The 72,089-nt window shown below is 43.9% G+C and overlaps 1 protein-coding gene and 1 long non-coding RNA gene across 4 annotated transcripts; both read left to right on the forward strand.

Moving 5' to 3' along the window:
- Positions 1-313: 313 nt before the first annotated feature.
- Positions 314-44,399, forward strand: LOC147672508 (uncharacterized). Its single transcript, XR_015303511.1, has 3 exons — positions 314-354; positions 6,491-6,609; positions 43,849-44,399. It is a non-coding gene; the product is annotated as an uncharacterized LOC147672508 (long non-coding RNA).
- An 831-nt stretch (positions 44,400-45,230) lies between these two features.
- LOC147672509 (uncharacterized) lies at positions 45,231-47,165 on the forward strand. Of its 3 annotated transcripts, XM_086947980.1 has the most exons (3): positions 45,246-46,214; positions 46,293-46,514; positions 46,599-47,165. In XM_086947980.1, exons 1-3 carry the CDS (start codon positions 45,246-45,248, stop codon positions 47,163-47,165), a joined length of 1,758 nt encoding a protein of 585 aa, XP_086804106.1. The 3 variants fall into 3 exon arrangements, with proteins under 3 accessions (XP_086804108.1, XP_086804106.1, XP_086804107.1); XM_086947982.1 differs by having other exon boundaries at positions 45,231-46,596; positions 46,765-47,165; XM_086947981.1 differs by having other exon boundaries at positions 45,246-46,449; positions 46,870-47,165.
- The last annotated feature ends 24,924 nt before the right edge of the window (positions 47,166-72,089 follow it).

Here is a 72,089-nt window from a genome sequence, read left to right on the forward strand (position 1 = left end):
AAGTGGCGGCAGAGCTAACTGTGGCTCGGGGTATGGTTATGAGACCCGATACTTTTGTGCTGCTTGGTAAGCCGAGACCGTGCTTGTTGAATATTCATCCAATGCGAGTGGTGAGATCCGCATTGCTGGTCTGCCTGAAGTTGTGATGCTGCCGACAGTAGCGTGTCTGCCAAAAGCGGTGGCGTGGCTGGTGGAACTATAAAGCCAAATAAGAGAAAGTTATCTTCCGACACCGCAGTCTTCGTGACTGAGACCAGTAACACTGAAGACTCTGAGACTCACAGCAGTCATTTCTCCTTTCAGAGCGTTATTGCTGCAGATGGAGTGAAGCCCAGAAGTAAGCACATTACTAAGGTACGAACAAAGATTAATGTTTTTCAATTGTATTAACTGTTCCTCTTTTGCAGCATTTGTAAATGCATTTTCAAGTTGTGATGCTTTTTGTTTAGTTTTTAGGTCTCGCGACCTATCAATGCGCGCAAACGCATTGAGCGGAGCGAGAATTCATGTCTCGAAAATCCTCGTCAAACCAAGGGCTTCGTTCCTGCGGTTTTCTTTAAGTTCACTTGAATCACGTGAACAAACAAGCATGCGCATCAGGCACTCCTCCCACACCTCACGGACATCTGTTCATTTCTCCTCCCCCTCCCCAGCCAGCTTCCCCCAGGCCCCTGCTGCTTCACACCCTCATCGCCGCTCGGCCCCCTCCCCTGCCCGACGTGTCGCATGCAAGCCCAGCCTCTGCACCCTCTGCACTTCCACGCCTGTGCAAAATATTCTGATGACTCAGCTTAGCTGCAGGAAACCAGAAGCGACCGAACGGGGCAAAATGAAGAAAACCTAATAATCATTAAAGAAAAAGCACTTATTTATATGTGGTGACATATAACACAACATTTGGTTCATTTCTCTTCCTCCCACACCTCACGGACATCTGTTCATTTCTCCTCCCCCTCCCCAGCCAGCTTCCCCCAGGCCCCTGCTGCTTCACACCCTCATTGCCGCTCGGCCCCCTCCCATGCCCGCCGTGTCGCATTTCTCCTCCCCCCTCTCCTTCTCTGCCTTCCCTCCTTCTTGTTATGAATGAAACTAGCAGCCGAAGGCTTTGAGATTAGGTAGTATTCCACTGCAATATTGTACATTAATTTACTTTAATTATTGAAATGTACTTCTGTTGAAGGTATTTACACCTTTATTTGTTTTTGTCTGTCTTTGTATTCTGACAATATCTGGCAAGTGAGAGTTAATCGTATGGAAACAATTGTGTGCTCAACGGATATGCTCTTGCAGTGCCTCTCACTAACCTATGCTGTTTAATTATAACTTTAAATAACTATGCCTGCAGTACATAATATTTTATTATGACATGACATTGTTAGCATTAAAAAACACATTCTTCGTCATTCTACATACTCTTTAGCTGAGTGTCTTGATACATTAAGATGCATAGTTCGATTGTATTTTATAGTTTTCCGAGGTGGCTTCGCAGAACGTGAACTTATGCTGCATAAAAGGTAATTATTTGCAGAATCTCTCTAGTTTAGTAAAGATCAAGAAATTGGTTTGTAAGTCTGGTTTACGGTCTCTCTGCTTCTGCAGCTGCTATTGACGTTTTAATTATCTTTCCATTTACCTCTGACTTGGCATATTGTTAGCTGATCGACATAAATCTAATTTTGGTCTGCGAGCTCCTCTGACAGAGTCTCTCGGCCTGTTCTCACTCGGCCTCTACAGGGCAACTCTTCTCATACGCATGCTGTTGTTCGTTGATCAACCACCTGACGTTCCCTTAAAAGCCATGGAGTTCTCTGGGTACCCTGAGCCTCAATGCAAGCAACGAACATTCCTTCTCGAATTTCAGTTGGTTATAAATAGAATGCAGTTTACCCCTCATGGCCCACCTCCCTGTGCCCCTGTATCTTGCTGCACTTTAAGTAGCCGTGCTTCGTGTGCAATAGGCTCCCCAACTCATCTTTAGCTGGGTCTCCTAAACTAGTTAGCCCTAGTGGTCCACGGATATTAGCTGCTGAAATGTAATACATTTTTGAACTCAGGACCTGGTTCTCAACGCTATTTGCGTGTGCAAGATCTGCATACACGAGCAAATAGATTGTTTTTCATACTTTCCCTGACACAGCGCACGTCTAAAAAAAAACACAGAGAAAGCCAATAGATCTGGTGTAGGCCAAACGTGTTGGCTTTGCCAGTGCTTGTTATACTGGAGTAACGAAGGATACATTTGCTCACACAACATGTTTCCCTCAGTATTGAGTAACATTTTGTGGTACTGAATGTTTTCCCAGGGAGGATGAATGGTCATTCCAGAGTGGGAAATGCCTTGAAAGTCTGGAAACATCATTCTAACATGTTTTAAAGAGGTGTTTTGTTTTAGGGTTTTTTCTTGTTGGACCCACTCGAATACTAGAAATAGTAATTTACTCCTCTTATGGGCAGAAGTATTTTTTTATGGGTGTAGAGGAAGGCATTTTTGTAAAGGTAAACATATTTTCCCCGTGGAGTCTTCAAGAAATAGAAAACTCGCAGTTGGGCTAATACAAAGGCATTCGTCCATGTACAGCTGTTCTCTAGAGATGCTTACGGTAGCAGTATATTAACATGAAGTGAGTACGGCAATAATAAACAATCCAAACAAATGGAAAGAACGCACATCTTCTAATTACATAGAACTCCTAAATAATACTTTTCACCAATTTACATGTTACAGTAAATTTCAACTGATTCGCAAAATAGCATTAGTGTCGTTGTGCAATGAGTATGAACAATGAGTATGAACAGTACTGAGAACGGGTCCTCTCCTGGCCACAGCCTTTCCATGACTCATTTCCCTACCGCCTCACAAAGCAGCTCCTGAATCAATGCTTGACATCTTCCCATTGTTCTCATCCCCCACCATTTACATCTGGTTGGTGCAGAGTTGTCTTTCAAGCTGGGCCTCATAAGCTTCCAATTGCAGGGACTTCCAGGGGTTTTGGCATACGGACTACATTGGGTCTAGAATGGCGAGAGAGCTGCTCACCTGCTCATAAGGGTTAGCAGAAGGAACTGCATTTTTATGCCTTACACAAGTACTTTTAGCCAAAAGGAATACAGTTTAAGGCCCTTTGTTGTCAACAGAGGATGGAAATCATCCACCGGGGCGGAACATAGTCATCGATAATCAGGATGTTCGAATCTCACATTTCCTAACTAAAACTGAATTGGCCTTCAGGGTGGAGGGGTGGGATGTCCAGGAGTCGGGGTATAATTGTTTCCACGAGGAACAGGGTCAGTACTGATTTTCATTAGGTGGGCCTCTGTCTTGAGTGGCACAGTGGGCTAAAAACGTTGGTTTGGAATGCTACCCTGAATGCTTGCCACTGGTTAGACTATTTGTAAACATTCATCCCATCACCTTTTAGGTGTTTGATTGCCAGTTCTGTGCCTGGAAACCTGAGACAAGTACAGCTTTCTAAGCCTACCTCTGCCAATGTTTGAGAATTGCAAAAAGTTGTAAATGTGGATCCATTCCAAGAGTACTTCTAGGGGTGCAGATTTACGACTTTGTTGGTAAACCAATCACTATATATATTTAAGATTCTGATCTAAAAAATGAACAAATAAAAAAATTAGTGAAATCAGGACAAGAGAAACTGGCACAGACATTTCAGACCCAATTTGGTGCCCCTAGAACCAACTGAAACAAGCACTGGCGTTGCCAATAGGTCTCGCAGTAGGAACGTTGGAGCTATTGGTTTTGTAAATGACAAAGCCCTTTATGTTTTTAAAATGAAAACAAAAATAAAAGGCATTGTTATCTGCAATTGTAATAGCTCCAACTTTCCTACTGCGAGACCTATTAGCAACGCCAGTGCTTGTTTCTTGTAGGCTGATACCTTTGGTTTAAAGGGAATGATGTTGTAGTGTGTGACCTTAATGCTGCAGTTTGCATTTCAATACCATAATTTTCTTACCCTGGAGAATCTCCAGGGTGGAGGAGGTTTGCTGTTTAAGAGTTCTTTCTTCAGCTTCTGGGCAGTTGTCACTCTGTGGCGATCTGTGGTCCTGTTTCTCTTTTCTTCTTGTAGTAGCTCCTATCAATCAATCAATCAAAGACATTTATAGAGCGCACTACTTACCCGTAGGGGTAGGGGGGTGCCGTTACTGCTCGAACAGCCAGGTCTTCAGCTTCTTCCTGAAGGCGAGGTGGTCTTGGGTCAGGCGCAGGTCGGTCGGGAGGGAGTTCCAGGTCTTGGCGGCCAGGTAGGAGAAGGACCTTCCTCCTGTTGTCGCTCTTCGGATGCGGGGGACGGCGGCGAGGGCGTGGTTGGCTGATCGGAGGTGGCGTTTGGGAGCGTAGAAGTTGATTCGGTTGTTGAGGTAGCTCGGGCCTTGGTCATGTAGGGCTTTGTGTGCGTGGGTGAGGAGGCGGAAGGTGATTCTCTTGTTGACCGGGAGCCAATGCAGGTCTCTCAGATGTCCGGAGATGTGGCTGGTTCGTGGGATGTCGAGGATGAGTCTGGCTGAGGCGTTCTGGATCCGCTGGAGTCTCTTCTGGAGCTTGGCGGTGGTACCGGCGTAGAGGGCGTTGCCGTAGTCCAGTCGGCTGGTGACGAGGGCCTGGGTGACGGTCTTCCTGGTCTCGGTGGGGATCCACCAGAAGAACTTCCGTAGCATGCGTAGGATGTTGAAGCACGCCGAGGAGACGGCGTTGACTTGCCTGGTCATGGAGAGAGAGGAGTCCAGGATGAAGCCCAGGTTGCGTGCGTGGTCTGTCGGTTTGGGTGCGCTGCCCAGGGCGGGGGGCCACCAGGAGTCGTCCCAGGCGAAGGGCGAAGAGCCCAGGATGAGGACCTCCGTCTTGTCTGAGTTCAGTTTCAGGCGGCTGGTCGTCATCCATTCGGCTACATCTTTCATCCCTTCGTGCAGATTGGCTCTGGCGGCGGCGGGGTCGTTGGCCAGAGCCAATCAGAGCCTATCAGAGCTTCATCCTCCCGCCAACGATAATATGATGGCAGGCATCCCCCAACACACAACACAGCCTATGAAGGGCTACGTCTATCTGTTCGGCGCAGTTAGAGCGCAGATAAAGTTCTCCGGACCCATCAGTCTGTGAATGTAACCTAAGAGCTTAAGATGAAATGTAGAGCTTACCTCCTTCCTTAGTGGCTCCAGACTGCTGTGTGCAGACCTGATAGCTGGCAGCACCCTGGAGTATGTATGTATAAATCAGATTATGTTGGAAGTAACCTGCAATATAGTGGCAGGCAGCACCCTTCCATAGAGTAGGATTTCTCAAAGTGTTTTATTTCCTGGCACATTAATGCAGTTAGTCTTTTAACTGGGAGAAGAACAACACTGACCATACATTTCCTGGCACCATCTTTAAAATGACGTACACATTAGGAAAGGCATTTCATTCTGCTGAAATAATAGCACAAGTTATCTTGTACTCTGCTATGATGTTGCACAGATCTTTGGCTGCAATGCCTTCCATTTTTCATTCAAACATGCTTTCTACAGAGTGCATACATGATTTGCTGCTGTAGAGAAATAATGCTCCTGTGTCCTAAGGCAGACTCAGAAAGATTGAAAATCTTCTTGATTTCTCTTTCAGCACTTCATAGTAAAATCTTTCACTTTTTAAGTCATACATTTGGCAGAAACATAATTTAGGACCATTAAAATAGTTGTGATGGGGAACATTCATGTGGGGTTAGGACTGGCTCGACCAGAGTGCTTGCTGACTCGGAGGAGTATAGAGTTGACCACCTTGCCTGGTCGGGTGTGGAAACAAGCCATCGATGCTTTTTTCTGCAGCCTCATTTGCCCTGATAGCTGGTCAACAGTTTGATGAGGAGGAGGTGAAGAGCTGGCTAAGTGTGCCCTGAGGCTGGCATTTCAGTACATCCCTGAGAGGTGAGCTTTGAGTCGATGTAGTGTTCCTCTTGTACCACGTGCAATTCATCCTCTCCAAAGCGTCAAGAATTCCTGGGTGTGAAGGGCGGCTGATTCTGATTGGGTGCTTGATAGTTTTCCAGAAACTCATGTTCTTGATTGTTCATGTTTGTCATTAGTTAATAAAACACGCCCAGGGGTTTTATCGATTTAGTGACACAAACTGCAATAAACGTTTCTTTGTCGTTGCAAAAAAATATGAATGGCCGACGAGCCTCTGTAGGTCAAAGAATGGAAGGGCTGGAAAACTGTCATTCATCTCACTGCTAAGCAGAGCAGTGTCATGCTTCGTCCTCCGTCAGGCCTCTGATTTTGACCACTGGGACTTTAGAGCCCTTCCTTTTAATGAGAAAAACAAACCTACAAGTCCCATAAGCAATAGTGGTGGAAGGTTTCACACATGACCTCGGACAACATCCGATTCAGCACATCCAGTTCCATTTTTTAAGTATTTGACACAATATTGAATTTATAACCTTTGTTTTTTATGGTCATGAGTCACCAGAATACTAAAAACGTGTCTTTTATTTTCAAGGTCAAATAAGTAATGGTCACCAGCTTGGAAGCTCTGTTAATTCTTCAGTATTTGCCATTGATCTCCACGTGTGGCTGGTTTGGGTCTGCCCCCTGCATCTTTCCCGATAACTCGCACAGGTAAGGAGATGTAGCAGCAACATGATACCCCCATACTCGTCTGTAAGAAGTGCGCTCCGAGGCAGGTATCCGATCATTTTTGTTGAAACGAGCAAGCGCCAATATCTGCTATGTACATTTGTTAAAATAAAACACAGTCAAATCACAGTATACTGTTCCGGAGGTTCAGTCCCAGGGACATTATCTGTAACTGAACGCAGACACCCTAGGAAGCATGTGCTTTTAAGGCAAGTTGCGTTCACTCACCTGAAGATGACATGCTTCATCATTCGGCTATACTCCTCACCAGGCCGGCGCTACAATGCCTGGCGGCACCACAAGAGCACACTTTGTCGGACATTTTTTATTAAGTATGCCGGATGAGCATAGTAGGACAGAGGATGTTGTGTCATACGATGTGAGATTGGTGAAAGTCTGAATATAAGATCAACTATCGGCCAGTTGCCACAATATAGTTCATGTGATCTTCCTGGTCCATGTTGAGATTAAAAACAGTGGCAGAGAAATTGAGGAACTAATGGCCCCTATCACTGTGTGAAAGTGTTGATCACCTATGGACCTGCTGGTAAGCTGGGGTCTGTACTTCAGGTCAACTTTGTTCATGCCCTGTGTAGTCATGGAGCAATCTGTTGGCATTTCATCAGGACCAAATATGGGAAAATGGGTAAATGTGACCTAATCTTCTCCACAGCGTGAGGAGCTCTGTAACTCAAAGCCCTGCACCGTGCATAAGTGATAAGGTGCCTATTACCATCTTACTACCACAGGTGAGCGCTGTCTAACAGAGTGCACTACATACGGTAACATTGAAGAAATTAAACTTCATTCTCAGGGGTCTCACTAATACAAAGAAGAATCTGACATAAAAGCTCGAATATAAAAAGAACATCTTTATTAAACTCAAATAAGTGAGACTACGTCACACAGAAGCCTTAGCAACTAAATGAGGCAGTCTAAAGAGTACAGAACACTGGGGTCTTATATATATGTGAGAATTACAAACTCAGCAGAAAAGTAAGGGGCAGTCCTAGCTTTTGCAAGCATGCAAAATGCCTAATATGGACATGCAAGATCTGCCAAATATTAGCCAATAGGAAAACATTCAAAACAAGGCATCATGTAACCAGAACGTCCCCCTTGAGTCGTGTTTTTGCCCGTCCCATAAGTCAAACAATGACAGCACCTAGAGCTCAATCAGTTATGGCAGAACATGTTTGCGTGCTTCAAAGGGAAGGTTGTGTAATAGGAAAACACAGGGAGAGAATAGCGAAGGCCAAAAGATAAGACACGGCACGAGAAGAATACTAAAGGCTAACAGATAGTTGATACAGGAATTAGGTGGTCCAGACAAGGATTAGTTTAGGTCGGCTGGTGTCTGAGATGGGTTTCAAGACAAGGACGGAGGGGGTTTTCAGCACGTTGCAGTCCAAAGGGCAGAGACACTTCGGGAATCATGCAGCCTGTGTAAAGGCAACACAAAATGAAGTTGAATGTAAAATGGAGTCGAAATTAAAGAACCTCAACCCTCCTAAAATTCAGGACATATTGACTTGTCCAATAGCGAGCACGCCGCATCAGAGGGCAACTGGTTTGAAAAGCACATGCTTCCTAGAGTGCCTGCGTTCAGTTAGAGATAATGTCTGTGGGACTGAACCTCCAGAACAGTATACTGTGAGTTGATTTATATGAAGAATGTGTTTACTGGACTGTCATTTTCCTCGTCATCTCTTGTGCTATGTAAAATAAAACACAACTCACTGGGAGGCCAACAAATCTATCATACATTTAATGCAAAAATAGCAAAAGGCCAAGCAAACTAACAAGTGACAATTGTCTTTGCAATGGACGAGAGCATCCACCCTAAAGCAAGTTTGAGTATATAATGCTAATGCTCCCCATGTATTTTTATACACTTTTCTCCTAATACAAATCAATGAAACATGAACACGTGATAGAAACAGTTACTGAAACGACACTAATGAGTAGGAGGCAGGATCTTCTCTCAAGAGAAATGTGAGGAGTCCGTGAGGTGCAGATCAAAGATACACAGACAAGCTGCAGAATTCACTGTTTCTGGAAATAACACTTCTGTTTGTCAATATTCAATTTACTACAAGATACAGGAAAGTGTGCAGATGGACATCACTAAATAAAATGGTTCTGGGCCCTAATAAAGTCATGTAACTTTGCAGGCATATTAAGGCGAACAGACTATTGTAATTTGGTAATGTAATATATCAATGCACGTTGTGACAGTGATGTGTATGATGTGTAAACAATTATCGGTATTAAAGAAACCAGTATGTCCAGTTATGCTTTCTCAATTCCTTCTTCCTAGAGGCCACCACTGCTGCTATCCAGCCGTATTCAGCAGTGCCTCCTGTGACCTGGAATCCTGCATTTAATCAATACCAAAGGTCGTCAATGCTTCTAGCCAACTCCGGTCACTGGTGCTACTCGCACCCCCACCACCCTTGGGCCTGTTATTCTTTGAGCCGGCTCCAGTCAGTAGTGGCCCCTTGGACCTGTATGTAAGCCTACTAGTTAGCTCCTGTTAGTACTGGCCCCTGGGACCTGTTATCATTCTAGCCAGCTTGAGTCATTAGTAGCACCTTGGGACTAGTGATCATACTAACCAGCTTCAGTCAGTATTGGCTCCCTGAGACCTATTATCCTGCTAAGTAACTCCAGTCAGTAGTGACCCCTGTACCTTAAATCCTGCAAATATTCAAAACCAGAAGTCAACTCTACTGCCAACTAGTTCCTGCGTAGATTGCGTTTGCCAAGGCTTGTTGGGTCCAATCCAGATACCGACACCGCAGTCCACTAGATCCTTCGTGGGACAGCTCGAATCCAGCTCCTGGTCATTGTCGACGCCTCCTGGTCCTCGTGGCTGCAGAGACGAGCCTCACTTCTTCACCTGAAATCACCCGAAATCGCCTGGTTCCTTCCTGGTCACTGGCTAGTGACCCAGACTCTGTCCCTTCTGCTTTCAGGTTCTTCAGATCTTCAATCCACTCTTGGATCCACCTGGACACTTTTCCTCTGGTCGCCTTCTGCACTTCTTCGCAGCTCTCCATTGGAATCGACGACGAAACCCGACGCGAAAAGACACCTATGCACCCGGCTTCCCTGGGTGAGGTAACTCGAGTACTCTGGTGCTGCTGCGGGTATTGACTCTCCTAGTGTCCTAGTCTAAAAGGGCTCCATCGTAGTTCACTCCCGTGTGCCCATAATCTGTAACTTTGTAACTTCTTCGTTTCCCATAGAAAGTCAATGGTAACCTGCGGCTGTGTTTAGCCATGCACGCGTCTCCCGTGGTCCTCCTGCATCCTAACCGTTGGTTGTTTAGAGTAGCCCCAGCGATTCCACAGGCTATAGGCCTGCTTTCTATTCCAAAACTGGTTCTTATACACACGTTTCTTTTGATGACGTGATGGGCACTGTTGTCTGCAAAAGTACAGACTTTATTCTGCTTAAAGTATCAATTCGTATAGAAGAGACATTCAAATTAGGCCCCACACACACACACGGTCTGGTTCCTCGTGCGCATAGCCATGGCTGCAGCGTACAGAGACCCTACACTGCCGCACACAGAGGAAAAAAATTAGAGGGAACATTGAATAGGACGCTGGATTGCATGTGTAGATAGCTCTATGCTACCTTCATACATGGCCATGGCATTACTCCGCTTGACTCGTTACTGCGGTCTCTGTCGCAGTCTGGGCAGTTCTTTACAAATTTATAATGGTGCAGGCTCATCCCCGGCCACCAGTATACTGATTGTAATTCGGTCAGAGATTCCTTCATCTGTTTGTGCCTTGGACCTTCACCCATGTGTGCGTCTGCTATTAATAACTTTCTCAGATTCGTGTTTGGAATTACCCTATCCCCCACTCCAGGGATTCGAGCAAAATTGCATAATTGAGTGGATAGTTCACAGGTAATGCTGCACAGTTGCCTTTTGAAGACGTTTTAACTGCCAGCATGGTTTCCCCGTCTATGTATTTTTCTGAACGCTTTTTTGTGGCTACGGAAGCCGGTTTACTTGCTTCCGCTATGGCTGTATTAGCCAATGAATTCCCTGCAACATGAACGCCATCACGTCAATGATTCAGAGTGTGTATCACGTGAGTCTTTTGTAGTTCTTTCTGCAAAAGAACTACTTGTTTCCAAAGCATCTTATGCTTGATTGTGGCACCTGTGTCATCCTTGTAATCATTTTGAACCCAGCTCTGCAAATCATTATTGTAGGAGTTGACGCAAAAAGGCGAATCGCACACGATTAGTGTCGAGGATTCACGTTCGGCATTTTCAAGAGCCATCTTTAAAGATCTGATTTCAGCTCGCTGAGCCGAACATTTTCTCAGTGATTCAGTTTTTGTTATTTTCGGTCTGAATTTACCGCAGAGCCAGCGACCTTTAATAATCGCGCAGGCTGCATCGTAGGATTTATCTTCTACATTGTAATGCTGTACAAATCTGTCTGTATAGATTATACAGGAGTACTGTTCTAGAGGGAGAATTTCGATTGGCAGAGGATATTCTTTTTCATATTTTAAATCATTCAGTTTTTTCATGTGCGGGGCGAAATAGTATTTCACGTCTTCTGCAGCAAGAGAATTTTCCCACTGTATCCATTTCGGATCCAGTGACACTGTAGGCAGGTTTACTGGGCTGAATAGTGCCTCGAAGTTGGATTCTGCTGTGAGAACAGTGATCCTTTTGCCTTGTGCTAGTGCTCGTTCTTTCGCTATAGCAGTTTGCACTGCCTTTACAGTATTTTCTGTGAGACTGAATGTTTTTTCTGCTTGTGTGTACAAATGTGATTTGTAAGCTATTGGTACCGTTTCTCCCTCATTAGAGGTCAGGTACGTGAATCCGCATCTTCCTGGGATGACTCGGATTACAAGGTTGCGTGTATTGTCACGTGTTTCTAATTTTGTTTTCGCTAGCATGTCTGTTTGCAGTGATCTCAAAATTTCCGTGTGTTTTTGAGTCCAGTTGATTGGTTTAAAATCAGGTTTAATTAATTCGTAGAGAGGTTTAATCCTCTCTGCGTAGTTTAGAATGTAAGTTCTTCCGAAATTCAGGAAGCCTAGAATCGATTGTAAGTTCTTCAGCGTTTTTGGTGCTTGGAGTACAGCGCACTTCTCTAAGAAGTTGTCCGCTAGGCTTTTTCCTTCACTTGATAATTCGTATCCTAAGAATAAGACTGTTAGATGGGCAATTCTCGACTTTTTAAAGTTGAATTTGTAACCCTCTGATGCGAACCCAAGTATTATGGTGTTCACCCTTTTCAAGTGAGTATCCAAGTCGTCGTCTGTGAGATAGATATCATCGACATAAGATAATGCCTCATCATCATAGATTTGTAGTAACTCTGTTACTCTGGCTGAGAATAGTCCTGGGCTGTTCTTAAATCCCTGTGGGAGCCTACAGAAATTTTTCTGTGACCCCATTATTGAGAAAGCGGTCAAGTATCTGCTTTCTGGTGCAATGTTTTGGCAAAAGAACCCATTAGATATGTCTAATGTCGTTTTGTATTTTTTGCGAACTATGTTATTCATTAGTGCCGCACTGTGGGAATTTTGCACTGCAAATGTTTTGCAACATGAGTTAAGGTGTCTGTAGTCCAAGACTAGACAATATGAATCGTCTGGTTTGGAGACAGGAAACAAAGGATTGTTCATTTGAGAGGTGCATGTTTCAATTACCCCTTGGTATTCAAGTTGATCTAAAATCTCCCTGATCTGTTTTTTAGCTTCTTGCTTAATTGGGTACTGCCTTTGTGCAGTCGGTTGACTTTTTAACTGGATTTTGTGAGGAGGAGAGTCCTCATCCCATCCTACATGATTTTTGCATAATGCTGGTGCCTGGGCTACTGCCCATTTCCTTGCATATATATATTTAGTGTGAATTGGAATGTGATTTGAGAAGGCAGGCATAATCATTTCTTCGCCATGAGGGCACTCCCTGACAAACTCTGGGGCCAATCTTTCTCGGCTAACAGGATATCATAGCCTTTTGAGAGGTTATCCCAAAATAGACCCCTTATTCTTCTAGTCTTATCTCCCTCTATACGCAGTGTTATTTCGTATATCTTATGAAGTTCGCTAACTCTGGTGTCTGCAGTTTCTACCTGAATGTATTCATTCGTGTCCACTGTCTCCAGATGACTCATCAGGATCTTGCGAGCTATGGTGATTTCTGCTGCACTGTCTAGCATTGTCTGTGCCCACTCTCCGTTTTTCAGCTGTGTCCTCAGTATTCTCGGCATGTTCGATTACTCTAATACTGGCTACCTTCTTCCTTGGGAATTGTAATTTTATACTTTGAGCAGGTTCCTTGTCTTTGGACTTGGTGTGCTCTTCCCTTGGGTCTGACCGTCCTCTTCATTCCGATTTCTGCGAAAAAGATCGAGAGGGACGTGTATCAATACTTTGATATCTATCAGGCTTTTTCAAGTTATCCCTATTTCTAAGGTTATATCTTTTCTCAGAGTGCTCCCTCTGGGGAGACTGGTGTTCTCGAGTCGGAGTTCTTTCCCTCCGTCGAGGAGACCTTCCTCTGGACTGGAAAACTTTTTCTTTGAGAGTGGATTGTTTATTTCCATCCCAGCTCTTTTTAGGAGTGTTTAGATTATTTTGAATAAATAATTTTTCAGGATTTTCGAGTAGTTGGGGTTTTACTGGTTTCCCACCCAAACTATCTCTACCTAATTCTTCATAGCATTTTTCTATGATTCTGGCAAGCTCAATTGGTTGATCTGTTATATCTGTTTCTTTCAATTTCTGGCGGATCGCCACAGATGCTGCTTCTCCTTTTAATATTGGCTAGTAATATAGCCGAGACCTGCTTGAAGTCTTTCAGTAATTTCATACCAAGAGTTAAAGCAGGTTCTGGACCGTATTCATTCTGAATTTGTTTTAGCACATCCGGTATTACCGCCATGGACGGAACACCATGTGTTTTTGTGTAAATGGAAGCAAAGACTGTACCCCAAGTGTCACAGTCCTCCACATGTGGTGCGACCCCCATCAGAAGGCAGATAGTCAGAATTCTGTGTTTCTCAATAGGGGTAGTATTCGGAAATACTGCCTCTATTTGAGTAATTTTCTGTGCTAACCAGAAAGGAATTTGTTCCCGTTTTGCGGGAGTTTTTCCAAGACATGATTGTATGTTTTGTGGTGTAATTTTATTTGTGTTCCCCTGATGAGGGGTCAGCTGTGGAACATTAACAGCTGTTTGGACTGTTGCAGTCCGCATTACATATTGGACTAACTGTCTATGTATTTTAATCAGTAATTTTAGCTGTGCTAAAAGTTCTTCTCTTGACATTTTTTCAATGTCTGGATGTGGTGTGTAGCAGGCTAGAACCGGCCACGTTGCTCCTGGTCTACCTAGTGGACCGAGCCTGGTGATGTGATCATTATGTTTTAGGGCGCCTTTAAACCAGAGCAGATGCTCTTGGTATTTTAATGGGATTTCAATCTCCCCGAAAGGAGCGTACTCTTCCGGTGGTTCCTCTATTTTGTAATAGTGAAACTCGTGTGTTGTAGCGGTTGCCGCTGGAAAGTTTATCCAAGAATAGAATACCTCTGTCTGCCGATATTCGTGTGCCTCTATCACGAAAATGACTGTACCACCTTGTGATGTCTGTCCGTTTTCTATAAGTTTTGAAGTTATAGATTTTCTTATGTTTGCCGGGATGATAATCGCACCCGGTTCATTAATCCCTGTAACATCGGGACCCTGTTGATTCGCGCCTACTGCGACTTCATTGGTTCCGTTGTTATTGCCATTTTCTTGCATTGTATTAATGAAGGTTTGCAGAGCAGGTTTCCAAGGAAACAAAGATTAGGTGCACAATATCTTGGAACACTGTATCCTTCAACGTTTACTAAACCAGAAACTTTACATAGGAATCTCTTCCTACTAAGTTCCGGTGGATTTTAACCTTTCACCCACTCCAGACGTCTATTTGAGTATTTACAGGAGAAAGGGTCTGTGTGAAAAAGCACGACTGAGTTACTCTAACGTCTTGCGTTAGTTTTATCGCCTTACCAAGCGTTGGGCGCCATGTAGTGTAGTTCCTATTTTCCCTATAGGCCCTGCGCATTGGAATAACATAAACAGCAGTGTAGACGTAGGACTGCGGTCTTCTAGGTCTCTACTGACTATGTTAGACTTAATTTAGGTTTGCGCCAGCTAGCTCAGAGGTCACTGGAAACTTTCTTGACTGAATAGGAAGTGATCAGCTTCCCTGGCTCAGACAAGAAGGGATTCAGCTTCCGACAACCGCATAAACATGACAACTTTGCTCCTCAGAATAAGAGTCAATCTCTAGAGTCGTGTGAAACAATAGACAGCTATTTCACTCAGTCAGTTGTGCAGATTTTACTTTCACCAGGATGCAGAGAATAGAGAGACGGGCGTTTTTCAATAAAATATATTATTTATTCAGCAGTCTTCCTTCTCATGCAAGAGAAATGAATTGCCACAATTGCAAAACTTGTTATTATGAAAAGTGCGTTCAGTAAAAGGAGTATTACGAAATAATACTGTAAAAGCATTGATATGGTTTCTCAGCCATAAGATGGTTAAAATGAATAAAATATATATACATTCATATATACATTAGCTAACGACCTCAACTGGTGCTTCTAACTATGCCTACCCCTCTGTACCTGACCTAAGCCTAATACATGGGAGGGAGTAAGTAAGTAGCAGTTTAAGTTAAGTTGGTTTTGCCAAGAGTTTGTTTCAAGAATTCTCTCTAAGGGTTTAGTCAGCACCGTACCTCTGGAATAGAATGCAGGAGGTCTGGTATCTCCTCTCAGGACCCGATATCCCAGTTACCCGCAAGGGAAGGCTGGAAACGCCGGAGCTGGATTTTCTCGGCAGGAGAAAAGACAGCGTCTTTCTCAGCGCGTCAAGGAGGAGGAGGGGCAGCGTCCGTGGGCTTCTCGCATCTGCTGGGCTCTGCAAGGGACAGCTGTTCTGCTCCAGTATTCACCACCACCGTGTGCTTGCTTAAGGCAACTTTGGTATATTTATACCTGAAAGGTGCAGAGTTTAACGTAAGTTTTTGAACATAAGACGTCAATAAAGATGTCATTAAGAACTGGTCGTTCTTACAGTGCTCGCAGGAGTTCTATTACTAATCAAAACAAAGCAAGCGGGGCTTTCCCAGGTTGCTGGGGGTTTGGTATGTCGAAAGAACTCGGTGTGCTATCTAGGAATCTAAGGAAGTGGCTTCTGCTGTGTCATGGACTGTCATGGACTGCAGAGGCGAGTTACTGAAATATGGCTCTGATTGTTTATGCCATTATAGGGATATGTATTGATTATAGCCGTATAGGGGCATGAGGTCACAATATTGATCGGGGTCCTAGATAGAACACAACAAGGCTAACTTCTCACAAACTTCATTCCCAAGTTCTTCTTCCCTACTTTCAAAACTGAGGTTTTCCAGTGAACAACGCAAAAGGCCCAAACTCTGCATCCAGGTTCCCACACCCAGCATCCAAAGGCAATGCCCTATGGATGATTTGGTCAGGGATATTTGCTTACCCTTTTCCGCCTCTCCTGCTAATTCCATTACTGGTTCGGACACTCAGACAAACGTCCCTCACATTGATCTTAATAGCCCCCACATATTCTTGTCAACCTTGGTACTCTCATCCTTAGAACTCTCAGTGGTTCCACATCAAAAGCTACATCTCACACCTTGTCTCCTCACTCAGAGCCATGGAGAAATCAGGCATCCAATTCCCAGAGAACTCAACCTAGCGATTTGGCTCCTGAAGTGATAGAGTTTGGTTATTTACAACTACAACCAGACTGGATGAATATTCTCAAGGAAGCTTGGAAGCCAGTACTAGAGCATGTTATGCAGCAAATGGAAACGTTTTGTTGCCTATTGTAACAACAACAATATCAATCATCTTGATGCGTTTGTGCAGAATCATTTGTTAACTGTTGCATTTACAGCAACGTGGATTAACTTACACATCCATTTGTTTACACCTGGGAGTCGTAACTGCATACTTGCAAAATAGACAACACCTATCTCTCTTCAGAGTACCAGTGATTAAAGCCTTCATGGAAGGATTAAAAAGGGTTATACCGCCATGTATTCCCCCTGCTCCAGAGTGGAACTTAAACATAGTTCTTCCAAGGCTAATGGGCCCGACTTTTTAACCAATGCACAAATGTCCGTTACAATTCCTATCATGGAAAGTTGCTTTCCCCATAACGATAACCTCACTAAGGAGAGTTGATGAACTTCAGGCATTACCTATACAAGAGCCTTTCTTTCAACTTCACAAAGACAGAGTGGTTCTACGTACCAATCCTAAATTTCTCCTTAAAGTAGTTTCTGCTTAGGGGTAACTTGGGTACGATATCAAATCAAAATAACATATCATTAGCAGTTTCACTATTAATTGAACCATCGGAATTCTTGTATAGAATTTATGTGCTGCAATGATAATAGAGCAAAAGACACACAATTGATGGACGGAATGCAGAACAAATCAAAACATTCACCCCAAGTCAAGAGATCTGGGTTGAATCCATCATTATGCTAGTTGCTAGTTTTGCCGCCATCTTAGGGAAGGTGCTGGGTGACGGTGCATTTGGCCAGACGATTCCACCCCCAGTCAGTACTTAAGGCGCCTCCTCAGCAGCGCATTTCATTGACAGAGCGCTTGTCTCCTGAGGCGGAAGCCGGGAGCAGCTCACATGGCTCATTTTGCATATCCCACTTACCCATACCCATTTAATTTAGTGGCCTTGCCCTCTGCAGCCGATCAGGCGCTGGGAGGGGAAACTGATTGATAGTTTTGCCGCCATCTTAGGGAAGGTGCTGGGTGACGGTGAATTTGGCTGGACGATCCCACCTCCAGACAGCATAAAATGACATCACACTCTCGACCGCGCAGCGGACGATCGCAGCGGCTGCTATGTGCGTAGCGGCCCTAAAGTCTTCTTTATGGACTGTCCGGGTGAAAAGATAGTGCAGGCATGCCAGACTACCATGTGCTGCAGACAGGTGCGTCCAGTTCTGATACCCTCTTGCGCTCTAGGGGCATTTAGGAGTATCATGAATATAGTATAGGGTCAGTTCTGTCACTCCAGTTACCCCCAATGCGTGTATGCTCTGTCGTAAGTGTCTTACCCTTTCACAGGATGAGTCAGTCTTGTCTGGGTCTCTTTCCTGTTTCCCGACATTTGAATGGCACCTCCGAAGACTCGCGAGAGCAGTGACCCACCAGCAGGTTTTGTGGAGCGCTTTTGTCCTGGATATAGTGCTGCATTTAGTAGGGCACCCACTCTCTTTTCTTTGCAGTTGCCTGAAGATCAGCAGTCCCAAGGTAGCAGTCACACCTGGCCTGTCTGTAAGTGCAGCCCCGTCTGGAGGCCTGACCATCAGCAATTGAGCCCACATTCTGGCCGGCTGGACCACAGGCATAAGCTCAGACAGGGTGTTCGACACTGGAGTAGTTGTAGTCCCTCATGGACCTCTGACACAGAGTGGTCAGAAATTCAGCAGCTAAAAGCCCAACACTGGCTCTCCAAGAAGTCAGTATATTCAGACTTTGTTGTGTTAGGAATTTGGCAAATGCAACCTTGAATGGGCCTGTTGGCAGCACACAATCGTCCTACTGGGCCTCAACAATCATGTTGTCGTAGAGTTTTATTTTCTGCCTTGAACTGTTGGGAGAGTCTTGGCATCCCTCAGACTAGCTGGTCTTGCTGGATGGCTTTCCGGCCCGCCCTACAAATAACGAGGATGTGTCGGACCTTGCTTTTTCCAGGACAGCCTTGTCCTCCTGATGGATAGTCAAACTCCCTTCCCTTTCTTACCAGACAGGCAGGCTTCTAGGCAGACTTCTAGGCTCTTCAGGACAGGTACACAGCTTTTCCATTAAGTAATTCAGCCTACAGGTGATGTCCATTCAATTTAGATAGACTGTCAGGCTGACACCATCCCTGGTGCCACAGCAGGCACCTGCGTACTTTGTAGAGCACATTATTCCTTGGTAACAGAGGACTTTGAACTCTGGTATAAATGAGGGATAGATGGTCCCTCTTGTATACACAACTGGCAGGCAGGAGATGCATTCTAATCTGTCCCACTCTCACATTGCATTTATGCTACGCACACCAACACCCTAAACATGCACTTGATGTTATTGCAAAGTCTGGGCACAGGTATAGAAATGGAGCATTACATGGGTGTGTCAGTAGAAAGCCACTCCACTGACCATGATGCAAAGATCTAATCAGGCTATTGGTCCTTACAACAGGGTGCATTGCCATCCCCACTCTAGCTGTTAAACCCATGACAGTCCTCTGCCTTAAATGAGGGCACACTTGATGTGACCCTCCAGGTCACAGGACCGGTCCAAGATCTCTTATAGTCCCTTGTTAGAAGTTGCACAGTACTGGGGTGGCAGAAAAATCTCATGTAATTGTTTTGTGGTAGATTTATTCTAGTAACGTGCAGTTACAAGTTTGACGCCATGTACTGGGGAGTTGCCACGAGGAAAAGATTCTTCTGCCTGTCAAACCACATGCCATTCACTATTTCATAGTGTTTTTCTGCTTTTATTTACCACTTGTTTTAAGCAGGTGGTAGATATATGAATGTGGTTGGTTTGGGGGGGGACGGGTGAAGCAGGGGAGGGAAGAGGTAAGCATTTTCTAACGGAGGGAAGAATTGTGTGTTTCCCCCAGTTAGTATTTCAGTTTCAATTTCAAGAATACTTTATTCGGTATAAAAACAATACCATACAAAGTGCATTATTATAAAAAAGAAAGGCATTACAACTGGTAAAAGTTACATGATAAAATGGGGGTATATGTAATCAATAAAGCTATTTCATGTCTTAAAAGTCCGGTTAAGAATGATTTGTACAATAATAACAGAATCCTGGGCCATTTAGTGAAGCCAACCCTTCTATCACAAGAGATGATGAAGGACAGTTATTCATCACCTCTAGTGTTCCTCAGTCTCACAGCCGATCTCAAGAAGTTTACCATACTAAACAATGTTAGAGGATCTACTGACAGTTTCAAAAACAGTAGTGCCACCTTTACCTGGTTGAATCTGGCAATGTCCTGGGGTACGCTTAAAAGGGGCATATTAAAACAAAATGAAGAGTGTCCTGCGGAGACCACTGGTCGCAGCCGCACGGTCCCTTTATGTAGATGTCTGGTGTGTACCCTACTGGAACTGATAAAATATGGTGCAGGAGATTCAACCTGAATCTGGTCATTAAGAATCTGTTGTGTTTATTCTACGTGTTGGACAGGTAAAATTCCATTCTTGGGGTTGATTTGGTTAGCAAGTGGGCTCTCACCGAGGAATTCATCAGTTCTCTGTCCTCCCTTTCCGAAGCTGTTTGCCTTATGAATTCCATCTTTATGATACCCTTATCTTTAGGTCTGAGTTTAACAGGTTCATCAAAATACTTAGCATAGCCCACCCCTTTCAGGGTATCCATTACATATTTAAGCCAAGGTATCGTTAGTCCCCTATCCAGGGCAATACAGTCCGTTAGTATTTGCCTGCTTAGTGTGGCCTCAGGGTTCGTCCACATTTTAATCCAACAAGGTATGGGTTTGAGTCTTAACCTGTCGCTAATATTAGAGAGGCCTAACCCTCGTGAACAATATGGGAAGGCGTGATTTGTGGTACCTGCAGAACCCTTCTCAGGAATTTGTTTTCCTTGGTTTGGAGCAACGAGATGTCTCTAAAACCCCATACCTCGCTTCCATACAAGGTCCTAGCACAGCATACTGAGGTGTACAAGTGCATGATTTCCTTTGGTGACCAGCGGCCTAATCTTTTTGCAAAATTCATGATTGAGCCCACCGAGCTAATTTGGGATCTACATTTGTCATTAATCAGTGTTTTAAAACTTCTCCAAGTCAAGTCAAGTTTTATTATGTTTTGGCTCTCAATGAGGGCCACATAAAAAAGAAATAGACATTACATAGTACAATAATGACAAATAAAATGAATATATGAGCTTGCATAATCAATAATACAGGACAAAGCACAAGGATTTATCAGTTTTAAAGTGAGCCACGGCATCATTACAGCAACCTAATAAATATTTAAGAACCCTTTAAAATATTTAAAAATCCTACAACAAAACAATTCATTAGGAGGGCAGTAAAGGGCATGTATAAACAATTTAGCATTTAAGATTCCCAATTGTAGACAAATAGGCTTAATCCATTTAAGTCGCAGAGAACGTAGGGCAGGGCAAACAAACAAGACGTGGTTACGATCTTGAACAGTGACATTACAAAAATTACATATCGGGGAGCTTCCGTGCCATTTTGCTAGGAGTGAGTTAAGTGGGAGTAGATCATGTCGTAGGAGATACCATAACCTACGCACTCCATGGGGAACATTCCAAGTCAAATATTGTTGGGTCAGCTTGGGGGAGTATGTCTCCAACAAAGGTTCCCTATTATATAATTTGGGTTGGGCAAGGGTATCCAACCTATAACATAGCTCCCACGAGGCCTTTTTTAGCGAAATTTTAAGCTCAGAAGGAGAAAGTGAGAATAGGGTATCCTCATCCACCTCCAACAGTGCCACGGCTTTCCTAAAATTTTTTAATAAAGAGGAAAAATCATTAAGATTACCCAGTAATTCCTTTTTTACAAGCTCTCTTAATGTACCTGGTTTTCCTCTAGCCAAGCATGCTACCCATCTTACTAATGCCACCAATGCCTGTGTCCAACAGCTGCGAAGTCCAAGTTCTAGTCTGCATGAAGATGTAGAACATGCATTGCTTAGGGACATAATTTTCCGAAGCACCCGTCCTTCCATTTTTTGGAGGAATCCCCAATATTTCATTTCCAGTAATTCAATTCCATACAGGAGAGTAGCTGGCACTTTTGCTTTAAAGACTTCCAGAAAAAGAGAGAAATGTCTCTTCCCCGTAGCTTTATATAACGAACATAACCCCATTCCATGGGTCAAAGCTTTACGAGAGTTATGTTCGATATGAGGTGTCTCGCTAAGATTAGATGATATTATTTTACCCAAGAACGGATATGTTTTAACCACGTCTAGCCTTTGCCCCCCTATAGACCACCTATAATTGCTTGATCTACATTTTCTTTTACCAAAAATGCACATGATTTTACTTTTTGTCGAATTAATTTTCATATGGTGCAGTACAGCAAATTCATGCAATGCAAGCAGGCGATTAGATAGACCCTTCGGGGTCAAATCCAAAATAAGAATATCGTCCGCGTACATTAGGATGGATATAGCTGATCCTCCAATTTTCGGAGCAGCACCCTCACAAGATGAGATATAAATTGGGAGGTCAGCTATATACAAGGAAAACAATATAGGTGCTAACATGCACCCTTGTTTAAGACCGTTCTGGGAGGGAATGGATGTTGTAATACCCTCTTTACCACCTTGCAGTACCTTACACCATGTATTCATATGCAAAGAACGGACCAACGCAAGTAAGTATCCGGGCATACCCAATGTCGCCAGTTTTCTCCACAGCGCTGGGCGGTCCACTCTGTCAAACGCCGCGGAGAAATCAATAAATGCGGCATATAAGCCACCATCACGGATACGTGCATACTTGTCGCTGATCACCTGTAGCATCGTCAAATTATCAAGCGTTCCGTGGTCTTCACGGAAACCAGTTTGTTCCATTGGTAAAATCTTATTAGTTTCTGCCCATTCCATAATTAACAATAATACGCATTTAGCGAAAATTTTCCCTATGGCATCTAGTAACGCTATTAGGCGGTAATTAGATGGCAGCTCCCGATCCCCCTTTTTAAATATAGGAATTAGTATACTGCCCCTCCAGGAGTCAGGGACAGTTTTAGTTAAGAAGCAGGCCTGAAATAAGGGGAGAAGAATCCGACTCCAACTAGAAATATCCTGCTTAATGATTGTCATAGGGAGTTCGTCTGGGCCCATGGCTCCGGTAGAGCGCATACTCTTTATTGCCGACACTATTATTTTTTCTGTAGGTAAATTGCATTTTTGTAAATCATTTGATTCCATCATACCAGTATCCTCCAATACTTCATTTGGGGCATATAATGCGGTTACAAATACTGTCCATACTTTTTCGCTTATGGATATAGGACGGGGAGTTATTATGGTACCACAACCTTTTCTTATTATAGACCAGAATTCTCTGGTTCGATTAAAGGTTATTGCCTCCCTCAGGCTAATCCAAAGAAGATCCTCTTTTTCTTTTTTCAGTTTCAATCTCAATCTAACTCTTCTGCGTTTTAATAATGCTAGTAGGGACTCATTTTCTACCGTTCTATTAAGATACTGGTTCCTGATTAGTGCATTTATCTCCCTATTCAGAAAAAATAGTGGACTAGGTGAGAAGTGAGGTTTTTTTGAATCTCCCTTTTTCTTGGCAAATCCAATGACTTTTTTAATAAAAGTTTCAAATTGCAGGAATTCCATTCCCTCCCACTGGTCAAGTTCTAATAGGGTTTGAGCCAAAAGGCTTTGTACTTCCTTCATGGGAGAGGAACCCCAAAAACATCTACCTGATCTTCGATCAATAGTGAGATCTCTATGCTTTAAGGACCAAGCATCAGTTTCAGAAGGGGTTAATAAAAGAGTCAGATTTATTATTTTGTGATCACTCAGTATAGAATGAGTGACCTCCATGTCCTCAATCAAGTGGAATGACTCAAAATCCGTAATGGCATAGTCCAAAATAGACTCTCCCCTATACGAGCCATGTGTGAAATGGGCAGGGCTATCAGAGGGCATTCTGCCATTAATAATAAGCCCTTCTAAAAGGCTTAGTTCCTCCAATAGGATCTTACCTCTTTTACTAGTTTTTATATTAGGAGGCCAGGATATTTGAGGTATGTTATATACTTCTTCCTTCTGTTTATTTCTAAACTTAACTAGAGTAGAGTGGGATATTTTACTGTTTAAATCTCCAACCATTAGTAAAAAGGGGGGATATTCAGCATTCATTAGATTCGCTACATAGGAAAACATTCGCTTCATGACACAATTAAAACATTCCTCAGGGGGGATATATGCATTTAAGATAACAAACGAAGACCGCGTTCCAACTTTGCCCAGGTTAGTGATAGTTACAGATTGAAAAAGATTACTAGAATCAGAATAATGCGTGTAATGCCATTGAAAGGAGGTAGATAACAAACAAGCGATTCCTCCTTTCGCATGACCTTTTTTTGAGGATTTTGCAGGGGCCTCTAGAACATAAAACTCATTCCCTATATAGGGTAGCTTTTTACACCACGTCTCCTGCAAACATATTACATCAACATTTAATTTAGATAGAAAGTCAAATTTCTCAGAGGAATTAAACATGCCAGCAGCATTCCAAGAGACAATTTTTAAGTTATTGTTAAAGATGTTGGAAAAGTCTTGGGTTGTTCACACAATTAGTAGAGAGAATCCCCGGCAGCCAGTTCCATCTCTGATTGTCTTCTATTAAAGGAACATCTGCATATTCAGGCAATGGCAAGGCCTGAGATACCATTCTTTTGCCTTTTGAGATCCAGATTTTCAGATCTTTATTACCTAAATAACCATCATTATATATAGATGCTGGATTACTAATACTATCTCTAAGGGCAATAGATGTGGATCTATTATAGAATGGCAATACATCAATTCCTCTACATTGGAAAAATTCAGCTTGTTGTAAAACAAGATTAGAAATTATTTTTGAATAGAATATTACTCTTGTTCGCTGTCCAATACTTGATTTTACTGGGAAAACCAGGTCAATATCATTCGACAAAATCAATTTTAAATTTTCTGTTTCTTTAAAGCAGTTTAGGAGCCGAGATCTATTCATTTTTACGTCTTGGTCAAATAACGGGAGAAAATCCAGTATTAATGTATCTACTGTTTTCATTTCACATTTTACTGGTTGAGGAGTTGGGCCACTAATAGTATTAAATTGGGGTCGGAAAGTAAATGCAGTTGGATTTAATACTTTTACTGTTTGTGGCGGAATGTCTATAACATCAGTCAACACAGATAGAGGTTCCGGAACTAGTACCACATGAGCAGAAGACTGCTCATTTGTACAGCTCTTATTCGTACTATCATCTAATACATCATTGAGTTCGTCGACCACTACTTTATTTTTAGTTACATTCAATAGTGGATTTTCCCCATGTCCTGGCTCCTCTAGTGCATTAGCACATATGCTTTGGAAAATAATTTGCCTTGGTCTTTTTTTCTTATATTTACGTAGTAACTTCCTATTTTTTCCTTTTATTCTTTCTTTTCTAGTTTTAGTTTTAGTCTGAGCCTGCACTCCATCTTGGCCCTTTTTTCCATTGACAAAGATTGGGAAGAGATCATTTCCCGTCGTTTGCACCATCTCTATTAGACTATCATCTTTGTCAGTGCATTTTATAGATTTACTGTCTCCAGATAAGACAGAGCTCTTCGGGGATGGATGGGTGTCTACTTTGACAATTAGTTTCGAAGGAATATTGCCCTGCAAAAGATTAGTACAAGTTGACAGGCTCTGAATTGCGGATTCTGTAGAAGGTAATTTAATCTTTTCTACTACAGGTTCAGAGGTCGGTGCTTGGACATTAGCACCCTTTTTCGCCAACATTTCCTTCAAAATCTCAGACACAGATGATAGAATACAATCGGAACTCACAGCAAATTTACCAAGGAGCAACAGTATAGATGACAATATTTGTTCAAGCGCAATCAACGATTCTGATATTGGTTTCTCATTTTTTAGATAGCTAGATTGAACAAAAGAACAAATCCCTGATATATTAAGGTGAGGAGATTTCAAATCACTGTTTGTTAAATAGTCATCTCGAGATTTGTTTGTTGGTGTGCTACTATATAGAAGCATTCCAGATGGTGTTGCTCTAATTGGAATATTACTGTCCGTAACCTGGGCGGAAGATTTCTTATCCATGTGTCGACCACAAAGTTCACGATCAATACTAGTGGAAATGGATGTAGCAGCAAAATCTTCACCATCCTTTTCTCTCTCAGTAAAGATATCATGATCATGTGCCAAGAGAATACTATCCATCTTTTGAGTGGAAATAGATTGTTTTAATTCAATCGGTACATCAATGTTTGAGTCTATTTGTAACTTAATTTGTGATTGGGAGTGAGGCAATAAACCAGACTTAGAGATGAATGGGTCTTTTGCAAGTTTGTTTCCTGAATTTCCCCAAATATGTTCCAGTTGCATCTGACCTTTCATTAACACACTATTTTCTGATTTTTTCTTCAGGCGTATAGGTTCAGATATCACCTCTTCTTTATCCTTTAGTACTTTCCCAGAACGTAGTTTCGTGGTAGACATGATTAATCTTTAAGATATAGTCCTTCCGTTAAATTATAAAAATATAAATAGTCGGTTACGGAGGATAGCCGAAGCCGAAGAGATCACAATAAGCAGTTAGCAAGAATATAGTCAAGAGGTCGTCCGTATATTGATATATGTAAGTTTGCTGCAATATCAAAGCAGCGAATCAGAAATTAAAACAGAAATAACTGGGCCCAGCCCGGCCTACCTCGGTCACTGAGGGCACAGAGGGTCCGCCCTTTGCCCGGGCTTAGCCCGGCGTCCCGCTCGCGTCCCGCGAGACGGGGGTGACTCTGTATTTGAGCGCCTCCTGGCGCGCGTTTGGCGCGATTAGCGCCGCTAGTGCTGCTGGGTACTGTAGTTTTTACAGACCTCCACCGCGCTTCACGCGGCTGCCAGACCCAGGAGTTGAGCAGGGGTCGGCAGCGGGAGGCGGGAGGTCGAAGGCACCAAATTCTGCGGCAGCAGTTCAATACACAGCCAGCTAGGAGTCCACACAGCGCCAATTTCTTTCTGCAGAGAGTCGCCCCCTCGACCGGGGTGACTCTGTATTTGAGCGCCTCCTGGCGCGCGTTTGGCGCGATTAGCGCCGCTAGTGCTGCTGGGTACTGTAGTTTTTACAGACCTCCACCGCGCTTCACGCGGCTGCCAGACCCAGGAGTTGAGCAGGGGTCGGCAGCGGGAGGCGGGAGGTCGAAGGCACCAAATTCTGCGGCAGCAGTTCAATACACAGCCAGCTAGGAGTCCACACAGCGCCAATTTCTTTCTGCAGAGAGTTTTAAAACTAAGGTGATTGTTAAATAAAATCCCAAGGTAATTAAATGCCTGCACTTTTTCTAATTTGTGAGACTCAATTGTAAAGATAACATTCTTGGACGGTCTTTTCCCTGTTTCCATAATATAAGTTTTAATAAGATTGGGTGTTAGGTCTGTATCCTCCATGAAGCTGACAAAGCTGTCAATAAGGGACTGTAGTCCCCGAGCTGTGCGGGCCAGGAGTACCGCATCATCTGCGTATAGTAGGACCGGTATGCCTCTCCTACCTATATGCGGACAGTCCACCTCTAAGTCTCCTAGCGCCTTGTCCAGTCCATTTATGTATAATGTGAATAGATTCAAAAATACTTTATTCGGTTTTCGTAATTTAGAATAACCATAAAAGTACATTAAAAAAAACAGTTGATTGTACAATAAAAACACATTTTTTAAAAGAAGAGCAGTATCAATATACATATAAAATACAGTACATGCGGTTTGATGTCTAAATCATTAAAAAGTTAATTATAGCATTTAAGAAATTACACATAAAGTCAACTGTAACAATTTCAAGTTCATAGTAGAGACATGTTACTCTCTGCGCTAGTCCTAGATCTTAATACAGATTTCAAAAATCTAGCTAGCTGGTTTGACTTAACCTCATCCTCCAAATATTGCAATCGGAGGAAAGCTGGGCGACATCTGCGTAATTTCATTAATTTTAGTATCAGAATTAACCATCGTTTTCTTTGGGCCTAATAAAATTTACAAAATAGGACAACATGATGGTTGTTTGAGTTGATGTTTCATCCCATGGGCATAAGAGTAATCTTCTTGACCAATCATTTGTTCTAGGATAGGTGACAAAATGATGGAAAATATTAAACCGTAACCTAGTTCATAATAGCCTTTCATAGGATGTTAGATTGAAAGTTAGATAAGGCTGGATAAGCAAGGACATTTGAACCATTATAGAGTGCTGTACACTCTTTTTTCTGACCTCACTGCTGAGGCGCAGCTGGCCTAGGTGGGTCAGACAGGTTAGCTTAAATGATTTCCTTGACAATCCTGCGATCTGTGTGGGGTTATTAAATTAGTCCACCATTCCTAGATCATCAAGAACATTTCTGACATAAGCAATCCAACCTATCCTGTGCACTTTTTCAAGTGAAAGACAATCCAAGATGAGATTTTGTGAAAAAGATGTTTCTGTGGATGTTCATATGCGATGCCACAACATGGGGGGCTGGATTGGTATCAAATCTGTCAGAAATGGGAGTCCTAACTCCATGTGGCAAGACTAAGTTGAAGAGCCCTGAGGCAGTGCAAGGAGATATCTCAAAAAGGTGTTTTCCACCCTTTGTATTGGTTCCACCTTCACGTAGCCCCATATCCCAGCCCCATAGATTACGGTGGATATGCATTTTGCCTTGTAGATGTTTAGTAACTCAGTTGGAGGCCGCTTACCCAGTCTGCGTGAAAAACTAATTAAGGCCGCAGTTGCTCTTGTAAACGACAACTTCCTTGCGTCAATGGCCTGTTTCCATGTCTGTTTATTATCTATGACAATACCCAAATATGGATACGTAATCGCTGATTCCAGCTTAATACTGTCTCGGAAAATTGCTTTGGACCGTTGTTGAGTGTTTCCTAAGGTCATTACAAACGTTTTTTTTTATATTAATTTTTAGGTCCAGAGCGGCCATACATATTTGATGTAAACACAAAATATATACCAGTGTCTATATGATAAGAGAACAGAAGAAGAAAGATTCTTAACAAGACTCAAAAATGTAATGTAGCAAGATGACATAGAAATTTATGTGTGTGGATTCCCACCATTCACCAAGCCTGGTGATAAGCTTCATCATTTGGGTATCCTTTTGTATGGATTAACATTCCAGCTCTATATGTATCAGAGCTCGATGTCAAAAGGTTTAGTTACCAAGATGAGCAGGATATAATATGTGGGATCGAGTTATTAAGTGCAGTGCAAAATGTGAAGTGCAAAAATATAAAATTGATGCGTGAACAGACTATGAGTTTTATTAGTGTCTGTCACGATCAAAGGTTGAAAACACAACTCAAGGACCAGTTTTGACAAATAGCTGTCCTCAACAGAAGTGGTGACTTGACTATGGCCCAAAAGTGGTATTGTCATTTATGGCACAGCTCGTCTTTTAATTCCCTTTTCCTTAGTTTTAATACACAGTTATATTCCTTTCTGAGGTGTGAGATTTCATTTTTATCCCTTACCGGTCGTTGAAGAGCCCATTTCAGTTTGGAATGGGCTTTGGTGCACTGTGTGTTAACCACCCGTTTGATTTTACAGTCTTTGATCTTACATTGGCCGTCAGGGCTTCTTTAGCTGCTTGGTTGATTAACTGAAAATTATCCAGAACCAGCCGGTGGTTACTTGTGTCATCTAGACATTTTTTAATGGCTCCAAGGGAGTTCGTCACTATCTTAGTTGTAATTTGTTGTGGGCCTATGTTTCCCCATTTAAGGGTATAGCCATTTAGTCGGTTTATCGACAGATTTGTCTGGCCCAAAAACTCCAATGAATTCCCTCTATCTACAGATGGTGGCAAAGATAGAGTTATACTGTTTGGATAATGGTCGCTTAGTGCGATATCGTGTGGAAATTTTAATAGTCTGGGGGACGAAGATGTAGTGACCAATATGTAGTCTTTAGTGCTAGAGGATCCTCTCCCATTATAGGTGTTTGTTAGGGAAATTGGAGGCTGCACGAGTTCATTTTATAAGCCCATTTCAAGATTGAAGATTTTTTCATTTAGGAAATTTCCCATCAGTGTATGATTGAAGTGGGTAAGTGGATTATCGTTTTCGTCCTCAATGCCACACAATCCGTCAGCACTCTATCCACAGATATATTGATTAAAATCCCCACCCCATATTGTATCTAGGTCCTTCCTTACTTTTCTTTTTAGTTCTACCAGACTAGTATAGATCTCTGTTAGTACATTTATGACCTCATCTGCAGCGAGGTTATTGTAGAAATTAACAAGGGCTATGGGGGTAGTTTTATCTATGTTTAAGGTTATAATTTGATAGTTAGGTGCTACCTTAGATACATCGATTTTCAATGACCTTATAGTATTGGAGACGAAAATTACCAGTCCGCCCTTTGCTCTTCCAGAAATTGAAGGCAAAACCATAGAGTAAAAACTTTTATAGCCCTCAGTATGGATCTGGGTAGTCAGCCATGTCTCCTGAAGACATATGATGTTAAATTTGCTAATAAAATGTATCCAAAATTCACTATTTGCTTTGGATTTCAAGCCTGCGATATTCCAAAAAAGCAACCGTAGCTCGGCCCTATCAATGTGTTCAGTTTTAGAGGGCCCTTATGGGGTCACAGTGGAACTACCTACGGGATCCTGTCTGGGTTTAGGTTCCACCATGCTTTGCTTTCATGAAGTTGGTCGCCGAACACCTTCACTTCCAGATCCACACCGACCAGAGGCACCCTCATCTACAGACCACCAGGACCCCGCACACAATTCAGCGAAGACATCACTGACTTCATCAGCCCACACGCCCTCCCCTCCAAGGACTACATTCTACTGGGAGACCTCAACTTCCACCTGGAAAAGAAAAGCGACGCCAACACCACCACCCTTCTGGACAACCTGGCCAATCTCGGACTCAAACAACTTGTTGATACCCCCACCCACTATGCCGGACACACGCTCGACCCAATCTTCACCTCTAGCAAGCACATCTCCTTCAACCACACCACAGCTCTCCACTGGACGGACCACAGCTGCGTTCACTTCAACTACAAAAAGACCATGACCCACAACCTCCCACAACCAATCCCCCGAAGAAACTGGAACAAAATTACCACCGACAAGCTCTTCACTTCGCTTCACCAAAACCCTCCTGCCAAATCATCGGACCCAAACCAAGCAGCCACCAACCTCACACAATGGATCACCCACAGCGCCGACGAACTAGCGCCCTTGAAAAACCATCAAATCAAGCAAAGTAGCAAAAAAGCCCCCTGGTTCAACTATGATATTAAGACATCCGAGAAGCTATGTCGTACCCTCGAGAAAGCCTGGAGAAAAACCCCAACCACTGACAACCTGACCACCTTCAAGAACGCCACCCGCAAACACCACCAACTGATCCGATCCACCAAGAAATCAGTATTCAAGGATCGACTTGACAACAACGCCCACAACAGCAAGGAACTATTCAACATCGTGCAACATCAACATTGCAGGGGTAAAGACTCTGCTCCATGGTTCAACGACGACCTGAAATGGATAAAACTTGAATGTAAACAAGCAGAGAGAATGTGGAGACGCGATTATAATAAAACTTCCAAAAAAACGTGGAAAACTAAGGTCCAGGCGTATAAAACTCTCATTAAAAAATCCAAAGCCGATCACTACTCCTCTTTGATCTGTAACACCACCAACAGTTCTAGGAGTATTTTCAACATCCTAAATAGCGTCACTAACCCGGAGTCATGCAAAAATGCAATCGTCCCGTCCCAAGACCTCTGCGACAGTTTGGCCACATTCAAGGAGAAAATAGAACTTATCCTTACAGACTTGGACTCTCCTCCTGATACTGAAGATCCCCTAGTCTTGAATCCTGTCATTCCAGATGATCGACCACCTGACTCAGCTAGGACTTTAGAAGTACCACTCCTCAGATTTCCATCGCTTACATATGAAAGCTTTACTAAGGTAGCAAGTGGGATTGTTTCCGGGTCTCCTCTGGACCCGGTGCCTCCCAAAATGTGGAAGGAATTTGAAGATGAACTCTTCCCTCCTCTCCACCTAATCTGTAAGCAATCTCTGATGACTGGAACTGTCCCTGCTCATTGGAAACGAGCGTTAGTCTCCCCCTTGCTAAAAAAAACCTCCCTAGATCCTGATTGTGCCAAAAACTACAGGCCTATATCACTGCTGCAGTTCCCTGCCAAGATAGTGGAGCGGGTGGTCAGTAACACTCTCTCTAACCACCTGGAACAACATCTACTACTTGACGGGGACCAATTTGGTTTCCGGCCTGCTCGCGGAACCGAAACAGCCCTCATCACCGCGATGGAGGAACTTCAAAGGCGTGCAGACAGAAGACAGGCATCATTTTTGATACTGCTCAATATGTCTGCCGCCTTTGACACGGTGAATCATAAGATCTTATTGAGGCGGCTGTGGGAGGCTGGAGTGAGGGATACGGCACTGCAATGGTTTCACTCTTTTTTGCAGGACAGGCAGCAGGCAGTATCTCTGCCACCTTTTCAATCAGTCTTTCCTCTGTAACGCATGGAGTCCCTCAGGGCTCTGCTATCAGCCCTATACTTTTTAATGTTCACCTCAGGCCGCTTATTCTTCTTATTAAAAGTTTCGGCATCAAAACCATCAATTACGCCGACGATACGCAGATGATCCTCTCCTTGGAAGGAGAGGATTCTATTTCTGTAGAGGTCCTACATAACTGCTTGCGGGACACATCTAGGTGGCTGAAGGATAACTCACTTCAGTTCAATGCAGGGAAAACTGAGGTGCTCTTTAGTGCTGGGTCGAGGATCCCCCGATCGTTTCCTAACAACTTCTGGCCCCCTGAAACAGTGTCCATTGTACAGCCTGCAAACTCCGTCCGCAACCTAGGGGTCATGCTTGACCACAGGCTTAGCATGGAGACCCATGTTCAAAAAATATCAGCCTGCTGCTTTGCCATTCTACGCTCTTGAAGGAAAGTCCTACCCCTCCTTCCCACCCAGGCCCATGCCCAAGTGGTTAGATGTACAATCCTGAGCAGGTTGGACTACTGCAATGCCCTCCTGCTCGGGTCACCTGAGTTCCTGCTGGATAGGCTCCAAAGGGTCCAATCTGCGGCTGCGAAATTGGCCTTAGGGCTGCCGAGAAGAGCTCATGGACCTTCTGCCTTGGCAAAATTGCATTGGCTCCCGCTTAGACAGAGGATCCAGTTTAAGGCCCTCTGTATTGTTTTCAGGGCCCTCCATGGTTCCGGTCCAGCCCCTCTACAATCTAAGTTTGTGTGGTATGCTCCCACCAGACATCTTCGCTCCTCGGATTCCAAATTGGTAGTCATCCCCAGATTTAGGAAAGTTAGAGCCGGAGGTAGATCCTTCGAGGTGGCGGCCGCTAAACTGTGGAACACCCTCCCCACCGAGATTAGGCACATTAATGAACTTCTACCGTTTAGAAAAAAAGTTAAAACTTGGCTTTTCCTTGGTTAGCCTTTCTCCCCTCTGGTCCATCCCTCGCCCTTCCTCAGACGCTGTCAGTGCCAGGATGCCTGCAATGGTGACAGCCGCGCTTTATAAATTCTTAAAATAAAAATAATAATCGTCAAAGAATTTACCAACCCCACCGCCGGCACCAACGACATCACTCCATCCCAAGACCTCTGCGACTCCCTAGCCTCTTTCTTCCACAACAAAATCGCCGACATACATAACAGCTTTGAAAACCAATCCGGAGACCAGTCCACTCTACCCACCTCTGAACCAAAACCCCCCTCTAACAACCTTTGCGCCTGGAACCCAATCACCACTGAAGACACCATCCGCCTGATGAATTCCATCCACTCAGGATCGCCAACCGACCCATGTCCCCATTACATTTTCAACAAAGCAGACTCCATCATCGCACCCCATCTCCGAGACGCCATCAACTGCTCCCTCAACTCCGCTACCTTCCCGGAAAGCTGGAAACATGCCGAACTCAGCGCCCTCCTGAAGAAACCCACAGCAGACCCCACTGAACTTAAGAACAACCGCCCCATCTCGCTCCTCCCATTCCCTGCCAAAGTTATTGAGAAAGCCGTCAACAGTCAGCTTGCCGCCTTCCTCGAATCCAACAAATCCCTCGACCCCTCACAGTCCGGCTTCCGAGCCAAACACAGCACCGAAACCGCCCTCATCGCAGCAACAGACGACATTCGAACACTACTGGACAACGGAGAAACAGTTGCCCTCATCCTACTTGACCTCTCCGCAGCCTTCGACACAGTCTTATCATAGCACCCTCATACAACGCCTCAGCAACGTCGGAGTACAAGGAAAAGCACTGGTCTGGATCATCTCGTTCCTCACCGGAAGAACCCAGAGAGTCCGCCTCCCCCCTTTCAGATCGGAGCCCACTGAAGTCAGCTGCGGCGTACCACAAGGATCTTCACTCAGTCCCACCCTCTTCAACGTATACATGAGGCCCCTCGCATCCATCGTGCACCAACACAACCTCAACATCATCTCCTACGCAGACGATACCCAGCTGATCCTCTCCCTCACCAAAGACCCAAACACCGCCAAAACCAACTTACACGAAGGAATGAAAGATGTAGCCGAGTGGATGAAGAACAGCCGGTTAAAACTGAACTCGGACAAAACGGAAGTCCTAATCTTAGGCACCTCCCCCTCCGCTTGGGACGACTCATGGTGGCCACCGGCCCTGGGAACAGCACCCATACCAACGGACCACGCACGTAACCTGGGCTTCATCCTGGACTCCTCCCTCTCGATGAACAGACAAGTCAACGCCGTCTCATCATCATGCTTCAACATCCTACGCATGCTCAAAAAAATATTCAGTTGGATCCCCACCGAAACAAGAAAAACGGTCACCCACGCACTGGTCACAAGCCGACTGGATTACGGAAACATCCTTTACGCCGGAACCACAGCCAAACTACAGAAAAAACTACAACGCATCCAAAACGCCTCAGCCAGACTCATACTAGACATCCCCCGCCAAGCTCACATTTCTGGTCACCCGAAAGACCTCCACTGGCTCCCCGTCAACAATAGGATAACATTCGACTCCTCACCCACGCACACAAAGCCCTCTACGACCTAGGACCCGAATGCCTCAACACGCGCCTGTCCTTTTACACCCCCACCCGCCAACTACGATCGTCCAATCAAGCCCTCGCCGCAATTCCACGCAGCTATAGAGCCACCATGGGGGGAAGATCCTTCTCCTACTTCGCGGCCAAAACCTGGAATTCTCTCCCCACCCACCTCCGCCTTACACAGAACCCCCTCTCCTTCAGAAAGCAACTTAAAACTTGGATATTCGATAAGTAAAGTACCCCCCCTCCCACAAGCGCCTTGAGACCATCTGGGTGAGTAGTGCGCTATACAAATTGTTTTTGAACTTGAATTTGAACTTTCTCCTCCTGATAATGTTCTATCTTTTGGGTCCCCAATAGGGGGTCAGTCTTGCTCTTCCAATCCCGATAGTGGGGTAAATCGATTTACTGTGGGAAACATCTGTTGGAGATCATGTCTCTTACAATTCTCAAGTTGATGGGAAAATGGCATACAGGTTAAAGGGGGATAGAAAAAAAGCCCAGGGGAAGTATGTTAATTTCACCTCTGACAAAGTAACTTCTGCCCAGCTCCTAATGAATTCAGTTTACTAACCTAGGTGATCCAAAGTTAAGCACTATACAATCGCCAGGACATGATCTTGGGCCAGAACCCACCCACTGCACCCTTCTTGCCATTTTAAAATCTCTAAATAGTGCCTCATCTAGACCTATTTTTGAACCTATCCAATGTAGGGCTTTATTTCTAAGCGTTTCCCATCCCTCTTCATCTGAGGTAGATTTATGTGGGACGTTTGCCAGCACCACAACATAAGGTGTTGCTGCCGGTGGAAGATTAAAAATTTCATCCGGCCTTAGTTTTTTCGTAATCTGTTTATCGGGCTTTGATGATCTGTTGTAAGCGAGGGGGAAGAGCGGGGGTACCTGATAGAATAGTATCTGTGGTTGCCTCAGCGGAATTATTGACCTTTCCACAAGCTTTAATTTGGGAAGGTTTAGATGACTGAGTCTTTGGTCTTAAACTAGAACTTGTTTGGTTTGACGTATGTTCTCATTTCCTTCATGGCTTATAGTTTGATTACTTTGTGGGGAGTAAATATTTTTATTAAGCAGCCCTGAGTAAGAGGATGGTGTATGCTCAATTTGACTCAGTCTGTTTTCCATTTGGTCCAGCCTTAACCTAAGATACATATCCAGCCTTTCTAGTACTATAGTAAGGGACTTAATATCGTTATTTACACCAGCACGGCCCTTGTTGTGTGCCCTCTGAGCTTGTGTCGATGTTTTAGATATCCCTCCTTTCCGCTTTCCTTGCTTGGTGTGTTTCTTTCTAGGGGTTACTGTTTCTGTCTCGCTGTCTGGAGGAGGGGGATGTGTGCTTGTGTCGCTTAGGGGGTTCTCCTGGTCTGATGACCCGGATATTTCTGTTTTTTTGTGGGGGTTGTTCGATAGAATCTGAATCGCTTAAAGTGATTCTAACATCGTTTTGCTGGACAAACCATTTACAAAGGGTTTTGTTGGTACTATCTGTCTTTAGTTCGATGACTGGGCCGATGGATTAAGTTCCAAAGAATTTGCATTTATCTGTTCCTCAGCTGTACTAATCTGATTTTCTAGGGCGCCCATTGCTCCCGTTAGGTAGCTTAGCAGTGTTTTTTGTGTATCCGCAACGGCCCTCCCCCCGTCCTTAGCATTGGGGCTGACATGCTTCCTTTTTCCCATTCCCATGCTCTCTAAGTATGGTCCTACTGTCACAATTTACAATTAGGGTAAGGTACAGGAAATAGGTATTAGCCAAGGGGGATGGCCCAGCCCAGCCCCGGTCGACCACTGACGGGCACAGACGGGCCCGAACTTGGCCCAGGCTTAGCCCGCCGCAGCCCGCCCGCGGTCCCGCGACACGGGGGCTGTGCTCGATTTTAAACGCCTCCAGGCGTGGAAATGGCGATGGCGTTCTGCCGCGAAGGAGCCTGGGGGTTGTGGTCCCCCTCCGCACTGCGGCCACGAAAGAATGGAGGCTGCGGCGGCAGAAGGGAGACGGCCAGTGGCAAGGGCAGGCAGCAAGGTCAGTGTCCAAATGCCCCCAACAGTCTAAAAACAAACACCCGCTCCACCGGGGCTGTGCTCGATTTTAAATGCCTCCAGGCGCGGGAATGGCAATGGCGGCTTCCGTCGCGAAGGAGCTTGGGGGTTGTGGTCTGCCTCCGCACTGCGGCCGCGAAAGAATGGAGGCTGCGGCGGCGGGAGGGAGGCGGCCAGCGGCAAGGGCAGGCAGCAAAGTCAGTGTCCAAATGCCCCCAACAGTCTAAAAACAAACGCCCGCTCCACCGGGGCTGTGCTCGATTTTAAACGCCACCATGCAGAATGGCGATGGCGGCTTCTGCCGCGAAGGAGCCTGGGGGTTGTGGTCCCCCTCCGCACTGCGGTAAATTGAACCTTAGTCTTTGTCATAGCCATTGGATTTAACTTTTTATTCTTTTTTATTCATTTTTCCCTCTTTCACTTGAGCACTCACTCTTTGCACTATCTACTGCTCCTGGTAGAACTCTCCCAACCTTTGGGATTTATTGAACTATGTATATATGAATATGGATTAAATTGTGAATTTATATTACTAAACTGAAATCTGTTTTGGGTACTTTTTTGACAAAACCGTAAACGCATTTGTCTTTTTGTTTTTCTTCCTTTTTTCTTTCAGGATTAATTCCTAAAATGACCATTCAGATGTTAAGATGAATATTGCATCTACATGTGTTAGATAAATTGTGTCCAGGACCACCTTGCTTTCTATATCATACGATACCCAGGTCCTTTGACCCTCTCTGGGTTATACTTCATTTTCTTAATGGCCCCCTCCGCACTGCGGCCGTGAAAGAATGGAGGCTGGGGCGGCGGGCGGGAGACGGCCAGCGGCAAGGGCGGGCAGCAAGGTCAGTGTCCAAATGCCCCCAACAGTCTAAAAACAAACGCCCGCTCCACCGGGGCTGTGCTCGATTTTAAACGCCTCCAGGCGCGGGAATGGCGATGGCGGCTTCCGCCGCGAAGGAGCCTGGGGGTTGTGGTCCCCCTCCGCAGTGCGGCCGCAAAAGAATGGAGGTTGCGGTGGCGGGAGGGAGACGGCCAGTGGCAAGGGCAGGCAGCAAGGTCAGTGTCCAAATGCCCCCAACAGTCTAAAAACAAACGTGTGAATAGAAAAGGCGCCAGGATACGTCCCTGCCTCACACCTCTTGAACAAGGGAAGTGATTAGTTGTGTTCCCCTCTTCATTAAATCTGACCTGTGCAGCGGTGTTCTGGTGGAGCACTCTCAAGATATTTATCACGCTGGGTCGACACCGAGCTGCCCCAAACATTCCCATAGTTTCCTCCGATTAACCAGGTCAAAGGCTGGCGTCAGGTCCATGAAGGCCAAGTACACCGTCTCCTTACTTGCCACGGTGTACTTGGCCACCAGGTGGTATAGATTAAGGCATTGGTCCGTTGTGGATCGGCCATTTCTAAACCCATACTGGGTGTCCGAAATGATGTCATGTTCCTCCGCCCAATCTGTCAGCTGGTTAAGGATAACCCTTCCCAGGACTTTCACAGTCACGTCTAATAACGAGATCGGACGGTAACATTGTGGGCCGCTCCTATTTCCCTTTTTAAAAATCGGGACTATAGTGGCCAAGAACCATGACCTGGGCATCCCTGCTTCCACTGCTGTATTAAGAACTCTTGTGAGTATAGGGGCCCAGAGGTCTGCCTGGCTCTTAAAGACATCTGGTGATCCCATCGGGGCCTGGGGCCTTGTTACAGGTCAGCCCGTCTATTCCTGCTTTGATCTCTCCCAGGGAAAAGCTGATCTGCGTGCTGATTGCGTTTTCTACATCTGGGCTCATTGAGTCTTCCTATCCAGCATAATTGTACAGGCCTTTAAAATGCTCCTCCCACAATTCCGGGAGATATGACAGACCACTTTTGGTTTATTTGATTCCTGGAAGCAAGGATCGTTAATTACTCTCCAGAATTCGTTCGTATCCATGCGCTCTGCAGCATCTTTTAGTGTCTCCCATGCCTGATTCTGAAGCCTGGTCTTACGCTGTTTAAAGGTCCTTTTATAATGTGCCCTGCACTCCACCACTTTACTCTTATTTTTGGGGACGGATTTAAGTGCTAGCTTCAGTTCTCTCTGAGCCAGGGTGCATTCATGGTCAAACCATCTAGGGAGCAGTGGGTCAGGTTTCGTCTTTTTGCCCCTCAGTAACCCGTCTATATGCTGTGCTGTGCTCTCAAATGCGCTGATCAGATCAATCCCCTCCACTGCTGGGTCTAAGCATTTCCAAATCTGGCTTTCCGACTTGGCGAGTAGCGTTCTGTAAAACGCTTCCCCATCTATGTTCTTCCATCTCAATCTCCTGCCCTGATCAGTGGCTTGAGCTAAGCCACTAGATTTCCCTTGACCGGGCTCAGTCGGTGGGTTAGTATCCCTGATGGATAATGCCAGTGGGTTATGGTCACTGAAAACCCTGACCTCTATGCTGACATTCGTAACCCTTCTTTTAAGTGTGTTAGTTACTAATATATAGTCAATTATGGTATCCCTTCCCCTACCTTTAAAGGTTGGGATGACTGTGTTATTTCCCCCCATTTTGATAAGATCCATCGTGGGTATGAGGGCATGTGAACCCAGGATCTTGCTTAATTCCCTGCCCTCTTTTGTGTGCTCTAAATGCCAACCCTTATTAGTTGGGCATGAATCCCATTCTCCCCTGTCCCATTTCAGGAATGGGCATGGGTGGCAGTTGAAATCGCCCACCAAGATCAGCTGGGAGGATGCATCCCCTGCCTCCTGTATACCAGCCAGCCTGTTATCTAGCTCCCCCAGTGTTAACGTGGTTTTTCCCACCACCATTGCATTGTAGAAGTTAATAAAAATTTATTTTAGTCCCTTCTTGCAGTACCTAATTCCCTGCATGGATTCCGAGTCCCAGCCCAAGTCTTCCCAAGTCCCTTGCATAGTCAGGTCCACATAAATAATTAGGCCACCCTTAGCGCGTCCCATGGTGGTTTTGCGTGCCGGGACAAAAAACATTTTATATCCTTCTAAGTGAGGGGCAGTGATGTTGATTTCCCAGGTTTCCTGAAGGCAGCTGATATAACATTTCCTGATAAAATCTAGCCATTCTTTATTTTGTACTTTAGCCGATAATCCTGCAATGTTCCATGAGACCGCTCTAATCTCGCTGGTTGTAAGGTTATCCATGCTATTCCCCGTGGTGCCCTTCCCTAATATTAAAAGTGTCTCCGGCCACCTTGCCAACAGTTCATTTCCCTCCCTCCACGCTTCCCCACACCCTTCCAGGGAGGTTGGGTTACTTGCCTCTGTTGTATATACCATTCCCTTTGCTTCAGTCCTGAGCGGGCTCTCCTGAATTATCGCTTCTTCAGGTCCCTCCCCTTCCCCTGTCAATCTTATTCGTCCATTGTAAATGCATTAGCAAGTGGCACATATCTGTTGGTTACTGGTTTCGACCAGTCTTCCCATTCCGGAGTGTTCATTCGCCGCCTATAGCCTGCATTACCTACTTCTCTGGCTGTGTCCCTGTAAAAAAACCTCAGGGGCAGCATTTTGATGCAGGAGCCACCTTCTACCTCATTGAGGCTCCACTGCCTTGAGGAGAGCAACTCCCTAACGAGCTCTGGGTATCTAAAATTTACAATTACACAATCTCCCGCGAACTTCTTCTTACTAGCTCCTATCCAATCCGTGCCATGAGAAAGTGCCTATGATGGAATGTAGATTTCCAAAAGAAGGGAGGCGAAAGGACACTATTTACCACTCAAGATGGTGGAAGGTCCAGTAGCAGCTTAGTGTCCGTACTGAGTACTAGAGATGCAAGCAAAAAGGGGGGGTGCTGCACTGTTCCTGGAGAGAGATGAGGAAGTAGGGAAAGTTTTAGGGAGGGTTTTACCTGGCGTGACCAAGGGTGTTCCAATGATACCCTGGGGCATCCATTATGTTGGATGTAATTGCCTCACACACCCCGAAGAGTGTCATGCTTCATCATCGGCGGTTGCTCCTCGTCGGGGAGGCGGTGCAACCCCGACGGGCTCACCTCAAAGAGGGGCTCTTTGGCGGAGATCTTTTTCCAACAGCCTTGTGGTGAAGTGGGGGTATGTGGGCAGGATGGTGTATTCCTGTTAAGCTGGTTAAAATGTAGCAAGGGGTACCGGAATGAACTTTATTCTGGGGGTCCTCTGGCTACAGTTAAAAGGTGGGGCTAGCTTCCTAGGTGTCAGCTAATTAAGGTTGTGTGACCCTAGAAGAGGCTAGAAGTGAATGTGGTCAATTGATGGAATGTACTCACGTTCATGTTTTTGACCATCCAGTGTGCTGCCTAGTTAATCAGGGTTCTTGTTGTTTCTTCTCTATCCAGGCTACATGTTGGAACCCCTGTCAGTACTATAGTGTAGGGACAGGATGCTGGCGGTAGATCCAAGGTCTGTAGACCCTGGGTACTACGTGCATGGTCAGATGAGATTGGGATTGGAATAGTGACAGTCTCTCTCTCCCCATTATGTGTGGTAGCTGTAAAGGGATTGGAAGTATTACTTGGCCCGAGCTTTATTGGTTCCTAGTGTTTTCCCTTTGTCCCTCCTTGGCTACCTCTTTCCCACCTATAGGCTTGCCAACGTTAGAGTTCCCCTCCCCTATTCCCTTATTGCTGTTAACTGGCTCCAGGCAAGGCAAGGACCCTGTCCTCTCATCCGCCGCCCTTACACTAGTCGCGGTGGGTTGTCCCTTTCTTGATCTAGTATCCTGCATATTTTCCCCTCTAATCTATTTATTTCTTCGAGCACTGGCCCGAGTTATGCGACTAAAAGTGATTCCAGCTTTAACTCTAGAGCCGTAACAATTCCCTGGGACCAATCCACTCCTCCACAATTTGGGCAACTTTGACATGCTGTGCTCGCGTTCCCCCCCTCCTCCCCTCCCCCCATCTTTGTTAGTCTTGTCCCCCTTTCCGTTTGGTTGTAATTTTGGGTCTTGTTGTGTGTGACCCTCCCTTAGCTGAGTTACCAGTAGCCCTGAAGACAACTGGGGGGGCAACTATAGGGGCGGAGTTTGTAGTGAGTAGGAACTTTTTGGAGCGTGTCACCACTTCCCTAACTGACCTTTGTGAGGAATCTGATTCACCCACATCCAATGTTACTAGGGCTATCCCGTCCCCCAATCCACTCATCTCCAGTGACCCTGAGGGGAGGGCCGCATGCCCATTTCTTTTGCCCATAGGCGTTTGTACTAGGTTTGAATCGCTTCCCGTCTGCTCATTTGATTTGGCTAACTCGCCAACCCCTTGTTCTAGCGAGCTGGTGTCAACCTGTGCCTTAGTGCATTGAGTAGATGTAGTGTGCACAGTGTTTCTTGATCTGAGGGGGTGTCAACTCTGGTGGAGGGGCAAGCCGCTAATTTGCCCAAAGAGGATCGTTTCCGTACAATCAAGGTGTCCAAGGACAATCGCTTTACAGTTAACTGTATTTCATGTGTGAGAAGGGACTCTGCTCTCAATATAAAAGCGTCCAGGGTCCCCTTCACTCCTCACCCCACCCTGGTCGGTGTGGGTTTACAGTTCGCCATACTCGGGGCTAGAAAGAATCCTAGCTTTACTCCAATGACAAGAAGCAGTACCTTTAGTAAGCTCTCCACGGACAAATGAGCTGTCAATCAGTTGCACTTCCGGAGGCTGCTAGATGTCTGTCCCCCCTGGATCGTTTGACAACAATAGGCAGATCCCGTGGAGAGTCTTAAGGGGGTGGCCCGGCCCAGCCTCCTCTGGCCCCGGATGGCACAGATGGCCCGCCCTTTGCCCGGGCTTAGCCCGTGCCTGCCGCGCCGCGGAGGGAGCGCCGCTGGGCGCGGAAGTGGGTGGAGGTGGGCGGGGTGATGCAGCAGAGAGAGTTCTGGGGGCTGTAGTCTCCTCCCTCAGCGGCCGCGTGGTGTTTCTGGCAGCAGCGGCGGGGGAGACCAGCAGCCGATTGCCCACAGTGTTGGTGGCGCGTCAATGCAGGTAGGAGGTCGCCAGTGATCGAGTGTTTGCCCCAAAGAGATTAGAAACAGAAGCTCCCGCTCCACCGAGGGAGCGCCGCTCCTTTGAGCGCCTCCGGGTGCGGAAGTGGGCGGGGTGATGCAGCAGAGAGAGTTCTGGGGGCTGTAGTCTCCCCCCTCGGCGGCGCGTGGTGTTTCTGGCAGTGGCGGCAAGGGAGACCAGCAGCCGATGGCCAACAGTGTTGGCGGTGCGTCAATGCAGGTAGGAGGTCACCAGTGATCGGGTGCTTGCCCCAATGAGATTAGAAACAGAAGCTCCCGCTCCACTGAGGAAGCGCCGCTCCTTTGAGCGCCTCCGGGCGCCGAAGTGGGCAGAGGTGGGCGGAGTGATGCAGCAGAGAGAGTTCTGGGGGCTGTAGTCTCCCCCCTCAGCGGCCGCGTGGTGTTTCTGGCAGCGGCGGCGGGGGAGACCAGCAGCCGATGGCCCACAGTGTTGGCGGCGCATCAATGCAGGTAGGAGGTCGCCAGTGATCGAGTGTTTGCCCCAAAAAGATTAGAAACAGAAGCTCCCCCAGTTAGTAAAAAAACAGCATAAGTCTTGGCTGCTTCTGCTGCATCCAGAGTCTTGTGGGTCTTTTCAGTCTAATTTTTCTGTCCGGTAAATCCAGGTGCAGAAAAGCCTAACAACTGATAATCAGGTGGAATAAAATGAACACATGAAAGTACTCCTTAATTGCATTGCCCTTGATTCATACTCTGTACCATAGTTGAGGGATAGGTCTAGGCATAGTCCTCGCAATACACATAGATTTGCGTGCGGCAGAGGCCAGAGCTCAAAAGTTAGGATACCATATACAAGTAGGTGGTAACTCAGGGCAGGGGGAAACGCCTGTTGTCCCTGGAGGGGAAATTCCCATCCTAGAAATCTACATTAAAAATTCATTAATAGTATTCTATTTTAAATATCTGTTTGGTGCCAGTCCATGTGACTTTAATTTCTGCTTTTGGGATTCTATGTTACAAGTCCATAGGCTACATGTATCCTTTCTGAGCTTAATAAAATGTTGGAAATTCTACAAATCCTCACTCCTACATCCAAGTGCTCTCAGGCTACCATTCTACACTCTGCTCTGTCTGAAGAATAGCACAACTGTTTCAAAATTCTGCAATTCTGCATTGATATGGCTTGCAAATTATTTTTGGGGAAATTTACATGTATTAACTATTTAATTTTAATACTATAGGTGATTGAAATTACGGACGAAGAAAGCAAGATTTAGCACCAGCCAACTGAATGTTATTGCCATAAGGAGGATTATTTTGAAAAACATCCAGCATTCTAAGTTTAAACAATTTCCAAAATCTAGGTGTGGCGAGGAAGTGGGAGCTGAGGAAAGTACTATGCCTGTAATTGAAGTCTCTAATTTTGCATTTCATGAACCCAAGCAAAGTCATATATGTCCACACAGCATCAGAAATAATGCCAGAAAGACCAATCACCACATCCTCATCTGAAATATTATCAGAAAGACAAATTGCCTCAGCATGACAGAATAACGTTCATCTAAAGCACGCATGATCTAAAGCATCATGTAATTCCAGAGTTGCAGCACACACTGCATAAAAGAAAGATATAACAAAAGGTTTCTTCTGCAAACCATCAAAGAAAAGACACTGAAAGAAGACTCCGAAGCTGACACGCTAACAACCAAAAGATTGGAAAATCACCTTTGTTCAACAACCGTTTTTAACCAGTTACGCAAGTTTGAGACTATCTGCCTCGGGATATAACACCTCGACCCACTCTGCTCACTCTGGCAAAAAACTTAAAAATTCACCACTTTATTGTGTTCATGACCATCTCAGATTGTTTCCTTTTTATTGTGTACTGTTCTGTAATTCTATGTAAATCGCCTCAACATTATCTGTTGTGCAGGAGTGATATGTAAAACTGTTAAATATAAAAATGGATTAAGAGAGCACCGTTGCTCTATAGCTAATGTAAATAAATCCTCGTCTTCAAAACTACAATCCTTAACCTTACACCAAACATAGAAAGGGTAAAAGGAACTGATGTTCTGCGACTGGTGAGCCACAATATTACTGTGCATGTTCTAATGTTCTCAGTTACTGCCATTACGCCAGTGCAAAAAGGTACTTCTCAGTTTAATCATTAAATATCAGACTAACACCTTATCACTGCATTGCTAAGAACCTATACAAATAGATTGGAGAAAAACTTCAGTCACAAAATAAGTTGCTGCCGGAGAGGCTATAACCAAAAGACTGTTATGTGCTAGTAACATTTCGACAGGTTTTAAAGGGCTGCATTCAGACATATTTTGCTCAATTCAAGTGTTAAGAAGATTACACACAATTTCTATTAGAGATAAATGCTGAACATTATCTAAACAAGCCCGACTCTAAAATAGTGTTCACTCTTACTGTGGCTTATAAGCAAGAGAAAACTAAATGTAGAGATATTAACTCTAGGAATACACCTTATAAAAACACGGGCTGTGAGAACAAATTCAGTGTTAAAACCCGCCTCAATCAAAGCAAAATAACCCAAGTTGGGGAAAAAAGTTACCTGTGCCAAAAAAGATTCAGCCATAAATCTCATCTCACTGAATTTGAGAGAATGCACACTGGGAAAAACCTCTCTCAGTGCTCTGAATGCGAAAAAAGTTTCAGAAATAAATATTATCTCACTGAGCATATGAGAATCCACACTGGGGAAAAACCTTATCAGTGCTCTGAATGCCAGAAAAGGTTTAGTTTAAAAGCGAGTCTGTATCGACATGTGAGATTCAGCCATAAATCACATCTCACTGAATTTGAGAGAATGCACACTGGGAAAAACCTCTCTCAGTGCTCTGAATGCCAAAAAAGTTTCAGAGATAAATCTTATCTCACTGAGCATATGAGAATCCACACTGGGGAAAAACCTTATCAGTGCCCTGAATGCCAGAAAAGGTTTAGTTTAAAAGCGAGTCTATATCGACATGTATTATCCCACTCTGTGGAAAAACCTTACCAGTGCACTGAATGCCAGAAATATTTCAGTGAAAAAAGAGACCTTACTGTACATACAAGGACTCACACTGGGGAAAAACCTTATCAGTGCTCTGAATGCCAGAAAAGGTTTTGTAAAAAACAAAGTCTTTCTCTACATGTATTAACCCACACTGGGGAAAAACCTTATCAGTGCTCTGAATGCCAGAAAAGGTTTTGGACAAAAAAAAATCTTTCTCAACATGTATTAACCCACACTGGGGAAAAACCTTATCAGTGCACGGATTGCCAGAAATGTTTCAGAACCAAAACCTGTCTCACTCGGCATAGAATAACTCACACTGGAGAGAAAGCTTATCAGTGCTCGGAATGCCAGAAATGTTTCATTGACAAAAACACTCTCACTCATCATATAAGAACCCACACTGGGGAGAAACCTTTTCAGTGCTCTGAATGCCAGAAATGTTTCAGTGTAAAATTCAGACTCACTGAACATACAAGAATCCACACTGGGGTAAAACCTTATCAGTGCTCTGAATGCCAGAAAAGGTTTTGTAAAAAGCAAAGTCTTTCTCAACATGCAATAACCCATTCTGTGGAACAACCTTATCAGTGCTCTGAATGCCAGAAATGTTTCATTGAAAAACGCTATCTCATTCTGCATATAAAAAAGCACACTGGGGAGAAACCTTATCAGTGCTCTGAATGCCAGGAATGTTTCAGTATAAAAAGTAATCTCACACGGCACATGAGAATCCACACTGTGGAAAAACCTTATCAGTGCTCTGAATGCCCAAAAGATTTCAAACGTAAATCACTTCTAACTGCACATGTGAGAGTCCACACTGGGGAAAAACCTTATCAGTGCTCAGAATGCCAGAAATGTTTCAGTGACAAAGGAAGTCTTTCTCGACATACAAGAACCCACACTGGGGTAAAACCTTATCAGTGCATTGAATGCCACAAATGTTTCAGTGAAAAAATCAAGCTCACTCATCATATAAGAACCCACACTGGGGAAAATCCTTATCCATGCTCTGAATGTCAGAAATGTTTCAAAAACAAACTCCGTCTCACTCTGCATATACGAACTCACACTGGGGAAAAACCTTATCAGTGCTCTGAATGCCCAAAATATTTCAAACTTAAATCACTTCTAACTGAACATGTGAGATTCCACACTGGGGAAAAACCTTATCAGTGCTCTGAATGCCCAAAAGATTTCAAACTTAAATCACATCTAACTGCACATGTAAGATTCCACACTGGGGAAAAACCTTATCAGTGCTCTGAATGCCAGAAATGTTTCAGTGAAAAAAGAATACTCACTCGGCATACAAGAACCCACACTGGGGAAAAACCTTATCAGTGCATTGAATGCCACAAATGTTTCAGTGAAAAAACCAAGCTCACTCACCATATAAGAACCCACACTGGGGAAAAACCTTATCAGTGCTCCGAATGCCAAAAATATTTCAGCCGTAAATCTAATCTCACTGCACATGTGAGAATCCACACTGGGGGAAAAACATTATCTGTGCTCTAAATGTCAGAAAAGAATCAGAGGTAAAGATAGGTACATGCACCATAAGAAAACACACCATCAAAAATACTTCAGGACTCCAAGTGCCAGAAAACATCAATTTTAAACCCAATCTCACTCTACATGAGCAGACGCACACAGGGAAAAAACATTACCTATGCTGTGAATGCCAGAAATTCCTATTTGATAGGTACAGCCTCACTAACCATAAGCGACTCTATACTGATGAAAACCTTATGAGTGCTCTGAATGCCAGAAAAGCTGCAGAGAAAAACGCTATCTCACGATGAGAAACTCCACACTGGAGAAAATCCTTATGCCATAAAAGCTTAAATCTGAAAGACAGAGTTATGCTTCACGAGAGATCCCACTCTGGGGAAAAACCTTATGAGTGCTCGAAATGCAAGCAAAGTTTTGGTCACAAATGACTTCTCACTTGTCATGAGCGAACTCATACGGGGGAAAAAAGCCTTATGTGTGTTCTGAATGTCAGATAAGGTTTAATCATGAATACAATGTCACTTCACATGAGAGAATTCAAGCTGGACTAAAGCCTTATACAGGAGGGGAAAGCCAGAAACGTTATACTCAGAAAGGAGATCTCACTAAACATGAGAAATATACCCACACCAGGTGAAAAGTAAGGTATATCTTGAGTTGCAGGAAAGCTTCTAACAACCTGACTTTACATGAGAGAGCACATATTGTAGTTGCAACAGGATTGATCAAGAAATTCTTGCAGGATAACTTAGGCTGCCCGCATGCAACCTCCAAAGAAATTTCAGGCCCTGAAAATGTTTTAATTGCATCAAAATCCACAATTTGACTATCTGAAAGTTACAAAACTCTCAAGGTCTTTACTTGACACAGAGAAGTGTTGGTACTTGCAAAAATCAACTAATTACCAAAAAATTCACAATATTAATGTCTTAAATGTTCTCCCCCCAAAAGGTTTCTACTCACCCTTGTTTCTTAACATATGACTAAAATCTAGATTTTCATGATAAGATTAGGCCTAGGCGGTGTTCCTCAATGAAGAACTCTGCAAAGTGTCAAAAAAACTCAATCGCTCTACGTGGAGTTCTGCAAGCAGCGGAGTGTGTTAGGGTCATGCAGTTCGTGGTGATATTGATCTCCGATTGTTAGTCCCACCCTGTAAAATTAATCGTGAATTGCACCATGTGCAGCGCAAGAGAGTGCAGCTGATTCTACTCGAGCGGCAGCTTTGTCAATCCGAAGGAAGGTTTCTCAATGCGAGTGGTTGTATCCTGCCGCGACTACTCACATTGAGAAATCCGACGACGAATCTCGCCAGGAAGTTGATATTTGCTCGCCAACTAGACCTCGACAAGCGCTCCAGTACATGGCGTTGAAGAGCACGAGCGTGGAAAAAAACCTTGCTACGCTCCACAGCGCAGAGTTTTAAGGAACTCCGCAAGCTCCGCTGATTACGGATAACTCTGCTAGATGAGTTCACCACCCAGAATTAAGATAATATACGACAGCAGGAAAACCTAACAAACCAGTTACTTGCCTTTCTGGTAGATACTCCTTTACCTGCAGATTCCTCACCTTGTGAGTATTTCCCACATGCCAGGATGGATCCACGAACTTTAAAGAAGTCCTGTTGCACGGGGGGCTCTCCCTCAGCAATGGGTGCCCTGCACAGGCAGGCGCCAGCATTCTCCTTCGGGTGGATTCAAAACCGATAGTCCCGCCCGCCGTCAGACACTACGGTGCCTGACTTCCTGTTTTGCCACGGGCTGCGGCGGTAATCTTTTCCAGCAATAAAAGGGGTAGGCTCCCTCATAAGTACAAATATACAACGGGTGGGCATCCGCATAATCAGGCAAAGTCGCGGGGTGGGCACCAGCGCATAAATAAAAAATAGCACGCTAAGATACAGGGTGGGCACCTGCACACCATAAATAACGAGAGAAGCGGGGTGGGCACCCATAAGGCTCAGGAGGAGAGGGGAATCCCTACGAGGGGGAATCCCTACGAGGGGGATTCCCTCAGCCCAGGCTGCAGCTCCACGCTGCTTAGACCCCAGGCTCTCCCTCGCTGGGGGCACTAAATCAAAAGCACGCCCAGTCTTCATATAAAGCGCAGGAAGGCTGTAGCAAGCCTTGGTAAAAGCAGAACACAGAGCAATAGGTACAAGAAGTCCTGGGCATCAGGGAGGGCAGTGTAGGGCCCATGGGCCAGCACACAGGGCACTCCAGCAAGGAGACAGCCCCCATGGGGTCACTCCTGGGCCCCACCAGCAGCAAGCCCCTCTCTGTCAGGATCCAAAAGTAGAAGGGTCCCCAAGAAGTCCTCCAAGTCTTCCCCTGGGCCCCAGCAACAGCACGCCCCTGGTAGATTCAAGTAGCAAACAAGAACATTTTCATGGGGTCATAGCCCCTTATTTATACAGCTAAATCCCTTTGTGACACTGCACAGGTCTAGGAGAGAACCAGTTATAACTGGTTCAGGAGCACTTGAGCACTTTGTTTTGCTCAGCTCCTCTCCTCTAGTCACAGGACAGGCCAGGGACATCAGACGCACAACAGGAGGTGGAGCCAGCATTGTGGAGGGGAGGCCCAGCTCTATTCAGGTCCCAGATGCAACTCCTCCCTCCCATCTACATGCAGATCTCCCTGTTCACCACCGGGCAGACCCATCCTGGCTCCTGGAGCCAAGCACACCAGCCAGCTCCTGTCAATCACAAGCCAGACAGTCAATTCACATTCACTGCACACAGAAATGGCAACTTCTAAAAAGTTGCACTTCTCCACTAGTCACATTAAATCTGTGCACACCATTGCGTAGCATTTAATCTCTCGAGTCCGCCCATACCATAACTTGCCCCTGCACTCCTCTCACATCAGGAATTATCATGGACATTCATATCCTCCATGCATTCCTATGGGAGGGCAGGCCATTCACACCACACGCACTCAGAGAGCGCACACACTTTACACTGGGCCACAGTGCTAAAGTGCGCAGAGGCCGCAAATCAACTAACATCAGGTCAGAGTTCAAGGCAAAAAGTTCAGGGGTGAACCTGCTTAAAGGGCCAAGTCCAACAGTTTGGCAATAGGGACAATGGTAGGGCAGGGGTCAGTTTGGGTGGGGATGGCAGGATAGAGGGCAGCGTTATGGCATAAGCAGACAGTGTAGCCATATAGTGTTTTGAGGGTAGGTTGCAGTGTAGGGGATTAGTTTTAGGGCGAGCAGAAAGGGACAGTGTTTTGTGAGAACAGATGATGGCGGTGTTTTGGGGAAAGGGGCTATGGTTTTCAAGGTTAGTGTGGTGGGGTTGGTGACAGTGCTGTGGGGTAGGGTGACATGGAAAAGGGCTAGGCTATTCTAACTCCTATTTGCTCTTGTGTAGAGTCGTGGATGCTAGATTCTGCTGGCTATAGAGCTCCTGGGCTGTAACTACAATATACTCTTGTTGCTTCAAGACTCCGGTCAGTCTGGGGTTCAGTACACTTCTGGGAAACTCAGAACCTTGTGGGCTGGATCCATATTTTTGAATTCCCACTTGAAAAGGGTGGAAGTAACATGTGCACTCTCCCTTTCACAATTTGCATCATGCCTATCCTATGTTTCCTAGACAATTGTTGCTAGTGTAAAAACAAGCCCCCTTTCAATTGGCCCAATGGAAACTCTTTGTTTTGTAGCACATTTCTGTTTTTTTTGCATTTTTCAAATTATTTGATTTTAGGGATATTAAGGGCCCGATGTAAGTAATTCCGATTTATCTACTCTTAAATACCGAATCATGCCGATTCGGTATTTAAGAGTAGGTAAATTGGAAGGAGGCAGATGTAGGTAATTTTTATTTAACAAATATTGAATCTGTAAGATTCGGTATTTACCGATTCAGTAAATACCCAATTGGTATTTCCCATTGATTCCTATGGGCCTTGAAGCCCATAAGAATCAATGGGAAATACCAATTCGGTATTTACCGAATCAGTAAATACCGATTCCTGCAAGGGGGAACAGGGTGTCACTTTGACACCCTGTAGCACCCCAATTCCAGGCTTGTGTGCCATGTGGCACACAGACATGCCCTAAGGGCATGTCTGTGTGTCACATGGCACAGGTGTACATGCACAGATGTGCATGTACACCTGAATTCGGTATTTTACCACCCAATAGGATTGGGTGGTAAATACCGACTCCTAAAGAGCCTGTGGCAATCTTTGAAGTGCCAGCGACATCTGGAATTACCGATTCGGTAAATATACCGAGTCGGTATTTTACCGAAACTGTAAATTTACCAAATCGGTAAATTTACAGATTCGGTAAAATTCGGGCCCCCCCCACATCTCAAAAACCAATTACCGGTCGGTAACGCCCGAAATCGGCCGTTACCGACCGGTAATTGGCGACCTACATCTGGCCCTAAGTGTTTACAACAGGGGTCTTCAACCTTTTCTGAAGTGAGTGTCACTTCTGATCAGTGAAAGTCTTGAGCTACTTAAGGCTAATCATCTCGCACATTGTTACCAGACAATTTGACAAGTAGGGCCTTTTAGATTGAAGATTAACCATATGTCTGCGCCTTCCGCACCATGGTACTCCTATGATCTCGAGAAATGTAGGCACCAATGACATTTTTGGAGGAAGAGTAACAGCCTATTGTTCAACACAGTTGAATCACTTTCATCCTTTGGTTATAAAAATTTTGTAACTCCCAGCCAAAAAGTTGTGATGAAGTAGCCGAAATCTTTTTTCCAAAGTTAATAAAATATTCCTAGATTTTACAATAACACCAGATAATCTTTAGGGACAGATACAGTGGAGGAACGTATGGTGAATAAACTAATTTACCATTTCCTGGTAATGAGTACATTAATCTTATCAACACTATGAAATGTGGAGCCCCTGCAGATTCTTGCCCTCCATCCGGTTTCATCTACCATTTCTGCTCATCTCATTATGTTACTAACAATGGTCCTGAAGTCCGTCTTTTTTCCAGTTGCTTGGAAAAAGGCATCTATTTTGCCACTTCTAAAGACTCCTTCCCTCGATCCCTCAGATGTAAAGTGCTGCGAATCCAAATTGGTCTTTCCTCTTCCCAATAAAATTTTAGAAAAGGCCATGAATCAGGAGATCACCGCCTTCTTTGAAAATACCGACTGTCTGGATCCTGTTCAACATTGGTTTAGACCCTACAACGGTACAGAGTCAACCTTATTGGCGGTAACTGAAGAGATCAGATCCATTGTGGATAGAGGAGAATAAGGCAGCCTTGATCCTATTTGATCTTTCAGCCATATTTGATCAGGTTAACCATTTCTCTTTGGTAAGCCAGTTAGAAAGTATAAGCATCAACAGTACTGCTCTCAAACTGACCAGGTTGTTTTTGTCAAGCAGAGAGCAATTGGTACCTTTGGAAGATTTTACCTCTGCCCCATTTTCACTGCCTTGTGGGGTCTCGGGGATCTTCAATAAGTCTGACGTAGTCTAATGCCTACAGCACTCCATTAATTGAACTAGTTCAATCCTGTTGGTTCTCTGCATTCTTTTATCCCAATGATATAATAGTGGTATTGGTTACTGCAGAACCTGAAAAAGTGGCAAAAGATTTTAAAACGAATATGACTAGCATCACTTATTGATACAGAAGAATTTCTTAAAATTGTACAGAAAAAACAGTTAGTGCTATTTTGTAAGGATTCCTCCTTTTGGTGGCCTCACAATCTCGAGCCTTTTCCACTCCCAGTCCAGACGGCTAGAAATTTGGGTAGTCGTCTTTGACTCAAAACTCACTTTTATTGACCACTCCAATCAGGTAACCTCTTCCTGTTTCCTTATGTTAAAAGATTCAAAGAAAATCTTGCCCTTCCTTCCCATGGAGCTTAGGAAAAGTGTCATCCTGACTCTTGTCGTATCTAAAATGGATTATTTTATTGATCTTTATATGGGCTCCCAGTTGTCTTCTCAATAAGTTGTAAACAGTCCAAAATGTGGCAGCAAGAGTGCTGAAGAACCTCCCCTGATTCTGCTCAGCCTTTAAAGCCATTTCAGACCTCCATCGGCTGCCTATTAAGGAAAGAATTAAATTCAAAGCCTCATGCTGTGCCCATAAGGCACTGCATCAGGTTGGCCCTCGATTCCTACAAGATTTTCAAATGACATGCCCCTTCTCGTACTCTATGGTCCAGCAATACTAGGCAGGTATGTTTACCCAGAATAAAAAGTGTCCATTGGGGAGGGAGACGTTTCGCCTACTCCACCTCCAAATGGTGGAATTCTATCCAATCATTTGAGGTCAGCCTCAACTATTGAAGTTCAGGAAGGAACTTAAGCCTTTTCTTTCCAGCCCATGGTTTAATGTTCTCATCTAACTGCTTAGCAAATGTTTAGGTATTTTATATCCCATACTGTCAGGTTTCAAATGACACAAGTGCCAAGATGCCTTTTTGGTAATCGTGGGCTTGATAAAAAAATTACCATTAACATCAGACTCTGCTAGCTGCAGTCTGATGATAATAATATAAAATAAACACAGCCTTCCCTTAACTTAAAAGGAAAATATGACCTTGTTCTTATTTAAAACTTAACCCAAAGCTGTGAGATAATCCAGTGGTGTCTGGGAGCTACTGGTAGCTCGCGATCGACTGGTTGGAGACACCTACTTTACATTTTATAAAATTCGTCCAAAAACCATTCCAAATATTTAGGAGTTTGATGTTTTGGGGTGAGGGCTCTGTTGTGATTTTGAGCCCATACATTCTTGTTTCATCCTTTTTACATCATGAGTTCTTATGTGTCCATTGTATTCCTGTTGAAACTGTATTCCTTTTTTGGTGTTTTTAAAAAACCTTTTCTAAGAACGTGAATTGACGAGGTTTCTTTTTTTTCTCCCAGTCGATCTATTTTCACCCTCCTTAGTGGATTTTTTGCAAACTGTTCATTTTTTTCCATTCTTTGGCACCACCAGTGTTGCATAGTGCATAGGTTTCAGTATTTATTTCCCTTTTTTGCTGAGGGTGATTTTGGTATGAATCCGGATTTTCCTTGCGCACTTTTACTCTCACTTTTTCCTGATCACGTTCGGTTACCGTACAGCAGACTTTGAATTTGAAATTCATCTTACCCTTGTCATCTGATCTTATCCTGTTTTTTTCCCTGACTGCAATGGACTTCTATGCACTTATATTTAAACTCTGTTTATACAAATTTGCTTCAAACATTTTTGTTTTCCCTTTCTTTGCAGGTGATTGATCTTGCCCTTTTTTTCATTTCTCTGTGCTCATGCAACCTCATTTGAAAAATGTAATGTTTTCCATTGTGATTTTATTTCTGTTGCTTTTTTTTTTTAGTTGCACTTACTTTAGAGCAGACTTGGTTGCTTTTTGAAATACGTTTCATCAGCAAACACAACGAGATGATGGACAGAGCGCTTAAAATTTTCAGACACACACCCCCAGTCACAGGTCTGGTTGAATCCATTATCATTCTTTAGCTCACTTCGCCCCCCCAGTTCAGACCCAGCCATATGCAAATCAGTCTTGACCCTGTGCCTCATGGGAACAGTACAGAGAGTACTTTCAAGCTAGGTCTTCCTTGGACAAGAAATCAGCATCCTGGGACAATTTTTAATGTACAGGTAACTTTAGCTTTATTTGGATATAAAATATCCATAAAAGTGCAGGTCAGAGGATATCAACAACAATACAAATTATGATAAAATAGCAAAACATAAAAACAGTGGGTACATAAACACTTCCAAATTGGATTAGCGGACTTCAGTGGCTTACATGTGATAAAAAAGGCAAAATATACACAACAACCGTAACAACAATGGCATTTGAACAAAAAAGAAATTTGAGGGCATAACAATAGCTATGTTATGCTGATGGATGCAATCAAAAGGTCAACAACTAGCAGCAGGTAGTAGGAAAATGCAATCAAATGTAACCAATTTTAGCAACATTTAATAAGGTGCGATTTAATGTAAACTGTATGCCTTTTGAATAAAAACGATGACCAGCCCTTCCGGTTATTGAGTAAAATTACAGTATACGTAGCGTATAAGAGTTGTAAGGCCAATGTTTAAAACTGTGTTCTCTGGATTCAGAGCTGCAATTACTGCCTGGCTGCAGGTCCGGGTTCCCAGCCTGTTCCACTCAACTTTCAGTTTTCGTCTGCGCTGTGGCGCAATTGCTGGGCAGAGACAGACTACATGCTCTAAAGCTTCAGCCGCCTTACCACACCCCCTGCACATTACATCCTCTAAAGTACGATGCCAGTGAGGTAAATCCTTTAAAAATTGCCAGTCACCCAGTCTAAGAGCCAAGAAGCCAAGCTTTAAATACAAGGGATAAGTGCAAGACAGATAGAGGAGGGGAGTGGGCAGCCTATAGGAATTCATTATTGCCCATGCATGTTTGTGTTTAGCAAAATGAGCTTTGTCAGCAATTCGGGACCTCGGTCGAGTGCGTTTCTTGATGTTGATTATAAAAGCGGCCTTACTAGGGTTGAGATCCCATAGTTCGCCCACAGATAATTGCTTGACTGCATCCTTGAAGAGACAGCCATACGACCCCCCTAGATTTTTCTGGGAGATATCTGACCAAGGTAGTGACTCCAGAGTAACTGGCTCTGCTTGTCTTAGTTTGTGGCACAGATTCAAATAAAAGCCAGGGTTCGTAAATTCGTGGTTTAATAGGCCCAGTTCTAATCTGATCTGTGCTGCAGAAGCAGATTTAGGCATGTGCAGGGTTTTTTGTAGATTTTGGTGACCTGTTGGTGTAGGTTGGCGTTTAATTTTCCCCTAAATATTTCAATGCCGTATGACAAAGTTGGTCCGATTTTTGTTCTCATGACTTCCAGTAGTGGTGATAAACTCGGACCGGACAGCTTTTTTTTTTTTTTTTTTTGTAAAATCGGATAGCTTTTTTAAGAGTTTAGAAAAAGTTACCTGAAGGTTCATGGCTTTTAGTGCTATTTCACTGTGTTGTTTTACGAAGGAACCCCTGGAATCAAAATTGACCCCTAAGTATTTATTGTTTTTCCAGCTGTGAGGTTCATCTTGTTGTATAGCCATCCACCTCCAAGGTAGCGTTTTCTACCAAAGATTACCACTTGAGTTTTTTTTAGGTTTAACTCTAAGGAATTCATAGTAGTGTAGCTGTGCAATTTATTTAGTAACCAGGGACTGGTTTCGGGGTAACACCCCTCATCAGCCAGGCTAGCTTGAATCCCAGAATGCGTGTTTCCGGTCCAGTTGAGACCTGACTTGGCAGTTCGTTCTGGACTGTTCCCACCTACTGACACGCAGGGGTAGTGCTAAGATAAAATTACTTGGCTCCAGTCTGACGCCTGGGGGTAATTCTAAGGTAACGAATCTATAACTAATACATGTCTCTTACAGATACATCGTTACCGAAGGTAAGTAACTTGTTTATTTTGTGCCTGCCAGTTATGGTGCAGCAATTGAGGGCAGATAATGAACAACATTAAGATATAAAGAAAACTGGGTGGGTGGAAGTGCACAGCCTTGGCAAACACCTTAATTTATAGGAAATTGTTCAGTCGCCTGGCCCTGGGTTCTCCAGCGAACCTGGGCATAATCGTGGATATCTTCTTCCTCAAGCCTGTCTGAGCAGTCCATTCCTCATTCTTGCTCAAGACCAATTGGGCAGAAATTTTCTTTGCACAGTTGATCAAGCTGATCAGCCTCTAAATGGCTGGATGGAATCTATCCCCCTTCTTATATATCGGGACGACTTCCACTACCTTCCAAGAGTCCGGTACGGCAACACCACTGATAATGGCAGAGTTGGTCAAATGTCTGAACTAGATTTTTTCAACCCGTTCTTATATTTCCTATGTATGAATTCTTTTAGGTATCACCAGTGAATTCACCACTCTATGAAGATTAATATGATCACTGGATGGTTTTTGTATATTAAAACCCTTCTGTATACTTATATTGGTTTATACAGCATTTTTAGGTCTCGCCTGCAAGGCTTTTAGTAAGGGCTTTAAACTCTGAACACACGCTTGTGCGTGTGCTTTTGTTTTTTTCATCGCCAGCTATTAGCCTTTTCATTTGTTTTTCTAGGATAGACAGCATGCAAGTGGCCAAAGGTGGGTGCATGTCCCGCCTTCTCTCTCCCCTGGCCTAGGGAGCTCGGGAGCGAGCAGCTGTGCCATCCGTTTCCAGTTCTCACGCCCGCGTCTCGCTGTTGCGTTAATTGGAAACAGATGGCGGTCGCGCTGGCCCTGGTGCACATTTGCTCCAAACGCAGCGCTTTCACTTTCGCCGCCGACCTGGCGCGTGCGGGCGCGCTTGTTCATCCTTACTGTCTCTCTTTATCACCTTCCCCTTTTCTGCCTTTCCCCCTCTTGGTTTGGGACCTTTTCAATGTTTAACAAAAAGCTGTAAAACCTGCTGACCGATAGTTGTTCTTTTAATAAGGCGTTTTTTTAAATCACCCTGTGCCTAGAGGCCTTGGCAGATTGGAGTACGTCGAACCCATGAAAAATGGACACTGTGTATCCTTCCTGCTATGTGGGAGACAGGTGTGGGCCGGAGCGTTTTTCAAAATCATCCAATTTTCTTTTGTATATTTAGAAAGCTTTTTTCCTATCCTTGTGCTTGCAATCATGTATTGTGTTCAAAATACAAGCCTTGACTGAGCCAATAGACTCTTCGATAAATATTATCCGCTGTGTTTTTCTCTGCCAGGCGCACAACATATAGACTGTTCACACACTTTCTGTAGTATACTTCGTTCTTGGCAGATAAACGCTAAGCCCCACTCTTCTTCTATCCTCGTGTTAGTGCAGCTTGATGTAAACTGTAATTGTAATGTATTTGCATTTATATAACTCTTACTACCCCTGACGAACTTTGACGAGCTTTTTCAGCGAGTAGCATGCTACTCCAGGATCCAAAAATGATTAGTGGTGAATTAGTGTAGGGAAATATAAAATGTATTAGAGAGCTGGAAATGTTGGTCTGTTAGTTGGGTTGAAAAAGATAGTGGAGGGATAGAAGAGGGAAGGTTTTGCATTTATATAGCTCTTGCTACCCCTGATGAAGTGTTGAAGTGCTTTTTGGCGTGGAGCATGCTACTCCAGAACCCAAAAAGATGAATAGATAGATCAATTATGGTGAGTAGGTTGTTTTATTATATAAATACAACTGTACAAAAATGTATCAAATTCTGTTCTAAAGTTGTATCCAAGAGGCAAGTATAGTCTCTGACAATAATGTATACAATACTGATAAGTTTTAAGTTGGCTTGCCATCAAGACTGATGCCCCGTAATATTGATGCAAAGTCAGTTATGCTGAAGTATTTTATACTCTTGTTGAATTGTACCATCCACCTTGTAGGTACTGTTATTTGTATCAGGTCCACATTGTAGGCAGACACCTATGCCGAAATTGTGCACTATTTATATTATGCATAATGTAGGTGAACAGATGACAGTAAGCACTGTACAAGCTGTAGTAGGTGCATAGAAGTAGAGTGACATAGAGGGCAATCAACACTCCACTTCCTCTGTCACTAGCTTAGTACAGACGAACGCCAAAGGCTTCGTACATGATGAAGCATCAGAGTGCACCCTCTTTCTGCGTCCCTTGGGCATTTTGGCTTTTGTTCTACAGAAGAGGCTGCAGACACTTCCATAGTCCTTTATGTAGTGTGGATCACGTAGGAGAGATTCTAAGCGGGCATGCTTACATTTGTATTGGGCATGGCCACATTCAAATGTGGGAAAACCTTTTGTCTTGCGACTGCACTGTATTATTGACACGGGCGAAAGGGCAAACGAGCAGTTAGGAGGCGCACTGATTGTATACCCCCACCTGACAGGATGGTGACAGACCCCAAACACCTGCAGGGGAAACGTGCCACCTTGTTTAATAGCTGCCAGACGCTTTACTATGTAAGCAGACTGGTGGTTTACAACTGTACCTACGTTGGGGCACCACATGCTTTTTCCAGCATAATCTGGTGTACCCCCTATGTGGGATGATAGCACCCACTGAAAACTGCACCGTTGTGTAGTCTGGGACAGTGCACCTTCCATGTAATTCTGAACTGGGCCTTTAAATACGGTACTATTTTGTGTGCCTATTTAATTCAGGTATACAAAGAATGTGGTACTACTTGTATACTAAGGTAGGACAACAAAGATTGAATTCCTACGGTAGCGGCAATGTTTTTGTCAAAGTGCTTTATACCCTAAACACTCTCCCGTACCCTGAACATAATGAGATTACGTAGAATACACCTCTGCGTGCCTAATGCTGCCATTTGCATTTCAAGACCAGTGATTAATGTGGCTTTATGAAGTTCAAAGCCATTGGGCGGTCCCGACCTGTCTGATACTTGCATATGGAAAAGATGGGCCATTTGGAACCTAAAGATAGATAAACATATTCATAGGTCACGATTTAAGTCTGCATCTAATATAAAACTGTAAATTAGGAAAGGTGATAAGCGATATGTTAAAAGGCAGCCACTTATCGAGCTGCATTTGTAAGTAGGCCTCCCTATATTATGAGATCTATTCCTGCTTCAGTCCTCATTGTTCTGTGGGCCCCTCAGGCCTTTGTTTGAGCTGTGACAAACAGCAGTTATTAGGGTTCAGTGGGCCTTTAAGGCGTCTAGGACCTGGTGCCACTGCACCTGCTGCACCAATGGGAAGCTAATCCCCTGCCCATAACAGCTTCTATTCTAGCCCCACTGGTGAACTGAACCAGCCAAGTACTGATCTGGCCATATCTGCAGGCATGCAGCCGCCTCTTCGACTGAAGGGATTTAAGTCACATGAAAGAAGCATGCGGGAAACAACTATTTCAGAGGCAGTCAACCAACCTGAATCCATTAAAAACCAGGGACAAAAAACGCTTCATCCTCATCTCTTGCTTATCAAAAGTGTAAAACAGATTCATCTAACACTACAGTGTACCACCTAAAAAAATTGTGATTCTGTGTACAAATTAAAACTAGCATGCATAAAGAAAGGGGAGCCTTTGGCCAAAATAGCCATTTTCCCTACCCATACTTCTAAGGCATCTTATACAAAAAATGCTAACTACATTGTCATCCGGAAATAGTCATTAGTGCCTACTCATTAGCAAATGACATTCAGAATTCACTTTCACTTCAAGCTTTCAAAAGTAAAATGATATAAAAGCAGTATTGAATTTTGATGACATTGTGTAGTCTTACCAAAATTTAGAGCATCAATTTTATATGACACGCCATAGAATAAAGGAGTTCTTTATATATACTTAACCTCCAGAAAGATTCGATTAACCAGTTATAAAGTCACGTCTAGCTTAGTTAGTTTATAGTCTTCTTTTTTAAGAGAAATTCTTTCACATTGTTACTGAATCTGCATGGCTAAACACTTATAAGGTCCCAAAGGCTATGTCTTTTTTTTTTAAAATATTTTTATTGCCAAATTTTTCCCACTTTTTACATACAGGGCACGACAATGGACTATACAGTACTCCATAGCAAGGTATATCAACAAGAAAAATACAGTATTTTCAAATCCAATCAGGGCCATAAAAAGCAAAAAGATAAGAGAAAGAAAAAAAAAAAAGGATAGAAGAGAAACAAAAAATACAAAAAAAAGCCAGCAGAAAAAGTGAAAAAAAAGGAAGACTTTTTCCCCATCAGTTACATAGATATCAAACAATATTAATGCATTCTATCCAGTCCAATCCAATCCATATTAAACAAATAATTTAATCAAGCCTTTCAATCCAGTAATAGGACCCCAAATCTGTCTACCAGTTTTCCTTCCCTTTTTCCCCTTCCTTGCATAGATCTCAACCTCCAGATTATAAGTTGATAGTAATTTAGCCAGCCATTGATGAAATGTCGGTGGTTTAGAGTCTAGCCATACCGATGCAATACAGAGTCTTAGAACCGACATAGCTAAAAATAAAAAGTATTCCCCTCTATCCTTCGCCCTTGTGTTACTCTGCTGTTGTCCCTCCTCCTCTTGTACCCCCAAAAGAATAGTTGAGGGAGTTAGATGAGTATCTATTCCTAACCCTCTGTTTATAAAGCCCTCAATGTCTTTTATAAGTAGCTGCAGGTGAGGGCATGTTGCAAATACATGTGTTAAGTCTGCTTCTGAGCCCCCGCATCTAAAGCAATTGGTACCAGTTGTGCCGCCCCATTGGGCTATCTTAGCAGGCGTATGGTAGAGGTGATACAGTGTTTTATAGTGTTGTGCCTGTAAAGGCGCTGAACATAACAATGTGTACCCCATTTCTAAAGATATATAAAAACTTTCCTCACTAATTTCCAAATTTCGTTTCCACTTAGTTGCCCATTTTTCTATGTCATCCTCTTTTGAGATCAATAGCTCAGCATAAAATCTCTTAATGGTACACTCCTCCCCTACTTGTATTACTTCTATAATTGCATTTTTACTAAATCCTGATGGACCACCTTTCTTACTATAAAGAAAGCTAATAATTTGTAAATACTTAAAAAATTGTCTTTTATCTAATGCAAACTTGGTTTGTAGTTCAGAAAACTGGTAAACTCCTTGCTGCCCCAAAATGTCTCCCACCTTTCTAAGTCCTTTTCTTTCCCATTCTGCCAATATGGGCCCAGAAACAACTTCCGCAGATAGATTTGGGTTTCCTTTCAATCTGGTGTATGCGTTATATCGCCCCAGCCCGAATCTTTTAGTGAAAGCTTTCCACACGGTATGTGCTGCAATGAGCGTCTTAAACCGCGTCCTTTTGTAGTAGCTGGGTTCAGTGTATTTAAAAAAAAAAAAATCTGCTTCTGGCCCCAATAGCAAGCCATAAATTGCCAGTGATCCTAACTCGTCCCCCCCTTCACCTTCTCCCCCTCCCACCAAGCCAACCATATGTTGTAAAACTGCTGCCCAATAATAAAACCTTAAATCTGGCAGTCCCCACCCTCCCCTCTCTCTTGGTAATGTCATAAACCTGAGTGCTCTCCTGGTTTTTCCCTTTGCCCATATAAATCTATTAATCATGTTTTCTATCTTCTTAAATAGGTTGGTCTCAAATAATAAAGGAAGTGTTCTAAAAAAATAAAGAAACTTAGGTAAAACCAGCATTTTTACTACGTTAGTTCGTCCCACAATTGACAGGTGCAAGTTGTCTAATCTATCCAGATCCTTCCGTACTTTATTTATTAAAGGAGCTATATTTGTTTCCACTAAAGTGCTGCTGCTCATTGTACTCAATCAATAACAAGCATTGACATTAGTGGCTATGTCAATGCTTGTTATTGATTGAGTACAATGAGCAGCAGCACTTTTGATTAGGTCCTGAAGAAAGCCGCAAACACCTCTTTGGAGGGTTAATAGGCTGAAACATGTTGACCTCTTATTAACTTTCACTCGGCTGCCCCCACTACCCTGAGCTCATTTTTGTGGTATTTAGTATACCTTTCTCTATAACAAAACATGCCTGAACTCCTCCGTCTCAGTGAGGGGGCTGTACCCTGTACTGTGACTAGTTATAATGGTGGGAGGAGATTCCGAATGAGGAAGCATGCCAACTATGGTGGGTGAGGGAAATCTACCCTTTAAAGGGATATTTCATCTTAGCTAGGTCTTCATTTGCAACAGTAATCCTCATAGACTCAAGAGTTTCTTGATTGTGGTAGAAATACATTTTTGATTTTTAATACCACAAGGTATAAGAAATTAGGGGAACTTTATCTGATATCTTTATCAGTAAATTATCTGAAATTACTGGACATAAACTTTTGCAAGTATTATTTCTAAAGATAAAGGAAGTTCTACATTTGTATTTTCTAAACTAACCCCAGTGAGTATGACTACAATAACCACCTCTCTCAAATTAATATTGTGTTTGGTTTAGTGAGAAAGCTAAATGATCTAGGAAAAAGCAGGAACTGGCCTCAGTATTTTTCTTAGGAATCTTTAAGTTAGAGAGTGAAAACACTTTTTAGAATGCCCCAAAAATTGTGATAAAGATATTTCAATATGTTTGACAAAAAGAATAGGTACATTTCATGACAATATTGAATTGGGAAATAAAATAATAAAAACAAATATTTACACCACATGACAAAAATATTAAAGACTACATTTTAGCAATATATAGGAAATACTGAGGTTCATGTATTATTAATCCATTTGGTAAAAGTGGTTGCTGGTGGAGTCAGCACACTACTCTGCCTGTGATGGCTTTTAAATAAAGGCATTTTTAATGCACCCCATTTTACTTTCAGATTCACAAATGTCCCCTCGGGTTACTACCTCCTGTTACTGTTTATCAGCCCACGTATGGTTTCAAAGCTTAATACATACCTTAAGGATGTATTACGTATTGAGAAGGGACACTATTAATATTCCCCTTCCAAATTCTTAATTGTTAAATGGGCTTAGTACATTTCAAAAAGGGGTTTAGCATTTGCAAACTCTGTGAATTACCGAACCAGTGGATTTTTTAACAATAAAACCCTTGGTACATGAGTCAATTTTTCTCAATTCCCTCGAAATTAAGTTTGCTAATAATGTTAGTTGAATGATAACCGGTGCACGTACCTATATAGTGTTAGTGTTACTTCAGATCAAATAAAAACCATCACACATGACTCTTACACAATACTTAAAGACAGAATTTCTGACATCCAGCTTTAATGTTTTGTTAAATATATTTGCAAATGTTGTCACTTAAATAGGAAAGCATCTTAACCGGTCTCTGTTCATAAAATAGTATGTAATCATAATCTTTAGATAGAATTTCTGAGTTTCAGGAACAATGTGTGTCATCTATGTTTACTCTAAACCACTATAATAAACATATTCAATGATTTTAGATTTGATCTGTTTGTACTGGTTTCTGTTGCAGACAATAATCTAGATTTAGAGCAAGGATCAATTCCACTCATGGCTTTTAAAATCTATTTATCATTGATCTCTATCAGTGTTATCGCAAATAAAACTGTAATAGAACTGATTTGAGAGATGGACCTTCAAGTATTATGCCTAGTCAATTTATTGAACAAACTATGGAGTTAAAATCTGAATAGATTAGATCCACAAGCATTGCCTGACTACTGTATTAAACATCAATAGATTGCTAATCAGCACATGTTGTCTAAGTACAATTCAGTCATCTTCTATTTTTTGTGGAGCTCATGCTGGGTCTGTTTGAATTCTTTTAAAATGTGACATTTAAATGTCCAAAAGTTCAGGAATTCTAGTTTCAAGCCTGGTCAAACCTCAATAAATGCTATACCTAAATATGCCCTTCTGTTCCTACATTTTATTGTGCACCATGATTCTAAAATGGCATGTTTTTGCTTTCGGAGGTAAAATACTAAACATATCTATTGCTGTTTCCATCTGAAACATTATCACTAATTGGGAAGATAACAACAAGTGGTCCTGTGATGCTTGCTGGAATGGGAAGTGTTTAATCAAAAGGTGGATTGAATTCAAGTTTTGGTGACAATTTTACAAAAGTGTATGGATTTTGTATATATTTAAAATTGTTGATCTCCAAAAAGGCCTAAATCAATAAATTGAATTGAAATTCAAGTTTATCACTTTAATCCTATTGTTGGAAAAGATGTGATTTTGAACCCTATGAGGCGGTTACTTTCCAGAAAGCATTCAGGTTGTAATCATGAGTCAAATAATGCCGAGGAAGTTAAAATATTCAAATTGAATTCTAATTACATATGAAATGTTCATTGTTCAATATATTTATCTTAGTATCTTAATGTGAGGACTTTATTGCTTAAGGAAAATAATTAGTATTTGTTTTTCTATACGTAGGAAGCATTACATTAATGAAACTACTGCATCCCACCTTCTTTCTCTCCTTTCCTATTCTTTATTAATGTTTCTATTGTTAAACTTTAAAGATTGCCTGAAATTAAGAATTGTGCTCCACATAACTTTGCTGTGTTACAGTATGTTGATTTGTATGTACAACTATTGTCTCTTATGTGTAGGGCAACTGATGTTCTGTTTTGCTTTAATAATCAGCTTATGTTTATTAGGTTTTATTATTCAATAAAATGTTTCAATCACAACAAATGGTAGTTGATATGTATTTACAACTGCAGCATTTTTATTGTATGGGCACTTACAAAGGGGCCAAAAATATGGTCTTTGGGTTGACGGAGGACCACATTGGCATCAGCAGGGAGAGGTTTGGGCAGGTGATTGGGGATACATGTAAGGTTGGAAGTAGGGGGAACAAAACATGTACATTGTGTGAACTGTGACTCCTGGAGTTATTGTGAGGGATACCATGCTACCCTCTAAATGAATCCCCTAGTGATTATTGTCAACCTACCTTATTCGGTTTTATAAAAGAAAACGATAAAAGTCATATATAAAATGATAAAACATCTTCCAAGTTACAGATTGACAAATATAACATATCCAAGTTAATCAGAACACAAGATAAAAATTCATGAATTACAGTACAGAAGTTAATCGCAGCTTGACCGGAGACTAACAGCGACCCATAAAAAGTTAAGCGCATGCGAAACAGTGTCATTAGAGAGCAGTTGTAAAAGATAAGAGCTGGTCTCACCCGCCTAAAACCCGCTTTTTTGAGAATTGGAATAATAAATAACTTTCTAGGGACAGCATAAAAAATACAAAACATTAAAGTCCATCATGTCCTGAGGAGACTCACCGTTGCAGCCACGGGGCATGAGGCACTGGCCTCTGTGGAAGCCGCGAGGGTGTTCCATGAGGTAATAGAAGATGTTGAGCCGAAACCGGATCAATAGAAAACGATCATGAATGCTTTTAAGCCCTAGAAGATAAGGTTCGGTGGTTGTTACAGTTTTTAACACAATGTACTTACGCACACTAGGCTTACACATTCATTTCCCTCTCTATCACAGCAGCTCATTCTTTAAAAACACTCTTTGACCAGAGAAAGGTCCCTCTTACATATGCGCTCAGGTTTAGCAAATAGTTCCTACCTACCCTGGAGAGGCCAACTCTTCTATACTGGAGCCATCGGATGCTTGAGACATGGTCAAGTGAAAGGCATTCCTGTAGGACATCTTTGCTAAGTGTATTTTCTTAATTAGCCCAAATATTAAGCCATAAAGCCAGGGGACGGAAATCCAGTACATCTGAGAGGAAAGGCATCCCCAACTCTTCGTGCACAACATTAACTGGAGTGCTTTGTGGGACAGAAAGGGCTCATCACAGGAAAGAGTTTTCAGCACTTTGCACTGCCCCTAACCCAATGTGGCCCCATATCTCACTCCCATAACTAACCTTTGAGATATATTTGTCTTCATATGTCTTCAAAAGAGACCCTATTGGCTTCCCTCCCACTCTGCTGGCAAAGTTAAAAACAGCTGTAAAACCTTTCACTACATCCCCTTTCTTCCAAGTAAGCAAAGGGCACCAACTCAAGGAATCGTCAAACACAACTCCCAAATAGGAGAAAACATTGGTCTTCGGTATTGACGAAAGTCCGAATTTAAAAGTGAACTGCTTAGCTTTACGAGGTCCCACCTGCATAATGAACGACTTGGAATGATTAAACGAAAGGTCCAAGTCCTTCATAAAAAGGGCAAAAGAATTCAGAAGAATTTGTAGGCACCTAGCTGTCCTCGCCCAAGGACTGCGTCATCTGCGTATAGGAGGACTGGCAGGCTACGCTTTCCTACCTGGGGACAATCAGCATGTGTGATCAAAGGGCCTTCTCTAAGGAATTAATATATAGATTAAAAAGAAAGGGTGCTAAAATGCACCCTTGACACACCCCTCTCTTGATGTCAAGCTGACTGGACACTTTCAGATCCTTTGAATAGCGGACAACCGCGGTTGAATCACGGTGACGATCCCTCAGAAATAAAATTATGTTACTGTCTATGCCAATGGAGGACATCAACTGCCACAGCTTGGACCTATTAACACAGTTGAATGCTGAGGACAGGTCCATGAAGGCTAGGTATATGGGGCTGGAACGAGCCACAGTGTATTTGTTCAGAACCATGTGCAGGTTTAAAACACTGTTCCACAGTGGAACGACCTGGGCGAAAGCCTTATTGGATATCGGATAAAAAGTTGTTTTCATCAACCCAAGATACAAGTGTGTCAAGTACCATGCGGCCCACCACTGAGTCCAGAGGAGAAATGAGCCTATAACAATAGGTACTGTACCGATCTCCCTTTTTAAATACCGGGACTATAATCGATAAAGCCCAAGAATCTCGGCGGCCAACCTGGGCTGCAGCATTGATAACAGCTGTGAGGCCAGGCACCCAGGTTTCTATGTGGGCGATGTAGAGTTATGGCGGGATCCCATCTGGCGCAGATCTTCTTTTTAGACAGACCCAGAATACCGGCTCTCACCTCTTGCGTGGTGAAAATAAGTTCCGACTTGCCTTTCACCCTTTCCTGCCCCTCAGTTGGCGGGGTATCCGCCTGGAAGATACCCTCGAAATGATGTACTCAATTGTCCTCAGTGATATGGGCTTCCAGTAAATTAGCATTATTAGAAAAATTTGAAAAATGTAGTGAAACTCTGACCTTTCAAGATGCTATCCTGAAGTACAGACCCCAGCAGAGTTGTTTAGCCCTCATCCAGGTGTGTTACTCCTGTATTGTTAAAGTTTACCAGAAGTAGCTTGCTCTTTCCACTGGATAACAGCATCACATGTAAATTGGGAGAGACGTTTAGTGAGGTAGCAGAGATGCCAAGGACAGCTAGAGAAACAAAGGTGATAAGCCTCCCCTTGGCTCTCCCTGACCTGGATGGTGTTGCTGGAATGAAGAGGGTTTTATAGCCATCCTGGTGATAATTATTGTCTACAGCCCAAGTTTCCTGGAGGCATATCTCATCAAAACTCTTAACAAGGGCTAACCATTTGGTGCTCTCAATCTCGCTCTCCAGCCCCGCGATATTCCAAGAAAGAAATTTACACCCTCCATTCACACTCGATGCCTGTTCTGGGGGTGATACATTACCCTCGAATGCGGGTTCCACAGTGTCCGAAAGACCCACACATCGTCAATCGCAATCTTCCAATGAGCTCAGAGGAGTAAACCTATTTGCTGTGCTTACCCCTATCCTCCCCTCTGCACAACCCCTATGGCCCACCTCTTGGAGCCTCTCGCGCTGGGACAGTAGTTGGTAATAATTGGGTCTGTAGAAGTGTCGAGATTGCTGAGTTCCAACACCTGTAGTTAGACTGGGCAACCGTGCTTAAGATGCGGCTTACCATAACTGGATTGTTAAAATTGATGATAATGCAGTCCCCCAGCCAGGATTTCTTGGTACTACCCACCCACTGTGTCCAGCGCACCATGAGAATTTGGTTTTCCACCCTAAGCCCAGGGGCAATGTTGGAATTGAACCAGTGCACCACCTTATTGTTTAGCTGGTAAGTCTTCCTTGGTCCCGGGGTTGAGGCATGGTACTCTAGCTAACACCACAACAAGCGGAGTGGACTCAGGTAGGAGATGAACAGAGCCCAAACTAGGAGAATAGTTATTCTAGTCCCCGGGGGGCATGGCTTACAGCCCTTCCCACCTATCATCAGAACTGTACAATCTGCCCACTTTGAAACCCTGAGATTGCAGAGACTGAAAATATACTGAGTTCAGGGTGACCCCCGCCCCCCTCCGGTTGGCTGGACGGTGCTGATGGTCAGTCCTGGGCAATAGGTGCCGTTGTATCTCCTACCATGTGACTAGGCTGCTTCGTGATAGACACTGCTCTGTCTCCTGCTTCTGTGCCACTACTACTGGGACTGGAAATGGTGGTCGAGATCGTAGGCCTTGAGGGGGATACTTGTGGAGAGAAGGGCATGGTCCCCTTGCACGGGGGCGATCAGTGCAGACAGGTTGCTTTCCAGTGCAGAAAGTTGTAGTAGGATGGAGTCCAATTTAGTTCCAAGTGCTGACAGCAAGGCTGCTTTGAGCATGTCTAACAAAATTGCATCCAGGTTAGGCACTTCTGGGTGGACTGCTGAAGATGACTGTGATCCAATATTCTTTCTGCATTTACAAGGGCCCCCAACCAAAGGGCGCTTCCTCTTAATGCCTCCTGGGCCCAACCCATTGCCAGGGGCCATGTCAGAGGCTGACCTAAAAATTGGCAACTGGGCACCGACGTATGTGACAATAACTGGTGTAAGAAGGACGATACCCCCAGCCTATCTTGAGGTATGTCCGCCAACTTAAGGAATCGTCAAACACAACTCCCAAATAGGAGAAAACATTGGTCTTCGGTATTGACAAAAGCCTGAATTTAAAAGTGAACTGCTTAGCTTTACGAGGTTCCACCTGCATAAGGAACGACTTGAATGATTAAACGAAAGGTTCAAGTCCTTCATAAAAAGGGCAAAATATTTCAGAAGAAGTTGCAGGCACCTAGCTGTCCTCGCCCAAGGACTACGTCGTCTGCGTATAGGACTGGCAGGCTACGCTTGCCTACCTGTGGACAATCAGCATTTGTTGGCCAAAAGGGTCTTCTCTAAGGAATTAATATATAGGTTAAAAAGAAAGGATGCTAAAATGCACCCTTGACACACCCTTCTCTTGATGTCAAGCTGACTGGACACTTTCAGGTCCCTTGAACAGCGGACAACCGCGGTTGAATCACGGTGAAGATCCCGCAGAAATAAAATTATGTTACTGTCTATGCCAATGGAGGACATCAACTGCCACAGCTTGGACCTATTGACCCAGTGGAATGCTGAGGACTGGTCCATGAAGGCTAGGTATATGGGGCTGGAACAAGCCACAGTGTATTTGTTCAGAACCATGTACAGGTTTAAACACTGTTCCACAGTGGAACGACCTGGGCGAAAGCCGTATTGGATAGCGGATAAAAAGTTGTTTTCATCAACCCATGATACAAGTGTGTCAAGTATCATGTGGCCCACCACCTTCACCACAAAGTCCAGCAGAGAAATGGGCCTATAACAATAGGTACTGTACCGATCTCCCTTTTTAAATACCGGGACTATAATCGATAAAGCACAAGAATCTGGGTGGCCAACCTGAACTTCAGCATTGATAACAGCTGAGGACAGGCACCCAGGTTTCTATGTGGGCGATGTAGAGATATGGCGGGATCCCATCTGGCGTGCGGTCCTTGTTTTTAGACAGACCCAGAATACCAGCTCTCACCTCTTGCGTGGTGAAAATAAGTTCCGACTTGCCTTCCACCCTTTCCTGCCACTCAGTTGGCGGGGTATCTGATTGGAAGATACCCTCAAAATAATGTACTCAATTGTCCTCAGTGATATGGGCTTCCAGTAAATTAGCATTATTTCCATATAGAAATGGGCTGTTAATAATGCCCCAGAACTTTGAGCTAATACGCAGTGTACTCGCCTCCACTAAATTGATCCAGGCCTCCATCTTCAGGACAAACTCATGAGTTGCTAGACCAGCTTTATATGCTCTTCGTGACCTTTTAGCGCTACCCGGTCTCGGGGCTTAACACCCAAGTCCTGTCTCAGGTTCCTGGAAGCCTGGGAGCACGCCGAACCATCGTGGACCTGGTTGCTTACAGCCCCCACCCGAGGCCCGTAGTAACTTCCTTATGACAGTAGACATGGATCCAAATGCACCCATGATGTCCAGAGCACTTGCCTCATCGTCGAGACAGGTGGCAAACTCGCTACGACACTGAGTTAAATGGGACTCGTGGAGTAGCTCTGGGACAATACACCCCCACTTTACGCTCCTTCCCGCTTCCACCGCTTTAAGGGGGACACCAGCAGCCGCCCACCTTGCTATGTCTGAGTGTTCGGGTCTAGCCTATTAAGACACAAATGGGGTTGTGGTCACTACATTCACTCGCCTGCACAGAAAAATCGGTAACCAGAGAATAAGGGGGGAGATACAAAGGTGAAATCAATAAAGGTCTCACACCCTCTCCCAATAACGGTGGGAGTAATGTCTGTCTTCCCCGGAGGCAGCTTTTTTATTACAGATGTTGAATCAAATTCAAGCAAGATGGAGTTAAGCTCAATACCCTGGGGAGTATGTTCCATGTGTAAACCTGCTTGTCGTGCACAGTCCATGGCTTTCACTCCTCCTTGCCTGATGTCCCCACACATGAGTGTTAAAATCCCGTTAGAAACATTTAGTGATAACTCTGACCTTTCAAGATGCTATCCTGAAGTACAGACCCCAGCAGAGTTATATTGCCCTCATCCAAGTGTGTAACTCCCGCGTTGTAAAAGTTTACCAGAAGTAGCTTGCTCTTTCCACTGGACAACAACATCACTTGTAAATTGGGAGAGACGTTTAGTGATGTAGCGGAGATGACAAGCACAGCTAGAGAAACAAAGGTGATAAGCCCCCCATTGGCTCTCCCTGACCTGGACGGGGTAGCTGGAATGAAGAGGGTTTTATAGCCATCCAGGTGATAATTATTGTCTATAGCCCAAGTTTCCTGGAGGCATATCACATCAAAACTCCTTACAAGGGCCAACCATTCGGTGTTCTCAATCTCGCTCTCCAGCCCCGCGATATTCCAAGAAAGAAATTTACACCCTCCATTCACACTCGATGCCTGTTCTGGGGGCGATACATTACCCTGGGATGCGGGTACCACAGGGTCCAAGAGACCCACACATCGTCAATCGCAATCTTCCAATGAGCTCAGAGGAGTAAACCTATTTGCTGTGCTTACCCCTATCATCCCCTCTGCACAACCCCTATGGCCCACTTCTTGGAGCTGCTCGCGCAGGGACCGTAGTTGGTAATAATTGGGTCTGTAGAAGTGTCGAGATTGCGGAGTTCCAACACCTGTAGTTAGACTGGGCAACCTTGCTTAAGATTCGGTTTACCATGACTGGATTGTTAAAATTGATGATAATTCAGTCCCCCACCCAGGATTTCTTGGCGCTACCAACCCACTGTGTCCAGCACACCATGACAATTTTGTTTTCCACCCTAAGCCCAGGGGCAA

The sequence above is a fragment of the Lissotriton vulgaris genome, unplaced genomic scaffold (assembly GCF_964263255.1).
Source record: "Lissotriton vulgaris unplaced genomic scaffold, aLisVul1.2 SCAFFOLD_1359, whole genome shotgun sequence".
NCBI classification, from domain to species: Eukaryota; Metazoa; Chordata; class Amphibia; order Caudata; family Salamandridae; genus Lissotriton; species Lissotriton vulgaris.

Coding starts and splice junctions, on each gene's coding strand:
- LOC147672509 (XM_086947980.1), top strand. CDS start 45,246: ATGCACACTGGGAAAAACCTCTCTCAGTGCTCTGAATGCGAAAAAAGT. Junction 46,215..46,292: donor AACATGCAATAACCCATTCT/GTGGAACAACCT, acceptor CATATAAAAAAG/CACACTGGGGAGAAACCTTA. Junction 46,515..46,598: donor GCCAGAAATGTTTCAGTGAC/AAAGGAAGTCTT, acceptor TGTTTCAGTGAA/AAAATCAAGCTCACTCATCA.